General features: G+C 55.9%; 3 protein-coding genes across 3 annotated transcripts; 2 read left to right on the top strand and 1 right to left on the bottom strand.

The window, feature by feature from the left end:
• The first annotated feature begins 20,453 nt into the window (after positions 1-20,453).
• Positions 20,454-23,417, top strand: LOC135887219 (leukotriene B4 receptor 2-like). Its single transcript, XM_065414991.1, has 2 exons — positions 20,454-20,566; positions 22,268-23,417. Exons 1-2 carry the CDS (start codon positions 20,454-20,456, stop codon positions 23,415-23,417), a joined length of 1,263 nt encoding a protein of 420 aa, XP_065271063.1.
• A 5,792-nt stretch (positions 23,418-29,209) lies between these two features.
• On the top strand, positions 29,210-31,304 carry LTB4R (leukotriene B4 receptor). The gene has a single exon (XM_065414736.1). It carries the CDS (start codon positions 29,210-29,212, stop codon positions 30,254-30,256), a length of 1,047 nt encoding a protein of 348 aa, XP_065270808.1. The 3' UTR covers positions 30,257-31,304.
• A 2,573-nt stretch (positions 31,305-33,877) lies between these two features.
• On the bottom strand, positions 33,878-69,783 carry ADCY4 (adenylate cyclase 4). The gene is made up of 25 exons (XM_065414401.1): positions 69,667-69,783; positions 68,494-68,691; positions 61,809-61,970; positions 61,238-61,387; positions 59,663-59,805; positions 59,334-59,445; positions 57,573-57,700; positions 57,278-57,436; positions 56,568-56,700; positions 56,150-56,329; positions 55,531-55,574; positions 45,241-45,327; positions 44,762-44,831; positions 44,478-44,575; positions 43,763-43,847; positions 43,438-43,575; positions 42,080-42,184; positions 41,748-41,932; positions 40,922-41,006; positions 40,210-40,368; positions 37,498-37,644; positions 37,189-37,296; positions 36,812-36,926; positions 36,096-36,220; positions 33,878-34,030 (listed from the first exon to the last, which is right to left on the bottom strand). Exons 2-25 carry the CDS (start codon positions 68,542-68,544, stop codon positions 33,878-33,880), a joined length of 2,922 nt encoding a protein of 973 aa, XP_065270473.1. The 5' UTR covers positions 68,545-68,691; positions 69,667-69,783.
• Positions 69,784-70,342: the final 559 nt, after the last annotated feature.

Below are 70,342 nucleotides of genomic sequence, written 5' to 3'. Positions count from 1 at the left end.
GAGCAGTCATACTCCTCTCTTACATACAATGCAACTCCGCCACCTTTTCTGCCCTTCCTGTCCTTCCTGAACAGTTTATATCCATCCATGACAGTACTCCAGTCATGTGAGTTATCCCACCAAGTCTCTGTTATTCCAATCACATCATAGTTCCTTGACTGTGCCAGGACTTCCAGTTCTCCCTGCTTGTTTCCCAGGCTTCTTGCATTTGTGTATAGGCACTTAAGATAACTCGTTGATTGTCCCGCTTTCTCAGTCTGAGACAGGAGTCCTCCCCTCTTGCACTCTCCTGCTCATGCTTCCTTCCAGTATCCCCCTTCCTCACTTACCTCAGGGATTTGGTCTCCTTCCCCCGGTGAACCTAGTTTAAAGCCCTCCTCACTAGGTTAGCCAGCCTGCTTGCGAAGATGCTCTTCCCTCTCTTCGCTAGGTGGAGCCAGTCTCTGCCTAGCAATCCTTCTTGGCACACCATCCCATGGTCCAAGAATCCAAAGCACTTGGTGCACTTAGAACCACTAGCCCAGGGGTCGGCAACCTATGGCATGTGTGACAAACACGGCACGCAAGCTGATTTTGAGTGGCACGCTGCTGCCTGCCGCGGTCCCGGCCCCCAGCCCCACTCAGCCCCCCCGCCCACCGCTCTTCCCTGCAGGGACAGGAGGCAGAAGCTTGGTCCTGCAGCAGCCAAGCTTCCCCTCTCCCCAACTTCTTCCCCCAGCGTTGTGCTTTCCTGCCTCTCCTCCTCTCCTTCCCTGCGCCGATCAGCTGATGGCCCTTGGAAGGGGGAGGGGGACAAGGGGCAGCGTGCTCGCTGCTCCGTAGAGGAGGCAGAAAAGAGGTAGGGACGGGACCTTGGGGAAGGGGGTGGAACAGGGCATATCCCTTCCAGCCCCCTGCCGTGAGCCGCTCAGGGCAGGGGGCTGGGAGCACCCCCACGAGCCGAGCACCCCAGCCCTCTGCCCTGACCCCTGAACCCCCACACACACACCCAGCCTTCGGCCCTGACCCCTGAACCCCCCCACACACACCCAGCCTTCTGCCCTGCACCTCCACACACACCCCAGCCCTTTGCCCTGACCCCTGAACTCCCCCCACACTCAACCTTCTGCCCTGTACCCCCAGCCCTCTGCCCTGACCCCTGAACCCCCCCACACACCCCAGCCCTCTGCCCTGACCCCTGAACCCCCACACACACCCAGCCTTCTGCCCTACACCCCCCACACACCCCAGCCCTCTGTCCTGACCCCTGAACCCGCCAATGCCCACTGCCCTCTGTCCTGACCCCTGAACCCCCCCACACCCAGCCTTCTGCCCTGCACCCCCACACACCCCCAGCCCTCTGCCCTGACCCCTGAGCCCCCCAAACACCCCAGCCTTCTGCCCTGCACCCCCCACACTCCCCCAGCCCTCTGCCCTGACCCCTGAACCCCCCCCACACCCAGCCCTCTGCCCTGCACCCCCACACTCACAGCCCTCTGCCCTGACCCCTGAACCCCCCCACACCTCCACTGTCCTCTGCCCTGACCCCTGAACCCCCCACACACACACCCAGCCTTCTGCCCTGCACCCCCACAGCCCCCATCCCTCTGCCCTCACCCCTGAACCCTCCCCCTCAGGTCTGGGGTCCTGGCTGCCGGCCCCTTGCCAGCCGGCGTCCTGGCTGCAGGCCCCACTAAGCCTGCTGCTGGCCTAAGTGAACAGAACCCCAGGCTGGCAGCAGGCTGAGCAGGCTGGCGGCATAAGATCAGCATTTTAATTTAATTTTAAATGAAGCTTCTTAAACATTTTGAAACCTTATTTACTTTACATACAACAATAGTTTAGTTATATAATATAGACTTATAGAGAGAGACCTTCTAAAAACGTTAAAATGTATTACCAGCACACGAAACCTTAAATTAAAGTGAATAAATGAAGACTTGGCACACCACTTCTGAAAGGTTGCCTACCCCTGCACTAGACCAAAGTAGATCTAATGCTTAGACCTAGATATCAGTGATTTCAGCTTTAGAGCATGTAACAAGACTCCTAATGAAGCCAAAATTAAGCCTGTTATTACACCATGAAGAGAGGCACAATCACAGTGGTGTGTCAGACCCTCAGACAAAACCACTACCCCTATCCAGTGCAAGTGCCCATGTCAACCATCTCTCAACTCATTGGGTTTTGCAACCCATGTTCCTGGCCCAGCGAGTGCTACTTAGTTGAGGGCAAGTCCCTCCGTCATAAAATGCCAAGTACAGTTCTACTGTCCTTGATTCACGTAACCAGGATAACAACCCTTTATTACTCCTGCCCCAATAACAAAGAGACTGGGGATCCCACAGCAGCCAAAGTGACCATTTGGGCAAACAGTCCATCATGCTAGGTGGGGCGGGTGTGCCCATGCAAACGAGATCAGCCCCTGAAGTCCTTTTCCACAGCTCACCACCAGATGTCAGGGCAGAGCTCATTCTGACTCTGCTTACATATAATTTAACTACCGAGCTTTCACCCAATGTGACTGCCCAGAGTTGCACATATAGTTACATTTACATAACTGGATTTTATCATCAAACCAAAAACTTCCTTTTTATACCACCACAACTGTTGCTCTTTAACATCTTCACAGCCGTTACCTTTTAACATTTCCACATCTCTCATCCATTTACTTCCCTCCAAATTCCACCCACACGCTGTAGTATTAATTTCTGCAAACAACTGCCTTTTACCCTGGGCTGCCTTTATCTCGGGATTGGTCAAAAAGGCAGTAAAAAACTTTTATCTCCATGGTCTCCCCTGGAACTTTTACTCCAAAAATTTCAACAGAATCCAGCAGACGATTGTCATGCTTTTTCCAAAAAGCACAAACATTGCACATGAATATCTATAGTACCCGCCATTAAAACTCCAGAAAAACCAAAAGTGTGAGAGAGGGGGGTGGGGTGGAAAGCAACCTATTAACCCTGTGAAGTTATTTTAAAGTACAGGCTAACAGCAGCAAATTAAGCAAACTGAGGTGGAGGAGAAGAAGAAAAAGAAGAAGAAGAAAAGGATCTAGTTAGCTCTGAGCACAGGGTAGGCTCCCTAAGTTTAAACAGTTGGGAACCCTTCCCCCCAGGTTTGTATCCTGACTCTGGGAGAACAGTGGGGGTTGTTACCCGCTCCTGCAAACTCAGACGTTTTTCATTTCAAAACTTTTTTTTGCTCCACTCCCCTAGGACCAAGTCCCCGCTCCTGGCTCTTAACACTGGTCTGTTAACTGTGCTTTTGACTCCAAACCCTGTTGTGCCAAATCATCTTTAACCGCCTCTAAGTCTAATTTACAATCCTCCAGTAGCCTTCACTGGAGTAGCACCAAACTTGAAAGATTACTGGCAGCTTCCCATAATGCTGCCTTTACTTCAAACCTCTTACAAGCGGAATAAAGTGCCTCCTTTCCCTGGAAGGCACACTGTCCCCATGGGCACAGACCTCCTTCCGCTACCCATTTACCAAGGAGGGGGGGCTCCTCAGCCAGCCCCCACCCCTCTGAGTCCCTTAACACTGCCTCCATTTCCTTCTTAATCTCATCCCAGGTTGACCCCCACACCTGAAATGGGCCCTGATTCTTCCGTATCCACTTATCCAAAAAGACCATTCCCCAGCTCTCCAGGACCCACAACTACCATCGTGAGAGCCTGCCATAATCCCCACCAAGCAGCTCCGCGGACAGTTGGGGAGGGGGACTTACCTGGCTGCTACTCACCTGTCCAGCGTGATGCATCTGAGTCATGGCACCAAGATGTTAGAGGGTTTTCCCTTCACCCTCCCACTTCCCTGGTTCTTGTCACGCAGACAGCAAGCAGCAAAAGACCAGAAGTCCGAAGCGCAGACACTGCAATGTTTATTGGGGTTAGTTTCTAAGCAAGCATATTCCCAAGCCCTTCCCACCAGTCGGGCTTATCTCTATACGCCAATAGAGTCTGTTCCCCAGTGATCCCTTCCCAGCTGTGATGCCACAGAGGTTTACCCCGTGTCCGCCTTCCCAGCGAATTCCCAGTGAATATCAAGAGAGGGGAAATTAATTAGACAGCAGACAGAAACAATTAGAGAACCAGACGGATTAACTACGGAAAAGTGGGGGCCATAAAGATAAAACATACAGAAATGAGGGTTTCACAACCACAACCGCTGATAAGTGATTTCTTGCCAGACCGGATGCTATCAAACTAAGTTCTCTTTAACCATCTTAAGATCTGTTTCTTTATCTGGTGGTGATGGGCACTATCAGGACAGGATTGTCTTCCTAACAGCCCAATCCCACCTTATTTCAGTGTGATGGGTTTGGGATGTGAGGATGTGACCGTTCGCTTCCCACCTTATGGCTGCCCCTGCTGCTTAGCCAAAGGCCTTAGCCTAAGAACCAGGCCTCAGACTATCCTAGTGAGAGAAGGCCCACACACAGGCAGACTGTGATTTTGATTCTTTGTTTTTATACCCCTCTAACTACCTAAGTGATAAAAATACACCTAAGTTCTTAAAGTACAGGTCTTTGCAGGCAGGCCTGAATATTTATATTCTAACAGTGTCCATGGGGAATTCCCGTCACTCCTGCTTGGAGGGATCAAACTCTCTCATCCAAAGAAGACCCTCTGTTGGAAGACCAAGGTGCTCATGGATAGAGGTCAAGAATGTGGGGGACTCGTGGATCATAGAATCATAGAACTGGAAGGGACCTCAAGAGGTCATCTAATCCAGTCCCCTGCACTCAAGGCAGGACTCCAGGCCGAGCTGGCCGTGGCCGGCTTCTACATCTGTACTACAAGGCGATGCAGCCGGGGGGGACGTCCCCTCCAGGGTCAGTGCCTCTGCCCAGGTGCTGGTGCTGGGTGAGTGGCTGTCAGTTCCACCTCCTCCTTGATATTGGCTAGGGGGCGCTGTGTGGCAGGGAGCCCTCCCCTGACAGTTGGCGTTGACCCCAATGCCCCAGCGTGGTGCTAGGGGGCGTTGTCACAATCTCTGAACCCCCGCATCTCTATCCTCTGATCAGGGAACATCTCTGTAGGGCTCCGGCCGTCTGCAGGGCCCTCTGTCTCTTTGTCCGTCACCTCTCTCTGTCCCTCCCCATCCTGGTGCAGTCTAATCACCCCTTTTATCGCCTCCTAGTGGCTTCACATGGAACCCATCCAGGGAAAACACACGCACACACACCCCAATAATTGATACAGAGGTCTATGAATACTCTTGCAGGCCCATGGTGCCTAGAACATCTCAACAGAAGAGTCAATGAAGTTTTCCTGCTTCCAGTGCCCGGCTCAGCAGAATGCAGGCGACGTTTATAAAGTGGGTATCTTGGCTTCAAAGATACGTCCGCCTGCCTGATGTCTGTCATGTCACGCCATCCCCTGGGACGGTTAACAGCCCTGCAGTGACTCACACCCCACAGCCTTGAAATGCAGCCGCCTCTGGGGGTGGGGCATTCTGGAGAGGGTGGCCACATGCCAGGTGCCCCCTTGTGGGAAGAGGTGTTTCTGCAGGGCCCTCCCTCTCTCCTCTAGTTTCTCACCATCCCTGCCCTCAGGCTGGGTCAGTAGCCCGACGTAATTCCAAAGAGTGTCCCAGATGCAAACCCCTGTAGGTCATACTCATCTCCGATGCACTGTTGCCCACAGAGATCTTATTCTGCTCAGCAGACACCGAGCCTTCAGGCATACACCTGCAGCCTTTTCTGTGGGCACCACCTGATTCCTCTGAGGTGTGACTCTTGTAGTCAGGGCTGACTTAGTCCCAGGCTCTCCAGCCCCCTGGGCAAACCACCCTGGTACAGGCATGACAGCTGCTTAATAGACACACAGCAGCACAGCACGGGGCTCGGTCACCCAGCGCCAAAATGCAGCCACCTCTGGGTGGGGCGTAACAGCTGGTAACATCCGTCATCATGGCGACAGAAAAAGAAAACAAACAAAAAATCTTGTGTCCTTCAGAAGCGCATGGAGAAGCAACATTCATCATAGAAGAATGGTGCTGGCAGGGCTGGAGCTTGGCGTGGAAAATGGGATTGACAGGCCAATAAAACCAGGCACCGTGGAGGTTGGCTGTGAATGTTACCATGACAGGAGAAGTTACCCCAGACTCACCAGTTTAAGATATATTTAATGCTTCCTGAAGGGGGCAGAAGTCATGAACATACACACACACACACTGAGCAGGGCTCATCCCTTCCAGCAGGGGCCAGCAACCACACACACACACACACACACACGTGCACACACAGCAGCTCTCATTCCCTCCAGCAGGGGGCAGCAATCTCTCCCTCTCTCTCTCTCTCCCTCTCCCTCTTAAAAACACACACACACTCTGAGCAGGGTTCATCCCTTCCAGCAGGGGGCAGCAGCAGGACACACACACACACACACACACACACACATTGTGCTGGTCTCATTCCCTCCAGCAGGGGGCAGCAGGGACACACACTCCTGCCAGTGTAATATTTCTTAGCGATTTCCTCCTTTTCGCAGCACACAGCCATTCCTGGGTCCGGGAGCTCGCTGTGGGTGGGTCCTTCTTCACCATTAATGGCCTCATCTTCCTCATCTCCCACCTCTGCCTGAAGGGCAAAGGTAATTGCACATTTCCCTCCCCTCTCCCTGCTTTCGCAGGACCTTGGAGTAGCTTAAACAGATGAACCCTGAAATTTCTCCTCCTGAGTCTCACCCGACAAAGCGCCTGCTGCTGTAAACAACACTGCGAAGATATCTGCCACCAGCTACACCGTTATATCTCCTCTTCTGACCCCTCGGCTCCACCTCCTGAAATGCAGCCGCCTCTGGGGAGGGGCACCTGGGTAACCGCCACCCAGTAACACTGCCTAGGAATCCCCAAGGCTGAATGGCAGCTGCTTCTCGGGTGGGGCGTGGCAGCTGGTGGGCAGCTGCAGTGTAATGCCACAGAGGGATCGCTCCTCCAGATGCAGCCATCTCTGGGGCGGCCTGCGGCAGCTGTTTAGCACATGGTAGAGCACTGCAGGCCAGAAAGAAATGTGAATGCAGACTCCCAGGGAAGCTGCAGCAGCTCCTCATCTCATCCACAGCTCCAGCATGATCACTGAGGGGACAGGACCCCCTGAAGGGTCACGCATCCCTCTAGCTGCAACACAGCGCCCCTAGTGCTATACAGGGGCATTGGGGTCAGCACTAATTGTGAGGGCAGAGCGCCCCCTACTGAGCTCCCTTCCCTGCGCCCTGCAGAACAGCGCCCACTACTGAGACCCCACAGTCACCCCCTACTGGCTTCATCACTTTGCTTGCTCCAAAAAGATACCCCCTCAAAATGTGCCCCAAGCCTCTTTCTTTCTTTATTTCTTTGTGATCTGAGCATTGCCATGTGCTTTTCTCATTCTCAGGTTCCAAGGAGGAGCACACAAGCGGCTCAGACCCATTTCAATCAGATTATTACTCAGTCCTGGTTCAGTTGGTCACTGGTCAGTCTGGTCATTCTGCGACCGCCAAGGCAAACCACGTCTCCAGCCCCATGCCCCAGTCCCGTGGGAATAATGAGTACCAGGAAGAGATGCGAAGGCTCAGATACTGACTGTGAATATTCCTCCCCTGTTCACAGATGGCTGGCCAGTTCCGCAGCTCAACTGGAGAAAATGTGACTGAGAAGAAAGAAAGAAAGATTCTATTCTCATTTCTCCTCGGATATTCCTACTCTATGTATATTCAAGATTGTATGAATCCCTGTAAATTCCCCCATCTCCAGCTTTTAATTAAACCTTTTTTTTAGCCCCTTCTTGTCTCTGACTCTTGTTTCCTTCACTGTGGTTATTTTGTCCCCCACACGGTGTGTGTCATTGGCCCTGCACTACTGACACAGAAAGGTGATTCTCCTTCGTTCCGCAAACTGCAACTCCTTCCCCTGTTGAGTCACGCTGAGGCCAACAGTTTCCACCAATTGCTGAGCCACCCAGTGGAGCAGAAAAATGCCACTTAGCCCTGAAGTTTGAAGGTCAGAGAGAGAGGCAGCCCACAGGGGGTAGGGGCAGGCCTGCTACAGTCCCCGTCATCTCAGTGATACTCAGTGCCCCAATCCTGCCCCCAAACCTGACACTGAACTCCCTTTTGCCCCCGTCTCCTCATCCATGTCATTCATTCATTCACACACACACCCTCCTCTGTCTCCCCTACGTGGCGGGCTGGGGCATACATGGGGAGCTGACACTATCATGGCCTGTCTGGTCCATCCCTGTCTCGGGGAGGGAAATGAGGTCCCCTGGGTTAGAGCAAAGGGACTGGACAGGCCTCCTGGGTTCTTTGCCCAGTTCTGGGAGGGGAGGGGAGGGGAGGGGAGTTGAGCAGAGGGGCTGGGTGCCAGGACTCCTGGGTTCTCTCCGCAGCTCTAGGAGGGGAGCGGAGTCTAGAGCTGCTGCTGAGAAATACAGCCAGAAAGCCATGTTGTCACAGCTCCACAGGCTCCGTGCTACACCCTGGCTTTGAAACCCTCTTTTGGCAGACCCCCAGCAGTGTGCCTGACACCGAGGGGTCCCACTCCCCCTTCCACACCCCAGCCCTCTTGCTTCGCACCACGAGCTCTGCCCAGCGAGTCCAGACGAGACAGTCCCCACGGCAGAGAAGTGACCCGGGCGCCCCCTCTCTGCAGTGACACCCAGCAGCGGTTCCCAAACAGAGCTGGGTTTAGTGGTCAGTGGGAATTCACCAGGGGAAAGTCTTAGCCCACCCAAGAGAAAGAACAGCTAACACCCGCTCTGTGCTGGTCAAGCCCCAGGAATTCACCCCAAGCTGTAGAGCCCCCAAGCTCTGTCTCTCCTTGACCCCCTTCCTCAGCCCCAGTAGAGAGGAAACACACACCCAACCCCTCTCCATCCTTTGTTCCTGAGCGGGGGTCTCCGCTCAGCTTCCCTGCTGAGAAGCGGGGAAATCCGTCTGGTGCTGGGCGGTGGGTTTTCCCCTGTCTTCTCCACTGAGATGGGATGGGCCTTGGATGTCCCTTTAATGACCCAGACAGTCCACTCAGACAGCAAGGTGACACCCTACCCTCATGTCTCTCAGTCGGCCCTGAGAGCAAACTTAATCCCACTGGGGAGTAATGCAAAGTACAGGGGGAAACTGAGGCACGCGTCGGCTTCATAAAAATATCACAGCTCTTATGGGCTGGTCAGACGGGAAGGGTTGGTCACTCTTCCTGGGCGGAGACCGGGTCAGTGGCTGAGGTGAGAACCCAGCTCAGAGCCCCGGGGAAGCAGCTCAGCGTGGTGCTAACTCTCCTTCTGCCTGTTCTGGGTAAGTGACCTTCCCCTGGACATCCTATGTTTGTATCTCTTGTTGAGGAGAACAAAAGGGTTTGGGATCCAAGACTCTTGGGTTCTATCCCTGGCTATGGGATCTTGTGAGGTAGTGCTAGGGGGGCTGGGATTCAGGATCTTGGGTTCTATCCCTGGTTCTGTGAGGGGAGTGGGGTCTGGTGGGTTAGAGCAGGCAGGGAGCCAGGACTCCTGGGTTCTATTTGATGTTCTCTCTCTCTCCTTTTCTTTAGCAGCCCCATCCTCCCTTCATCCCGAGCCCCGGAACGCTCATCCCCTCCCTTCCCTTCTCTCTTACAGCTGCTCTACAGAGTGACCCTGATTACAGGTAATATCTCATGTTGCTCCACCCCGGCCCCACCTCTTCCCGCCCAATTCCGCCCCCTCTACCAGGTGTGCGGCTTCCTTGCTCCTCTCCCTTACCCCCCAGCCTCCGGCATGCCACGAAACAGCTGATGACAGCAGTTGGGAGGCGCGGGAAGGGAGGGGGAGGCGACGATCTGCGAGGCCTGCTGGCGGATGGGAGGCGCTTAGGGAGTTGAGGGGGAGCTGATAAGGGGGCTGCCAGTGGATGCTCAGCACCCACCATTTTTTCTCCATGGGTGCTCCAGCCCCAGAGCTCCCATGGAGTTGGCGCCTATGCTGGCAGGGGAGTGGGGACTAGTGAGTTAGGGCTGGGGGACTGGGCACCAGGACTCCTGGGTTCCATCCCCAGATTTGGGAGGGAAGTGGGAACTCATGGGTTAGAGCAGGGGAGGGTGGAAGTCAGGACTCCTGGCTTCTAGTCCCCTCGCTGGGCAGGTCACTGGCCATGGCTATGCCTCGGTTTCCCCTCTGCAGGCTTGTGGTGCTGTCATTTCACACGGGCTAAAGTCTCGGCCACCCTCTCATAACGGCAGGGTCCGGGGAAGGGTAAACACTGTTCTTATTATCCTGCAAACCCCTTGTTTGGCCCGACTATCTCATCATTCTTGTGGTATCAACACCATCTTGCTGTCAGTGCACTGATGTTATCTACGGCTTCCTCTCTGTTTGTCGGCGTAGCTGTTTCACTCATTTCCCCCAACGTGTTTTCCATCATCGCTGATGAAATCTTCCCCCCATGGTGCCCATGCTGTGACCCAAAGACCTCGTGATGCCAGCTGACAAAGGGATCCCCTGGGTTCACCAAAGAACCTCCCGTAAGGTATCTAGTGAAAGCCTGTCGCACTGGTCATCGTAAGCATTGCGATACGTGTATGGAAAATATGGAGAGAGTTATGTAGCTGTGATGAAAATGATGTTCTCTGGGTCACTCAAAAGTAATCCACATACTCCTGGCAGGCAAGGAGATGCTTAGCTCACTCTGGCTCATCACGCATACACGGAGTCTTGTATCGTTCACGCTGAATGCCCATTGGCGGGCTGAACAAATCAGTGGATGACACAGGATGGAGGAGGGAAAAAAAGCCACCGGGGGTGAAGCAATGAACTTTTGGGACTACAGCTGGGGTACACATGAACCTCCCAGGCGTTCCCTCAGTCTGTCAGGACAAGCTGCCAACAGCTGAGAAACTGGATCAAATCGGAATCAGTCCCTGGTTGAGCTAGGAAAAATTCCCATCTTGATTTAAATGGTCTCGATTTGTTAAACCTGTCTGCCAAGTACACTTCTACCCTGATATAACTCAACCCGCTATAACAGGAATTCGGATAGAACGCGGTAAAGCAGCACTCCGGGGGGGCGGGGCTGCGCGCTCCAGCGGATCAAAGCAAGCTCGATATAACGCGGTTTCACCTATAACGCAGTAAGATTTTTTGGCTCCCGAGGACAGCGTTATATTGGGGTAGAGGTGTATAAAAACTAAAGGGTAAAAACCTAGGGGCAGGTGTGGGATTAATTTGAACTGCAGCAGCCATGTGGTATCGGATGTTGTCGGGGCAAAAAAGGAAGTTGGGGAAAAGGGAGGAGGTGTGTACCTGACAGGTAATGAAAACTGAGCAACTAAAAGCGCAAAGTATTAACCAGGCTGCAACCCAAGCCTATGCCCAGGACAAGTTGCAGGCCTTGAGACAGGACTTCCACGCGGAAAAGGCGGAACGCACTCGCCTGGAAGCAATGGCTAAGCAAATACCAGTCCTTCAATGGCAGTGTGTCCATAAAAAATAAATTAAACAGTTAAAATGTCAGTTGACCGTGCGTTCGGTCCAGGCGGCGAGCCTCACGGGGGAGGATTCGGGTGACTCTTGTGGCTGGCTTTAATCTCTCCCTTTGTGAGGATCCTCAATTTTGTGCAAAACCCTGTTGCACCCCTATAGCGGCCCTCAATAAGACTGAGAAGAGGTCCAGCGGGTGAAGGGGGGAGAAGAGCGTATGTACGGCACCCCCATCTACGAGGAGAGCACCCCGTGGGGTGATTACAAAAAGGAAAATGACCAGGAGGGGTGGGGCTAGTTAAAAAGCCCACCCTCCTTGCTAAATTGGTAGTAAAACGAAGCCTGTGCCCATAGAAAGAAACAGTGCAGCAAAAAAAAAAAAAAAAAAAAGAATCGGGCCCAGACAAGCAGGCAGGCAACAAATAAAAAAATTAAAAAACAGCCTTAAGGGCATAGTGGCAAAAGCAAAAAAAAAAAAAAAAAAAAAGCAAACATCAAAAATTTAAATCCCTAAAATAGTACTTAAAATGGTAAAATCTAAGTTAATTAAGGTGTCATTTAAAAAAATAAGCAAGTAATTTAAAATAAAATAAAAAATTAACTCTGCAAAGGCTAAAAAACCCAAAGCAGTAAAATGTTATAAAAGTATTAAAAAAAACAACACCTTGGTTTCTTTGCAGCTATTCTAAAGGAAAATGGGCCCTTTTCCAAAGAAATGTCTGTAAATAATCCAGGCAATTCATCTGACGAAGTGGACAGTCACCCACGAAAGCCAGGGCCAGCTCTAGGCACCAGCAAAACAAGCTGGTGCTTGGGGTGGCACATTTTTAGGGGCGGCATGGCCGGCGCCAGAATGCCGCCCCTAAAAATGTGCCCCGGCCGCCCTAGCTCACCTCCGCTGCTGCTGCCGCTCGCGCGCCACGGCGTGCAAATCAGCTGTTTCGCGCGCCAAGGCCGCTCGGGGTCTCCACCTCCCTCCCAGGCTCTCAAACCTGGGAGGGAGGGGGAGATCCCGAGCGGCCGCAGCGCGTAAAACAGCCGTTTCGCGCGCCGCTGCTCCCCCTCCCTCCCTCCCTCCCAGGCTTGAGAGCCTGGGAGGGAGGGGGAGACTCCGAGTGGCCCCGGCGCAGGCGCCGCTTCTCCCCCTCCCTCCTAGGCTTGAGAGCCTGGGGGGAGGAGGCAGGGCTGGGGATTTGGGGAAGGGGCGGAGTTGAGGCGGGGCCGGGGGTGGGGTAATTAAAAAACGGGGGTGGGGCAACCAAAATTGTTTTTGCTTTGGGTGGCAAAAATCCTAGAGCCGGCCCTGACGAAAGCTTATGCTCCAATACATCTGTTAGTCTCTAAGGTGCCACAGGCCTCTTTGTCGCTTTTTCAGGGCCGGCTCTGGCTTTTTTGCCGCCCCAGGGGGGAGGGCGGCCGGAGCCCCGGGGCGAGGGTGGCGAGCCCCGGCGGGGGCTCCGCTCTCCCCCCAGCGGCCGGGGGCAGGGCGCCAGGGGGGAGGGCGGCCGGAGCCCTGGGAGGAGGGCAGCGTGCCCCGGCGGGGGCTCCGCTCTCCCGCCGGGGGGAGGGCGGCCGGAGCCCCGGGGCGAGGGTGGCGAGCCCCGGCGGGGGCTCCGCTCTCCCCCCGGCGGCCGGGGGCAGGGCGCCAGGGGGGGAGGGCGGCGAGCCCCGGCGGGGGCTCCGCTCTCCCCCCGGCGGCCGGAGCCCTGGGAGGAGGGCGGCAAGCCACGGCGGGGGCTCGGCTCCCCCCCCCCCAGCGGCCAGAGCGCCGGGGGCAGGGCGGCAAGCCTCGGCGGGGGCAGGGCGGCGAGCCCTGGCGGGGGCTCGGCTCTCCCCCCAGCGGCCAGAGCACCGGGGGCAGGGCGGCGAGAGGGCGGCGAGCCCCGGCTGGGGCTCGGCTCTCCCCCCGGCGGCCAGAGCGCAGGGCGGCGAGCCCCAGCAGGGGCTCGCCGCTCTCCCCCCGGCAGCCGGGGGGAGGGCGCGGGGGGGGGGAGGGCGGCCAGAGCGCCGGGGGGAGGGCGGCGAGCCCGGCTGTGGCCCCGCTCTCCCCGGCGGCCCGAGTGCCGCGCCGCCCCCCTCCAGGTGCCGCCCCAAGCACCAGCTTGGTTGCCTGGTGCCTGGAGCCGGCCCTGCGCTTTTTACAGATCCAGACTAACACAGCTGGATACTTGATACCAGGCAAAGAGGTTATCTTAGTAAAATCATTTAACTATAAACAAGTTAGTCGAATCTGCTAAAAAAACACTCCTGGTGTGTATAATCTTTGTGTTATAGGTTTAAAAAAAATTGGTGTTGTTTTAAATAATACCACTAAAATCCATTTAAATCTTCCATTCAAAACCGAGAAACACTTTTTGCCAAACACAGGTAACCAGTGTTGTTTAATTTTGGTATTTAGCATTTAACCCTTAAGGTAACTCAATGCTTTACAATATTTAAAATGTTTTTAAATACAAACCAAAGTCGTGGCTGCAGCAGGACAGTCAAAGCCAGAAGAAGAATAAAAAAAATTAAATCTGTTTTTAAAAAAAAAAGCAAATAAAAGCTGTAGTAAAATATATATATATATATGCCCCACACTAGTCTTCAGGTGGCTCTGTGTAATCAAACTGTCACTTTGCCAAAGAGGGCCACAATAGGTTGTGTTTTCTTTTTCAAATCACTGTGTGTTTTAAAAGCAAAAGTTAAAAGTTATAAATAATCAAAACTCTGGTAAAAGTTAATTGTGTCCCTTTTAAAACAAAGTCTCTAAGCTGCTAATAACCTTCAATCCAAAAGCAAGCTAAAAAGCATCTGTGTTAATGCAAACTATCATAAACTAATAAAGGTTAAAGCCATTTAAATCTGACCTGCCTATAAAACAAACATGGGAAAATATGGGGGTAATTCCTCTGTTTTGCCTGCAATCAGCAACGGTATTTGTAATATATATATATATATATTAAGCAAAAATCTGCCACCCCCAAAGGGGTAAAAACATGTTCTTTTTGTCTTCCAAAAAATCAAAAAAAGCTAATACCAGCTAAAATGCAACCCAAAAAAATACCATAAATCTATTGTCACAATAAAAATTGTGTTTTGTGTTCTGTGTTTTGTCTTGGTTGTTTGTTTTTGTTGCTAGCATGGTTGTGTATCAAATGCTGCAAAAAAACATCCTCCGGCAGCAAACAACATATTAAAAAAAATTGGTTTTAAAGCAAAAATTATACATACTGTAAATCTAAAGGTAATTAAAAATAAATTAAGCTCTTTGTCCCAGCTACAGAACAGCCTAATACAAAAACAAATAAAAATAAAAAAACATACTGTTATAGCTAGAGAATGTACTAAAATGTAAATACTTGCTTTGTCCACCTTAAAACACAAAATGTTTTAAGTAATATCAAAAAACACTAAAGTTTTAATACACTTGTTAAAGCAAAGCAAAAAATTACTGTTTAATACTTATCACTACAAATAAATGCAGTATGTTTCTAGCATAGTAAGGCCAAACCTTTTAATTAAAAAAAATTGTTGTTAAAATCGCACACCAACAGGCTCTAAAAGCAAAAATATAAAAAGTTAGCCCACTCCCCATATTACACATAAAATCCTTCTGGATACCTCGGACCTCAAGCCAGTGGGCTGGGGAGGGAAAAAAGCTATTAAATACCAGAGGTTGTACCAAGTGGACTCCTCAAAAGTGGGTGTGCTTGTCCTTGCCTGTTGCTCCAAAGCCCTGTAGTAAAAACATTTCACTAAAATCCTGTATGTAAAATCAATTAAATAATAAAACCAAAATACTGTATAATAAGTAATGTGTATGTATTAATTCCTAAAAAAAAGTTTTTAAAAAATAAAAATGTTAGCAACCCGCTAGTAAATAAATGTAAATGTAATGTAACTACACCTCTACCCCGATATAACTCTGTCCTCGGGAGCCAAAAAATCTTACCGCGTTATAGGTGAAACCACGTTATATCGAACTTGCTTTGATCCACCGGAGTGCGCAGCCCCGCCCACCTGGAGCGCTGCTTTACCGCGTTATATCCGAATTCATGTTATAGCGGGTCGCGTTATATCGGGGTAGAGGTGTACTGTGTTTACCAATAATCACATTTATTGTTTACCACAACCAAAAAGTCTCAACTTTGCCCAGTTAAAAAAAAAGCTATGTAAAACCCATACGCTGTAAAGGCCGCTTTAAATTTAAAAAAAGGCCAAGTGTAAAAGAATCATCGTTAAAAACATAAGGGAAGGTGCCTTAAAAACACTGCATAGTCCAGATACACACAGCAGGGCCATAGCAAAATACCTGGTGGGTGGCCCCAGACCTCCCCTAAATCCCATAAAAACAAACCCTGTTCCTCCTGTTATAGCCTAAAGTAAAAGTCAAATAAAAAGCCCTTTAGCAAGCAATAGCAATTACTAATTTTGGAATGTAATATAGTTTTTGTAACCTCCTAAACCAGGCAAGCGACATTCATAACAAAAGCCAGGGAGGGCTGCAATGAAACAGGGGAGGGATAGCTCAGTGGTTTAAGCATTGGCCTGCTAAACCATGGTTATGAGCTCAATCCTTGAGGGGACCATTTAGGGAGCTGGGTCAAAAATCTGTTTGGGGATTGGTCCTGCTTTGAGCAGGGGGCTGGACTAGACCTCTTGAAGTCCCTTCTAACCCTGGTATTCTATGATAACTTTAAAAATATTTCATCAGTGCCTCAGTTTCCCCAATAAGGTGCATGTATGTGGTTCTCTTTGTTTTCCTTTTGCTTTGTTAACAGGACAAGGCAGTAATAGCGAGAGCCCAGGGACACCCTGAACAGGAGTGGTAAAACCGCTCTTGCTGGTGCAGGCCTGCAGAATCCTTCATTGTAATACAATGTATGTATGGTGGCAAATTTTATCAATCACCAAATGGGAGGCAGTCACCTAGCATTGGAAATCATTTGCCTTTAAAGCACTTCCAAGTCCCAACCTTCCTCCCCAATTGTACCAGGGGGGCCACCCTCCAACTTGCCTTCCTTACCCAAATGTGGTTCTCCCCCCGCCCCCCAGAAAAGGCAGACCCTAGTGGGCTCCTTGTAAAACAGGGCAATACGGCAGCGAGTATTTAAAATATTCAGCAAGGGGCCATAAAAAACAAACGGTTGGAACAATTAAAAAAGGCCATAAAACTGGTCACAAGTGCAAATCTCCCCCACCCGCCCTCCACCACGCTGCCAAATTGGGCCTCCACATGCGGGATACCGTGCAGGGATTAATTAAAACCAAAATTAAGGCCGAAAACCAACTAGCATGAAATTCGGTGTGCTCCCCGCTCCAACAATATTTAACCCAACAAATCCGTAGCATCCAGAGGAATGTGCTCCATAAAGCCCAAATCATCCCCGTAAAATCCATCCCCACTCAAAATCCCCCCCCCCAAATGGCCTTTTCGCCACTGCTGGAGGCTCACTAATTGGCAGTGCACCGCACAGCCTGTTCCTTCACAGCTTTGGCCCCATGAAAGGAGTGTGGGCCCCTGCCATGAAAACCAGCCGGGCCTCTGGGAAGGCTGCCTCGGGGACTGGGTGGTCCATCGCGACGTGGGGGAGGTGGTGGCTCCCCCTAATGACACGGCTAAGCGATACGGGGTGACTGCGTCCCCGGGCTATCAGCACAGATACATTGCAAAGGGCAACACCTGGCAGCTCTGGCCTATAAAGCCCCCTCAAATGGTGTGTACAGAGAGGGCAGTGCCAGGCCGCTTTTATAAGGTAGGTCCAATGGTGAACTGGAGCCAGTTCGCAAGAACCGGTTATTAAATTTAGAAGCCGGTGTAGAACCAGTTCTTAAAGGGGCGGGCGAGTGGGCAAACTCCGGTCCGCGGGACCATCCTGCCCGGCCCACCCCCCGCTTCCCTCCCGCAGAGCCCCAGCGCACTGCGCTGCCGGTGCCGGCGCCAGCGCTCTGGTCAGCTCTGCAGCTCCTGCCGCTTTGAGCGGCACGGTAAGGGGGTGGGGCTGCGAGCTCCAGCGGCTGTGCGGCATCCTTACATAGCAGCATGGTAAGGGGGCCGGGCCGGGGCTGGGAGGAGGGGTTGGATAAGGGGCAGGGAGCGGTTGGAGGAGGCGGAGGTTCTGGGGGGGCCGTCAGGGGAGGGGAACGGGTGGGGCGATGGGTAGGCGTGGGAGTTCTGGGGGTCTGTCGGGGTGGTAGTGGATGGTGTCGGGGCAGTCAGGGGACAGGGAGCGGGGCGAGTTGGATAGGGGGTGGGGTCCTGGGATGCAGTTAGGGTGGGGGGTCTTGGGAGGGGGTGGTCAGGGGACAAGGAGTGGGGGGTTGATGGGTTGTGGGTTCTGAGGGGGCAGTTGGGGTCAGGACGTGGGTTGGGGTCAGATGGGGGGGAGACAGGCACGTGGGGCTCGTACTCACCGCACGGTTCCCTACCGGGTCTTCGGCGGTACTTCGGCAACGAGGGGAGGGGGTGTCTTCACTCACTCCGGGTGAAGTACCTGCCGCCGAAATGCCGCCAAAAACCCAGAACGAGTGAAGACACCCCCCCCCCCGCCCGCCGCCGCCGCTGAAGTGCCGCCAAGGACCCGGTAGGGAACCGGTGCTTAGGATTTTGGGAGCTCATCACTGGGTAGGTCAACACCTCTGCTGGGACGGGGAGGCATTGGAATATGTCCCCGCTAAGGCCCATGTGTTTACCAATACCTCTGCCTGTGTTTGGAGAACCACCTACCCCAGGGTGCCTCTCTACTTACGATTAAAATCACAAACACAACAGTTTTCAGGGCATTGGCCCACTGTTATGCAACAAACTGTTAATATTTCTAACTATGTGGTGTTTAATTTTTCATAAATTACACCCAATGTTTTCCTGCCCTTAATGCACACCCGGAAACGACTAACCGTATTCCAGACAGATGCCTCCTCCCTTACAGTATTGAATCTAAAGAAAGCTGCCCTTGCCACAGCCATCCGAGTGGGGCATCTATTCCAGCAGGGGGACGTGTTACGCTATGTCACTAATTGGCTAGTGTATGCAATTGTTGCTGTTTTAATAATTTGGTGCATGGTGTATTGCTGCTTATGTAGAAGACCAATAGTAACCCTGGCCATCGTATCGGAGGGAGGGTGGAAACCTAAATGGTGACCCCTCCCAACAAAAGGTTGCTTCGGGGTCAAGGGGGGGGGACTGTCACACCCCCAGGGCCCCCTCCCCATAGGGAGCCCCCCGGGAAGGTAAATCAGCACTGTATATTGCTAACGCGGTGGCAAGCGGAGGGTTAAAGGGGTGTAAGTGGAGAGTGAAAGTTTCCTTTGTAGGTACGAGAGGCCGAAGGGGGAGGAAACGAAAAGCAAAGAACGGGGTAAACTCAACACTGCAGCAGGTGAACTCAGCCCAAAAATAAAACGCTGGCTGCCGCCCAAGGTCACTGCCCACAGCCAAGACTTGGCTAACAGCCAAGAAAAATGAGGGCCCCATAAAAAAAAAATTCTCAACTAAACAACCACAAAGCTATAAATAATGGCAAAACCAGTAAAGGCCAAAACAAACAAAAAACACCCCAGTCTTCGAAGCCGGAATGTCTTAGAAACTGGGGAGGCCACAGGCCTGTGCAAACTGGTCAACAAAGCACCGGAACAGAGGGCCAAAACAAAAACACACCCAAAACTTAAAACCCTCCTAAAAGCTAAAGCAATTTGGAGAACACAGCAGATTCTTAAACGCCCTGGGCCCAGGACAGCACTCCTGTCCACCTTCCCCTTCTTTTCTTCTGACATTACACCCAGACCTGGCCAAGTCTGGGCAGTGCATATATAAGTAGAAAAGTGGGTTAGGGCCTGGGGGCATTAACGCTTTCTTTCTTCCCCTGAGTGACGTGGGAACGGTCCCAGCACTCTCTGCTGTCATTTTATTATTTTATCAATAAAGCTTTAAAATGTAAACCCTTGGTGTGCCTGCCTCGTCATCTCCTCCCCCCCAAAAATCCTGCGGCATCAGCCTAATCAACTAACGTTCCAGGCAAATTAGTAACACAAATCTGTCACATTGGGTTCGATCGCAGCTCTGGGAGAGGATTAGGGACTAGTGGTTAGAGCAGACGGCTGGGAGCCAGGACTCCTGGGTTCTATCCCCAGCTCCGGGAGGGGACTGGGGTCTAGTGGGTTAGGGGGAGGCTGGGAGCCAGGACTCCTGGGTTCTAATCTGATTCTGAGACATCCCACACGTCAGTGCAGGGGCTGACCTTGGTGATCTCTCAAGGTCCCTCCCAGCCCTACATTTCTATTCATCTATAAACATGCGCTGCAGGGCTGTCCTCAGCCTACCCAAGCAAACCAGGGTGAGGGAGGTCAGTGAACGCTATGGGAAGTGACGGAGCTGAGTCAGCGCTTGCCGGCAGTGCTGGCCCCAGGGCAGCACTAGGGGGCGCTGTGCTGCTGGGAGGCTCAGTAGGGGGCGCTTTCCCCTCGCAATCAGGGGATGCCATGATGCAGGGAGCAGGCGGGTGACTCAGCACCCTGGGGGCCTCTTTTCCAGCCTCAGTGGTGCAATCACATAACTCAACAGGAAGCCAGGACTCCTGGGTTTTATCCCCAGCTCTGAGAGGGGAGGAAAAGGGGTCTAGTGAGTTAGAGCTGAGGTCCGGGGCTGGGAGCCAGGACACCTGGGTTCTACTGCCGGTTCTGGGGGGGCAGTGGGGTCTAGTGAGTTAGAGCAAGGGGGGCAGGGAGCCAGGACTCCTGGGTTCTCTCCCCAGCTCAGGGCGTGGCAAAGATTTTAAGGATTAGATCAGGCCAGCAGGAATCCAGGGTTTTCTGCTATCTCCAGTCTCAGCACGCCTGGCAGGGGAGTTGACAAGGGAACAGACATTGCCTGGAGCACCCAATCCGGCTGAGGACTGAGGCGTGTGTGGGTGGAATAGCCAGGTGCGGAGTCTCGTTCAGGAACATCGGTGGGCCCTACAGTCTGCGGGCAGGTCACGGACTCTCCCGCCGGAGCGTGTCAGCCGGGGCTCGTCGGTGTCCCAAAGAAGGAGCCTCAGCTTAATAATTACAGACGCAAATGTTCCACGGTGGCCTCATTACAAGGGGCCTCCCTTCTCTTTTCATCGCTGTGCAACAAGGTTGGGGGTTGCTGAGGGCTCCAAACAGCAGCAGGAAACACCCCTGGCGAATGTAGGTGAGTCCTGCTCATGAGTATTAACAATAATAATATCGGGAGGAGGGGTGGGGTGGGGGTGCTAGGAAAACAATCCCTTATTTTTGAAATACCATGTTGGCAGAGAGGCCTGAGATCTCTGAGAGAAACCTCTTTAATAGGATCATTTTCCATGAGCTGGGGAGGGGAGCCCAGGGCTGGGCTAGCAGGGGGCTGTGGGTCAGGAGTGAGGGGCACCACAGAGCTGTGGGGTGCAGGGCTGGGCTAGCAGGGGGCTGCGGGTTGGGAGTGGGGCACCGGCAGAGCTGTGGGGGGCAGGGCTGGGCTAGCAGGGGCTGCGGGTCGGGAGTGAGGGGTACTGGCAGAGCTGGGGGGGTAGGGCTGGGCTAGCAGGGGGCTGCGATTGGGGAGTAAGGGGCACCGGCAGAGCTGGGGGGGCAGGGCTGGGCTAGCAGGGGGCTGCGGGTCGGGAGTGAGGGGTACTGGCAGAGCTGGGGGGGTAGGGCTGGGCTAGCAGGGGGCTGCGATTGGGGAGTAAGGGGCACCGGCAGAGCTGGGGGGGCAGGGCTGGGCTAGCAGGGGCTGCGGGTCTGGAGTGAGGGGCACCGGCAGGGCTGGGAGGGGCAGGGCTGGGCTAGCAGGGGGCTGCGGTTGGGGAGTAAGGGGCACCGGCAGAGCTGGGGGGGCAGGGCTGGGCTTGCAGGGGCTGCGGGTCTGGAGTGAGGGGCAGAGGCGTGTGGAAGCTCTCAGAGCCCTCCAGTTTTTCTCTCGCAGAGGGCTGCGGGGACCTTATCAGCCCCCAGCACCCATCCTGCGCTGTCATCTTTTCCCTGTGGGTGTCGGGAGCGGGCGGGGACAGGAGGAATGACAGAGTCTCCAGAAGCCACTTCTTCCAGCTCTGGGCGCTCCGAGGTGTGTCCCCACCCGACCCTTCCCTCCCTGGGAGCCTACGGGATCGGCTGGGGGGATCCTGCCAACCCGCCTGCCTGCTCCTCGGCCCAGCCCTGTGCTCCGGGGCCCCATTACTCAGCGGCTCCAGTCCAGACGTGCCGAACTTCCAGCCAGCCCCAACCCGCCTGGATTGGAGGCCTCTCAGTGGGGTACGTTGGGTTGGGAGTGAGGGGCACCGGCAGAGCTGGGCTGGCAGGGGGCTGTGGGTCAGGAGTAAGGGGCACTGGCAGAGTTGCGGGGGGGAGCCCAGAACTGGGATAGAAGGGGGTTGCGTGTCAGGATTGAGGGGCATTGGCAGATCTGCAGGTCTTTCTTTCTTTCTTTCTGGAAAATACACTTTCTGTTTCTAATCTGTCTTCCCATACAAACCTCCTGTGTTCTTCCATCTATCCATCAGTCTATCCCCATAAACACCTGTCTCTCTTTCTTACCATCCATCCATCCCCATACGCTCTATCTATCTATCTATCTATCTATCTATCTATCTATCTATCTATCTATCTATCCATCCCTGTACACCCCCTCTATCTATCTATCTATCTATCTATCTATCTATCTATCTATCCCTGTACACCCCCTCTATCTATCTATCTATCTATCTATCTATCTATCTATCTATCTATCCCTGTACACCCCCTCTATCTATCTATCTATCTATCTATCTATCTATCTATCTATCTATCTATCTATCTATCTATCTATCACTAGATGCCACCCCCTCTGTTGTATCTCAGCCCTTCTAACCTCAGCTCCTCCCTCCCCCCCAGAGAAATCTGTCCTGGCCCCACGCCCGATGCCACCATGAACAACTGCCTGCACACCTCCAGCAATGTCACCCTCCTGACGTCCTCGGTCTCCAGCATGACCGGAATCGTTTTCCTCCTCCTGGCCGCTCTGATCGGACTGCCGGGCAACCTCTTTGTGGTGTGGAGCATCCTGTGGAAGATGAAGCCCAGCAGCCGTTCGGTCACCTGCCTGCTGGTCCTCAACCTGGCCATGGCTGACGGAGCCGTCCTCCTGCTCACGCCCTTCTTCATCCTCTTCCTCACTTTCAAGACCTGGTTCTTCAGCCTCGCCGTCTGCAAAGGCGTCTACTACCTCTGTTGTGTCAACATGTATGCCAGCATCTTCATCATCATGCTCATGAGCGTGGACCGGTGCTTGGCCGTCAGCCGGCCCTACCTCTCCCAAGCCATCCGCAAGAAGCGCCTGGTGGTCAAGATCTTGGCCGCCCTCTGGGCAGCGGCCATCTTGTTGGCCATCCCGGCCTTCGTGTATCGCCAGCTGCTGTCGGACCCGTCCGAGCGGTGGCAGATCTGTGAGCCGTGCCACGCCACGCCGGGCCTGGCTGTCTTCCACTTCACCATGGAGACAGTGGTGGCCTTTGTGGTGCCCTTTGCAGTCATTGTGGGCTGCTACTCCACCATCTTGGTGCGGCTGCGGGGGCGGCGGTGGCACCGCCGGGGAGCACGGACAGGGAAGCTCATCGCCGCCGTGGTGCTCTGCTTCGCCGCCCTCTGGGTGCCCTACCACGTGGTCAACGTGCTGCAGGTGGCCTCCAACATGGCCTCGGGGAGGGCAGCAGAGATCCTGGGCCATGCGTGGAAGGCTGGCCGGGCGGGGGCCACTGCCCTGGCCTTCCTCAGCAGCAGCATTAACCCTGTCCTCTACGTCTTCGCCGCCGGGGATCTGATCAAGACCTCAGGGGCCAAGTTCATCGCCCAGTTCTTCGAGGGGGCCTCCGGGGAGGTGCACAAGAAGTCACCCTCCCAGAGAGACCTGGACAAGGACACAGTGGCAGGGGAGGGTGTGGAGATAGGGCAGCTGCAGGCAGGAGGGGAGGGGGCCAAGCAGGACGGGGCCGTGGGGCAATTGACACCCCCTGGACAGGGTCCATACCAAGCTGCATCCCCTTAGCCCTCACTGATGCAGTACTACTTGTTCACTGCCCTTGCGGGTGCTTTCCCTTTAAGGGTGGAGTTTCTCTCTGCCAACATGGTTTCTCATGGATACTTGCTCTTTAAGAGCAGTGTTTTACTGTCAGACTCCCGCTCATGGACACTTTCCCTTTAAGAGTAGGTCCTCATGGACACCTCCCCTTTAATTTGCTCTTAAAGGAGAGTTTCTCGCTGCCAAACATTTCTCACTGCCAGATTCTGGTCCTTGTGGATTCTTCCCCTTTAAGAGCAGAGTTTCTCACTGCCAGACTTTGGTCCTCCTGGACACTACCCCTTTAATTTGCTCTTAAAGAGGAATTTTTCATTTCCAAACATTTCTGTCTGCCAGATTCTGGTCCTCATAGGTGCTTCCCCTTTAATTTGCTCTTAAAGGGGAATTTCTTACTGCCAAACACTGCTGCCTTGCGTTCTTGTGCCCCTCCTGTGTCATGGGACACGCCCTTCACAGGTGCAGTTTATCCCTGCCAGACTCCATCCAGCATGGAGACTTGTCCTTTAAGGGTGGAATTTCTCACTGCCAGACTCTGATCCTCAGGGAAACATCCCCTTTAAGGATACTGTTTCTCACTGCCAGAGTCCAAATTTCAGGGTCATTTTCCCTTCAAAGGGCATTTAAAGGGGAATGTCTTCGTGCTGGACTCCCATTCCCATGCTGTATTAATGGGAGTAAACTGCTGCCTCCTTGTGGTGAAATGTGGGCATTGCGATTCCAGGTCATAGACTAGAAAGACATAGGAACTGCCCTGCTCCCAGACGGGCCCCATGGCCCCGCTGGGTGGGGCCCAGGGCACACGCCGCTGTCCCTTGCCCCATGGACTCATACGGTTACCAACTGTAGGTGCCGTGAATACAGAGCAGCACCAGATCTGCCCAATAACCGCCTCTTATCCCACAGGCAGTGCAGAAGACAGGCCAGGCCAGCTCCTCACCTGATGTAATATAAAGGTTGTTATATGGGTAGCACTACCTAGTCGATGTTCCTGGGGTCTATCCCCGGCTCTGGGAGGGCAGTGGTGTCTAGTGGTTAGAGCAGGGGGGCTGGGAGCCAGGATTCCTGGGTTCTATCCCTGACTCTGCCACTGATCTGCCATGAGTCCTTAGGTAAGAAACTTCCTCTCTCTGTGCCTCAGTTTCTCCTCCCATCCCTTGTCTATTTAGTTTGTAAATAAGGCAGGGGTTGGCTGTCATTCTGAGTCTGAGCAGCACCCGACACAAAGGAGGGCCCCCAATCTCGTCCGGGCTCTGTGCAGCACCTGACACAATCTGGGCCCCGATCTCGGCCGGAGTCTGTGCAGCACCTGGCACAATCTGGGCCCCGATCTTGGCTGGGGTCTGTGCAGCATCTGGCACACCAGGGAGGCCTGATCTGACTCAGGCTTATGCTGATAGTACTAAAAATATCATCCTTTGAATTCATGGCCTGATACCATCTTGTCTCTGAACCGCAGGGCAACAAGATCTTTGCTCAAAAAACACCCACATGAGGCGATGGGTTGAGGGTTACATACCATCAAACTCATTCTTTGGTCGGTAGATCTGTAGATAAATCGATCGTTGGTGTGTTAACAGCCCATGACTATGTTACATGGAACTAGTTGCAATAAACCACTTCATAGGTGTGGAAAATTCATTTGACACCCAGAGTTCCTGTTCAACTTCAGGAAGTCATGAAAAGCTTTCAAACGTTTATTAGTTGGGTTGGGTCAATGAAAGGTAGATTCGATCCCTGCCTCTGGGAGAGGAGTGGGGGTCTAGTGGGTTGGGGGGGAGGGCTGGAAGCCAGGACTTCTGGGTTCTATTGTGGCTCGGGGAGTGGGGTCTAGTGGTTAGAGCGGGGAAGGGGGGCTGGGAACCAGGACTCCTGGGTTCTATCCTGGCTCGCTTGGGGAGTTGGGTCTAGAGGTTGGGGGTGGGGGAGGCTGGGAGTCAGGACTCCGGGGTGCCAATCTGCTTTTGAGGCATCACAAACTTGAATGCAGCGGCTGGATTCGGTGACCTCTCAAGGTCCCTCCCCACCCCACATTTCTACTCTTCTAGAAATGTGCAGGGCTGGGCCCTCCTCAGCCCACACAAGCAAACAAGGTGAAGTAGGTCAGTGAGTGCTATGGGAAGTGACAGAGCTGATGCAGCTGAAGAAGTGGATTTTTTACCCACAAAAGCTTATGCCCCAAAAAATCTGTTAGTCTTTAAGGTGCCTTGGGACTCCTCGTTGAGCTGATTCAGAGCTCGCAGTCAGTGTTAACCCCAGTGCGTCGGTAGGGGGCGCTGTGCTGCAGGGAGCAGGGTTGGGGGCTCACTAGGGGGCGCTCTCCCCTGGCTGTCAGTGCTGGCCCCAATGCACCAGTGTGGCAGTAGAGCCACTGTGCTGCAGGGAGTGAGGAGGGGTGGGGCTCATTAGGGGGTGCTCTCCCCCACAATCAGTGCGGCACTAGGGGGTGCTGTGCTGTGGGGAAGGGGCTCAATAGGGGGTGCTGTGCTGCAGAGAGTGGGGGCTCAGTAGGGGGCGCTCTCCCCTGGCAGTCAGTGCTGACCCCTGTGCGGCACTAGGGGGCGCTGTGCTGTGAGGAAGGGGCTCAATAGGGGGCGCTCTCCCCCACAATCAGTGCGGCACTAGGGGGGTGCTGTGCTGCGAGGAAGGGGCTCAATAGGGGCGCTGTGCTGCAGGGAGTGGGGGCTCAGTAGGGGGCGCTCTCCCCCACAATCAGTGCGGCACTAGGGGGTGCTGTGCTGCGAGGAAGGGGCTCAATAGGGGCGCTGTGCTGCAGGGGGTGGGGGCTCAGTAGGGGGCGCTCTCCCCCACAATCAGTGCGGCACTAGGGGGTGCTGTGCTGCGAGGAAGGGGCTCAATAGGGGCGCTGTGCTGCAGGGAGTGGGGGCTCAGTAGGGGGCGCTCTCCCCCACAATCAGTGCGGCACTAGGGGGTGCTGTGCTGCGAGGAAGGGGCTCAATAGGGGCGCTGTGCTGCAGGGAGTGGGGGCTCAGTAGGGGGCGCTCTCCCCCACAATCAGTGCGGCACTAGGGGGTGCTGTGCTGCGAGGAAGGGGCTCAATAGGGGCGCTGTGCTGCAGGGAGTGGGGGCTCAGTAGGGGGCGCTCTCCCCCACAATCAGTGCGGCACTAGGGGGTGCTGTGCTGCGAGGAAGGGGCTCAATAGGGGCGCTGTGCTGCAGGGAGTGGGGGCTCAGTAGGGGGCGCTCTCCCCCACAATCAGTGCGGCACTAGGGGGCGCTGTGCTGCAGGGAGGGGGCTCTCCCCCCACAGTCATTGCAGGGTGTGTGACTCAACAAAAGGTGTGATCATCATGTGAGAACCTGTTCTCCAGCATCAGGGCTGGGGTCACTTCACTCCCCAATCCAGGCCAGGGCTCCGGGGAGGTGGGGGGGGAAGGGGGATAGAGGTTTCCAGCTTCCCTTTCGCCTCCCTCCCAATGGGCTCCACTCTGGGGAAATGGGGAGGGGAAGCAGAGCCGTACGCCTGGGTCCCAAGAAGCCTGGTCCCTTCTCCCCTCCCCCTAGGGTGACCCGACGTCCTGCTAGTAGGGGGCTTTGTCTTCTACAAGCAACTACCACCTCCCAACCCCAAAAACAAAGTGTCCCCATTTCTCCCACTTGCTTTTAGGTCACCTCCCCCGAGACACCCAGCGGGGCGGATCTGCCTGTGGGTTACCCAACGCTGCTGAAGCTTCCGCTGGATGCTCGTACCCGCTGACTCAGCCCCCTCGGAGCAGCCAGACAGCTGGGGTGGCTCTGAGAGACGCCCGACAGCTGACGCGGCTGGAGGAAGCTTGGACTAGAGCAAGAAGGTCCTACGGATTAACCGTAAGCATCGGTTCATGCCAAGCTGGGGGGGGGGGGGCAGGGCTGGGCCAGCAGGGGGCTGTGGTTCGGGAGTGAGGGGCACCGGCAGAGCTGGGGGGCAGGGCTGGGCTAGCAGGGGGCTGTGGTTCGGGAGTGAGGGGCACCGGCAGAGCTGGGGGGAGCCCAGGGCCGGGCTAGCAGGGGCTATGGGTCAGGAGTGAGGGGCACTGGCAGGATGGGGGCGGCAGGGCTAGCAAGGGCTGCGGGTCGGGAGTGAGGGGCACTGGCAGTGCTGGGGAGGGGAGCCCAGGGCTGGGCTAGCAGGAGGCTGCAGGTTGGGAGTGAGGGGCACTGGCAGAGCAGGGGCTGTGGGTCGGCGGCAGAGCTGGGGGGTATATGTGGGGGAACCACATCATCTAAGTCAGTGGGGGTGGAGGTCAGCTGGGTCACTGGGTCCTGTGGTGCTGCCAAACTCCTGCCAGCCCCATTGCCCTCCAGTCCCCTGTCGGCTCTTTCACTGGGAGGTGTCTCCCTCTCCCCCCTTCCCGCAATCTCCCCCCCCCCCTTTGCTGTGAAATGACGGGTGGAATTAGCGCCGAACGGTGCAAGCGCAGGGAGGAAGTTGCCCCATCAGCAACCCACATTGTCCTCAGGAAACCATACACCTCTTCCCGCCTTGAGAGCCACCCCTCCATCCTCCCGCCAAGGGAAACTCAGGGCGAGTAGATAGATAGATAGATGGGGTGGATGTATATGGGGATAAATAGACGAGTGGGGGTGGATGGAGGGGTGTGGATGGAGGTGGATAGATGTACACGAGGATGGACAGACAACGGGGTGGGGTGGATGGAGGAGTGGATGTGGAGATAGACAGGGGGTATGTGGGGATGGATATGTATGGAGTAGATAGCGGTGTGGATGGATGTGCATAGGGATGGATAGACAGAGGAGTGAGGGAATGGAGGGGTGTATAGGTGGGCGATGGAGGGGTGTGAATGGGGATGGATAGACAGAGGCATGGGGGGGATGGAGGGGTATAGGTGGGGAATGGAGGGATGTGAATAGGGATGGATAGACAGAAAAATTGGGGGGGAAGGAGGGGTGTGAATAGGGATGGATAAACAGCGGAGTGGGGGGATGGAGGGGTGTAGTTGGGGGATGGAGAGTGTGAATGGGGATGAATAGACAGAAGAATGAGGAGGTTGAGGGGTGTATAGGGGGATGGAGGGGTGTGAATGGGGATGGCTAGACAGAGGAGTTGGGGGGGTAGAGGGGTGTAGGTGGGGGATGGAGGGGTGTGAATGGGGATGGATAGACAGAGGAGGGGGATGGAGGGGTGTAGGTGGGGGATGGAGGGGTGTGGATGGATAGACAGAGGAGTGGGGGGATAGAGCGGTGTATGTGGGGAGATGGAGGGGTGCTTATGGGGATGGATAGACAGAGGAGTGGGGGGGACAAAGGGGTGTATAGTGGATGGAGGGTGTGAATGGGGATGATAGGCAGAGGAGGGGGTATAGAGGGGTGCTTATGGGGATGGATAGGCAGAGAAGTGGGGGGATGGAGGGGTGTATAGGGTGTATAGAGGGGTTCTTATGGGCATGGATAGACAGAGGAGTGGGGATAGAGCGGTGTATGTGGGGGGATGGAGGGGTGTATAGGGTATATAGAGGGGTGCTTATGGGGATGGATAGACAGAGGAGTGGGGATAGAGTGGTGTATGTGGGGGGATGGAGGGGTGTATAGAGGGGTGCTTATGGGGATGGATAGACAGAGGAGTGGGGGATAGAGCAGTGTATGTGGGGGGATGGAGGGGGTGCATATGGGAATGGGTAGAGAGGTGGGGGGGAGGCAGGGCTGTATTTTGGATTATGGAAACTGAGGCAGGAGAAGCACTATAAAGTCCTTACTGTAGTTCTCACTAACCTTCCTGTCCTCCAGGCCCTTCTCGCGCCCTGATGACCAACGCCACCTTCAACACCACCGCCCAGCCAGGCGCGCTGCCCCCGTTGCCTGGCGCCAAGCTGGGGCTGACCGTGCTCTCCTTGGCCTTCATCCTGGGCTTCCCCGGCAACATCTTCGTGGTGTGGAGCGCTCTCTGGCGTGTCCAGAAGCGTACGGTCACCTGCCTCCTCATCCTCCACCTGGCCTTGGCCGACTGCGCCGTGCTGCTCACTTCCCCTTTCTTTCTTCGGCTCCTGAGCGCCGGAAAGTGGGAGTTCGGCTCCGTGGTCTGCCAGCTGTGCCACTATGTCTGCGGCGTCAGCATGTACGCCAGCATCTCCCTCATCACTCTCATGAGCCTGGACCGCTGCTTAGCTGTCACTAAGCCCTTCATCTCCCAGAAGATCCGGACTGCCATGGTGGTCAGGTCCTTGGTCTTGGCCATCTGGATGGTCTCTTTCCTCCTTGCCGTGCCGGTCATTTTCTACCGCAAGCTGGTGCTTAGGGGCAGGCACCTTCTCTGCGACCTGTCCCATCCCACCATTGGCCACCTCGTCTTCCACAACCTTTTTGAGACCCTGACTGGCTTTGTGCTGCCCTTCGCTGCCATCATCTGGAGTTACTGTGTCATCGGGCGCAGGCTGCAGGAGACCCGCTTCCGGAGGAAGCGCCGCACCAACCGGCTCATTGTGCTGATTGTGGCCGCATTCGCCCTCTTCTGGCTACCCTTCCACGTGGTGAACATCCTAGACGTGGTTGGGGCGCTGAGCCACTCCAAGGGACTCATCGTGGCTGGGAAGATGGCCCGGCCCACCCTGACGGCCCTGGCTTTCTTCAGCAGCAGCGTCAACCCCATCCTCTATGCCTTCACCGGTGGTGCCTTGATCAAGTCGGCTGGCATAGGCTTCATGGCCAAGCTCTTTGAGGGGACGGCCTCAGAGATGTCCAGCACGCGGATTGGGACGGGGCGGACCATCCAGCGGCGCGAGGAGGCCAAGTTGGAGATGGTGCAGGATGGGAACCCAGAGAGCATCACCCTTTCCACCAACCCGCTGGAGTAGCCCTCGGCCATGTGGGACAGGCACTCCGACAATCCCACTTCATCCACCAACACCCTGGACTAGCACTAGGGCACGTGGGACAGGAGCTGCAACAATCCCACCTCATCCACCAACATCTTGGGCTAGCCCTGGGGCCATGTGGAACAAGAATGGGAAAAATCTTCCTGGGAGGCCCAGAAGACGATGGTGCAAGGCCCCAACTGACTCCTTCATGGAGTGATGGTGAAACTATCAAGAATTTGCTCGGGGAGTGCTCATTTGCTTCTTATTTGGGGGTTGTCCTGGTCTGAACAACCTGCCCGCAACACCCATTTTCCCCTTCCTCTCCAGCTGTGACTTTGTGGGAACAAACCCAGGCTCCAATATCTCCACCTTGACACCAACGGGGACTGGCCCAGCTACACAAGGAGAATAATTGGACTTTGTGTAAATATGGAAAAGGGACTCAAGCCTGAATGGGGATCGATGATTTAGGGAGTCAAGGCGCTACCATTGTACTGTGGAGAGGAAGTGGCCTGTCTGCTCAGGTGACGGGAAAGTGAAAGCTGGAGGGGTAGAGACCGGTTGCGGGACAGAGGCAGGTGGTGGGGGAAGAGATGGAGAGAAACAGGGTGAGGGCGAGAGGGATGGAGGGAACGTTGAGAGGCTGAGGCTGGGCGAGTCCATGTCTTCAGGAAGTTACAAGAGGTGCTTGAGGCTGCACTGACCCCATCCGAGAACAGGGCCCCTGTTGTGCCAGGCACTGCACAAACCCACAGTGAGACAGCCCCTGCTTCTAGGAACTTGCAGTCTAAATGGGCAAAGACAGGATTATTATCCCTATTTTGCAAACGGGGAAACTGAGGCATGTGGGAGGTGCAGCGACTTGTCAAAGGTGATCTAGAGAGTCTGTGGCAGAGCAAGGAACAGCCTGGGGGTGTCTAGGGACCCAGTCCAGGGCTCTGAACCACAAGACCATCCTTCCCCTAAGTCTATTTTCACAGCCAGATAAAAAGGGAATCTGGGATTTCACCAGGAAGGTTTCGTACCTCCCATCTGCGCTGTGTGGTTGGCTGCTCCCAGTGGCCAGCTAGGGTACAAGCAGGGATAGGCCGTATGTGAGTCATCCCTTCTAGGGGGCGCCAGCCCCGATTTGGCGGGGGGACGACCGGCTGGCTTAGCGGGTGGGGAACGGGACACACGGCCTATCCCTGCTAGGGGGCGCTGGCTCCAACCCAGCCCTCAGCGTGCGAATTCACCCTCTGTGTTATCTTGCTTAATTAAAGGAAAGTTTCTTTGTAGCCTGTTACCATCGCTGGCCCAGGGAAGCTGTGACTCCTTCACACCCGCGGTAGCGTTCTGGTTGGTTCTGTTGTTGTTAGCCCTTAGACCCACTAGCCCCTGCTGCTGCCCCCTGCTGGAGGAAATGAGCCCTGCTGTGTGATGTGTGTGTCCCCCTGCTGCAGGGGATCAGACCTGCACCGTGTGTGTGTGTGTGTGTGTGTGTGTGTGTGTCCCTGCCACCCCCTGCTCTGGAGGGGGGGAGGGGAGGGAGAAACCTGCTCAGCTTGTGTGCGGCGAGTAACAGATAGCCACAGAGACGCCGGTTACAAATCAGTAATGCTGTGTATTCCTACATGACCTTAAATAGAATAATTACATCCACAAAAGCTACGTGAAAAGACCATTACCAAAGTCCGTTTTGCACAGGCCCCCCTGAATTTGGGCATTTCCTCCCTTGGGCATGCTCAGCTTTGTAACCTTAATAATATTCTTTTAATGTAGCTTTTGTGGATGATTTCCTGGGTTTTTACAAAAACAAACTGAAAAAACAAAACCCCACACCGAAATCCCCCCATGTGGCATCATATTGACACCCACATGGCTCCTCAGCAGGGCTGGAATCACTGGATCCACCGCACAGAGATCTGCAGAATAACTGGTAGCAGTAGTAGGTTGTCATCCTCTATGTGGTCCTGCACTAGAGGGGAACAAGCGTCGGTTGCACAGCTGTTTGCTCCTGTACCAGTGCCTCGTCTGCACTCAGTCTCCCCACCCCAGCACCTCCTGGCTCCCAGCCCCCTCACCCCACTTTCCATTTCTCTCCCTGGCTTCCAATCCCAGGCTCCTTGTCCAGCCAGACCCAGTGTCCTCTGAGGTCAGACTAAATGATCTATTGCCCACTTCTGGCCTAAAAATCCCCCACCCCAGCAGCTCCCAGCCCCACTGTCTCTTCTTAGCTCCCAGTCTCCTTCCCCAGCCAGTCCCAGGCTCCCCGCCCAGACAGCCCTAGTCTCGTTGTCCAGACAGCCCCCATCTCTTCTTGGTCCCAGACAGTCCCAATCCCTTCTCAGCTCCTAGTGCCATACTCTGCCCACCTCCAAGCTGTGCCCCCTCCCCTGCCCTCCCAGGCTCCTCATTCCCCTTGCCTAACTCCCCCCACCCAATTTTCTCCCCGCTTCATTCCAATCAGGCAGCGTCCGTCTCCTGGGCCCGGCAGAGGGGCATTGAGAGCAGAAGTGAGCCAAGAGCCCTGCTCCCAGTGCTTGTCCTCGGCCCAGCGCTGCACCTGCAGGGAAAGCCCTGCTGAGCCTCAGGTACGGAGCGAAGCTTCCGAGGCTCTTCGCTGCCAAATTGCCACGTTCCTGCTCGGACGCAAGGGGGCACTAGGGCTGCTGAAAGAGAAGCTCGCCAGAAGTCCACCTGGGCAAACCAGGGGATTTTTCACTAGCCTCGCCCTGCGAAACGGCTGAACGTATTCGTCTCAAACGTTCCAGAAAAAACAATCAGTCTGAGGCAGACACCTGGCATGGGAAATTTCAGCCTGAGTTCAGCGAGATTATCAGAAAACAAGGTCTTATAATGGGAGCTGCCAGGCAATCAGTAGGCTGACTAATGGCCCTGCCTATATTAAAACTATAGGGAATTCCCCCTACACACACACACACACACACACACACACGTGCGTGCACAGACACACACACACACCTCCCTCCCTACTCTGCACACACAATCCCACCTTCAACATCCCCCCCAGGCTCTGGCACACCCTGGGGAAGGATGATCTTCCCGGGGAAGCCAGTTCTGGTCTCTCCGGAAGCTGCGGTTTCCTGCCACTGATCTTGGGTAACAGGAAGCACATACACACATGAGGCTGAGAAACAGCACATCCGGGGCCTGGAGGCCGGGGGGGTGGGCGGCCTTCAAGGAAGAGGGATTAAAGGGGGAGAGGGGGGACTCTCCTTATCTGGCTCCCCCAGCCCCTCACTGAGGGGGATCATGTTATTCCGAGCTCTCCATGTACCCCCATATTAACTCGCCCATCCTGACTCACCCAGCTCTTCAGGGGTGTCATTCCCCTCTGAACCCCATCCACCTCAAACCAGCCCCCCCTTCCATGCCTCCTTCAGGTGGGGTTCATCACCCTCTGAGCCACCCCCCAAAATCTCCCCCCAGCCCTTTGCTTGTCCCATTGTGAAAGACTGAGTCCAGGCATCAAGTCGTGACATGAGTGGATGAATGCAAAGCCATCAGGCTCCTGTGCCGGCTCCCCCGAGTGCTGGAGAGGAAGTACTACAGTGGGACGGAAGGAGACCAGCCCTCTGTAGGCTGGGCTGTGTCCATTTGTCCAGGGGGGAGCTCTCAGCTGAGCATGGGGGCCTGCAGGCCACAGCGGGACAGGTCGGTGCAGACGTAGTAGGTCCGTAGCTGGCCTTTGCCCTTGACCTTGATAACCCCACGGAGGTAGCAGGTGTAACCCAGGGTCTCCAGGGCCCTAGCTGTCTCCTCTGTGACCTGGGGGGAGGAGGAGTAAAGGAGAGAAGGAAGAAAATTAACCTTGTAATGTCAGCAGCCCTCCTAGCTCTCAGGTTGGGGGGATTCTGGTGCTGCAAGCTTCCCACAGCGATGCCATGGTCCCTGAGTAGGTCGTGACAGGTAGGGCCTAGGTGAGGTTGGGGACCACACTTCCACCCTGCTCCCCCCACTTCCTTCCCTCCAGTGTGAGCTGTGAGCTTCCCCACTGCATGCCCAGCGAGGGACCCAAGTGCTGTGAGATACCCCACAACAGCGCCCCCACGACAGTGCTGCCAGCTCCACATAGCAGGAAGTCACCAGGATACCCCTGAAAAGTCGCTAGCAGGGCCGGCTCCAGGCACCAGGCAACCAAGCACATGCTTGGGGCGGCACCTGGTAAGGGGCGGCCAATCTTGGGGTGGCGGGGGCAGCGCGTCGCGGCATTCCGCGGGGGGGGGCGGGGGCGCTCCGGTGGTGCGGCGCTCGGCGGGGGGGGGCGGGCTCCGGCGGCGCGGCGCTCGGCAGGAGGCGCTCCGGCAGCGCGGCGCTCGGCGGGGGGGGGGGGGGGCGGGCTCCGGCGGCGCTGCGCTCGGCGGGGGGGCGGCGCGGGGCGTGGCGCTCGGGGGGGGTTCCGGCGGCGCGGCACTCGGCGGGGGGGGGGGCTGGGGGGGCGGCGCTTTTTTTTGCTGCTTGGGGCAGCAAAAAAGTTAGAGCCGGCCCTGGTCGCTAGATGTAGCTGTTTAAGCACTCAAAAGGAGTCAAGAATGTCACCGAACAAAATTTCCAGAGAATTCAAGAGAGAACTACACACACGAATTACACACACACACACACACACACGAATTACACACACACACACACACGAATTACACACACACACACATGAATTACACACACACACACACACACGAATTACACACACACACACGAATTACACACACACACACAGACACACGAATTACACACACACACACAGGCGAGTATAGTCACAAAATCATTCACAAGCAGCTCCATAGTGTTAATCAAATCCATTCCGTGCTCTTCTGACTCTGTTCGGCTGCCCACCAGCAGCACTACACCAGTACATTCTCCTCACCAGGCGGGCGCCCTCTGCTCACTGGGAAAGGCGCTCTGTACAGGGCAGCCCAGGTCGGCTGGGGTTGGTTCATTTCAGCTGAGCCTTGTCTTGCCAGCCCGGATTTGAGCCGACAGGTGAGTGAAAGGCAGAGCCCAGAGCCAGGGGGAAGAGGACATTCGCCTGCCCTGACCTCAGCTCTGCAGGGAGCCAAGAAAGTAGCTTTAAAAACAAAAGTCCCCTCCCCCCCGCTGCCAGGGTTCCAGTTCTGAAACCGCCTGGGCAGCTAACCCCAGGCCACGCCAGGGGAAGGAGTAAAAAGGAACCAAAATTAAGCTAGTTCCACTTTTGATCCTGTAGTAAGGGCTTCATCCCTGAAGGCAACGGTGCTCCCTCGCCCCATTGGGGCACATGGCCCCATCCCACCCCATCTTCCATCCGTGCGGCTCTCCTCACTGGCTAACCTGCCTCCCCCACCCTGCTCACTTCATCAGCCGGCTTTCTCTGCACCCCAGGGTGCGCTACCTACGACGGAGCAGCGAGAAAGAACACGTTGGGTACGAGCAGGGCCTGGCTAATGTGCTGCTCTCACCAAAGTGCACCTGGCTTTAGCCAAGGATTTAATTAGCCTCCACAAACTTCTTTTCCTCGCCTGCAGATTATAGTGATCTCAGCCCAAGGAGCCCTGGAATGTGATTCCTTCCGAGCACGTGCTCCGTTGAGACATGATGACATTGACGTGGTGTGCAACAGAATGTAGTAAGAAGAGCACGGAATGGATTTTATTAACACTACTGAGCTGCTTGTGAATGATTTTGTGACTATACACATTGGTGACGTCTTTCTCTGAATGCCACTGCAATTGGCAGTGAAAGTCACTAGATTTGTCACTGGTCACTTGGACACTTATTTTCTCGCTAGGGAAACCAAAAAGTCACTAAATCTGGTGACAAAGTCGCTAAGTTGGCAACACGGCGTCATTCCTCATACCTGGATCTTCCCCAGCACCCCAGTGCTCTCCATGCGACTCGCCACATTCACCGTGTTTCCCCAAATGTCATATTGGGGTTTCTGGGCTCCGATCACACCAGCCACCACGGGGCCATGGTTTATACCTGGAAAGGAGGTGGGAAGGTGGGAGAGAGACAAATGTAGGAGGATGGGGGACACAGCTAGTAAGATTTCTGCAGGGTGAGACCATGTGAACATTTCATGAGAGCCTCAAAAATTACCTGGCATGACATAGTCTGTTGGAACAGCCCTGAAATCCCAGCATCGAACATCAACATCCCAGCTCGGCACCTCCAGAATTCCAGCACCCCCAGTGTTGAAATCCTGACACCCAAATACCAAACACATTCCCCCAAATCCCTACATTGCTCCTCCCCAATCCTAATCACATGTCCCCAAATCAGTCATCTGAGCAGGGTCAACACTGCTCACTGCGCATGTGCTCAAGCGGGTGGGGTCATCACTGGAAATTGGGGAAGCACGGCCAGTCGGGTGAGGTCAACGTTGGCCATAGTTGGTGTGCCCAGTCTGCAAGGCCAATGTTGGCCATTGGCCATGGCCAACCAGCAGGCCCTGCATTGGCTGTCAGCCATGGTCAACCAGCAGTGTCAACAATGCTGGCCACATCCAATGGACAGCAAAGGTTGCAGAGCCTGGGGGTGATTGTTCCTGCATCTAGGTTGGAGGGAACTCACCCACACGGAGTTTGAAGGTGTTGAAGGAGTGTTTGTTGATGATATCCAGCTTGGCTATCAGGGCCACCGCGAACTCCACCATGATGCCCAGGTGAGTGTAGCTCCTCTCGGCATCCTGAAGGGTAAACCCCACCACCGCCACAATGGGAGAGGAGGAAAATCCACCAATCACAACCAGGGAACCAATGTCTAATCCCACCCACAACCAATGAGAAAGCAGTCAACCCACCATCAGGGCATATGTCCAGGAGATGAGCAAGTGTCTGAGAGAGATGGGACACAGGGTAAGCTCAGGAGCTGTCACCCAGCCCCAAGGGGTTCTGGGAAACTGGGGAACACTTGGCTGGAGCTCCAGCAAGCAGAGAGAAAGGAGGTACCTGCTGGTTGTCCTGGCCAGAAGTGGCATTTAATCCCGTAGCTGCCATGTAGGTGCTGCCAATGGTCTTGATCTTCTCCACACCACTGAATTTTGGCTTCGAGAGCAGCTGCAGGATTAGAAATAACCAAGTCATTGGTCCATTCAGCCCCATCTCACTCCCCCTACTTGCCCTGGATTGGATCCTCAGCCCAACCAGCTCTATCGAGACAGCACCCCTCTGCCCCAGATCGGCCCCATGACCCATTAACAATGTGCTGAGATGCTGCCCGCTTTCCAGTGCCCCGATCTCATCTGAACCCCCTCAGACCTCATCAAAATCCGCAATGATCTCATTGAGCAGCCGCAGACACTCCAGCCCTTCGTGGTTGACGTTGGACTCGGAATAAAACTCCTTGAAGTCGGGGATGGAGGCGAAGAGGACACAGACACAGTCATAGGATTGATGGTAAAGGTCCTGGATGGGAGGGTGGGTGGGAGAGAGAGACAGCGCGTCACTTTCTGATAACTTCACACAGAGTGTGGACATGGCAGATAGATGCAAATCAAACCACAGCCAACCCTACCACCAACCAAACCCAACCACCCCCAACCAACACCAAACCTGTCCAACCACCACAATCAATACAGACACCCGAGCCAGCCAGATCCCACCACAGTCAGTCAACTCCAAACAGCACAGCCATCAGCACAGCCATACAAACCCAACCACTCCCAAACAATACAGCCTACCAAACCACATTCCCACAGTCGAGTATAGACCCCACCTCCAACCAACACAGCTATCCAAACCCAACCAATGTATTGATAGCACAGCCAATCAAAGCCAAATATCCCCAACTAACACAGCCATCACACACTTACCCAACCACCCCAGTCAACACAACCCACCACAGTCAGCCAACTCCAGCAACACATCCCTCACCACAGCCAGCCAAACCCAAACACCCCCAACCAACACAGGCATCACCGTAGCCAACCAAACCCAAACATTTTCAACCAACATAGCAGTCATGAAACCCATCCAACTAACCCAAACACAGCCCACCCCAGTCAGCCGGCAGAGCCCACTCCAGCGAACCAGCTCCAGCGAACACACCTACCATCACAACCAATCAAACCCAAACCCCGCCAACGAACACAGTGCACTGAATCCAACCAACACAGTCAGTGAAATCCAACCAGCCCCCAACCAACACTACCTCCCAAACCCAGACAACCCGCCCATCACTAAACCCAACCACCAACCAACCAGCCCCAGCTACACCACAACCCAAAGCAAAACCCCATCAGACCACCATGATTTATCCCAACCACCACATCCTCCTGAACCCATCCATCACCTCACACGAAACAAAACCCAACACAATCAATATTACAATCCACCGAACCCAACCACTTCCCCATTCCACAACATCACACCAAAAAGATTCCACTACACCATGACACACAGACCCCACAAGAGCAATTCAACAGCAGCTGTTGAGATGCTCAAACCAGCCAATGTGATTCGGTAGCTCAAACTCATTCAAGTTAGACCAGATGCAGAGAAGGGCTGCAGGGATGATCGGGGGAATGGAGAGCCAGTCTGACAAGAGGAAAAAGAGCTGGGCTTATTTAGCTTGAAACCACAGGCTGACTGCTCTCTGTAAATACATCGGGGGAAACACCAGGGAGGGGGAAGAGCTCATGAAACTAGAGGACAATGCTGGCATGAGAACAAATGGGATAAACTAACCAGGGAGCAACTGAGGCTGGAGAAGATAAGAAGGTTTCTGACCATCAGACAAAGGAGGTTCTGGAACAGTCTCTAATAGGAGTGGTGGCGGTGGGAAAACCCTATAGTAGAGTGAGGATGGTGCTCGATAGGGAAGACAGGGCTATCTGAGGTAACAGGACCCACATTTGGTGACCCAGGAGGCCTTTTCCAGTCCTACGGTCCTAAATCCCAATGATTTCAATGGGAACTGAGTGTCCATATGTTGGCAATCTTAGTAAACTTATATGGACACACGCCATGTCAGGATCTCAGGAATGAGACCCAGGCATCCAGGAGGACCCAGAGGGGCCCTGCTGTTCTCAGCACCACAGGTGAGGGAGTAGCATGGGGAATGGGACCCATGATCTGCGGGACAACATCCCCATGGGTCCCACAGCTCTCAGTCCCACAGGGGGAGTGGGAAGGAGAATGGGACCCAGACATCCACAGTGACATCTCCATGGGTCCCGCAGCTCTCAGCCCCACAGGGGGAGTGGGATGGAGAATGGAACCCAGACATCCACACTGACATCCCTATGGGACCCGCAGCTCTCAGCCCCAGCGAGACGGGACCAGGATGGGGAATGCAGAGGTCACCGATTCTTTTCCCCCTCAATGCATAATTGGCCAGATGCATTCCATGGTATTTTTTCACCTTCCTCTGAAGTATCAGGGATTGGCCACAGCTGGAGATGGGACATTGGATGGGGTGGACCAGGGCTCTGAGATGGTTCAGAGAACCCTCCGTCTAGATGCCTGGCTGGTCAGTCTGGAGCACATGCTCTGGGTCACCAGATTTGTGGTGGGGAAGGAACCTCCCCCAGGTCAGATTGGCAAGGATCTGGGGCGAGTTTCCACCTTCCTCTGAGGCATGGGGTGTGGGACGCCTGCTGGAATCACCTGGGCTCGTGTCACCCAATAAATTCCTGGCGTTGCCGGGTCCTTGGGCATCAGCAGCACCTCAATCTCTCCAGTGGTCACAACAGTTTAGCCTCCCAAGGACTGAAACGCTTTGGTCTAACCCAAGCTGGGCTCAGTACAGGGGTACCTGGGTGAAGATCCATGGCTTGTGCTCCACGGGAAATCAGACTAGCTAACCTAACAGTCCCTTCTGGCCTTAAACTCAGGGAAATTCTATGAATCATTAGCCCACTTCCTTCTGGCTGCAGTCCCCAGCTTGGCCACCGGGTGGCAGCATTGGAGAGTTGAATGGCGGCAGTCAGAAATTCCCCTGTTAAAGGGGAGGCACACAGCCGGCCTGACCTCGTTACGCCGGTTCTGGCCAATGAATTGCTGCGCCACGTCGGCCGGGAGCACATTCTCCAGCAGGACACGGTTCAGGTTCTCCATGGTCTCGATCTCCTCACGCTCCTTCTTGAACTTCTTCTTCCACAAGAAGTCAAGGCGGCAATAATACTCGTTCTTCGAGAGAGACATAGAGGGGCCCAGCCCATCAGGACCCCCCAGTAATGGAGAGGGGCAGTTCTCACCCTAGTGGTCCCTGCACTTCCCAGCATCCAGTAGGAGTGACTGGGATGGGACCCAGGCATCCAGGATAGCATGCAACTCCCAGCACCTGGGGGGAGAGCCTGGGACAAGGAATGGGACCCGGGACCCAGGCCCCTGGGATGGAAGTGCAGGGCACTCACCTGTAGGGGCACTGCAGCTCCCAGCACCCAGGGAGACAGTGGGACCCAGGTGTCCGGGACAGCAGCACAGGACACTTTCTTCTAGGGGGCTTGCACCACAACAGACTGGAATGGGATATTGAACCCAGGTGTCCTGGATAGCAGTACAAGGTGCTCACCCCCAGGGGCACCGCAGCAGGACTGACTAGGATGGAGAAGGGAACCCAAGGGAAGTCCCCAGTGGGCCCTGCAGCTCTCAGCCCCACAGGGGGAGGAACTAGGAGGGGGAATAGGACCCAGGTGTCTGGGATGGCAGTGCCTCACCCCTAGGGGTCCCTGTGACTCACTTGTCTAGCCAGGGCCAGCAGGGTGAAGAAGAAGACAAAGAAGGAAACGGCTCCCATCAGCTTGGGTTCCTTCAGGACCCCCGGCCTGCGGACAGAAGGAGAGAGACCAGGTAGCAGAGAGAGGGTTGCCAGCTTTCCAATTGTTGACAACCAGTAGCCCATGCCCCGCCCCATGCCCCGCCTCTTCCCTCGAGGCCCCCCTCCATGTGTTTCCTCGAAACCCCGCCCATGCCCCTGCAAGCTTTTTCCCTCGAGGCCCTGCACACTTCTCTGTCTCTTCCCCCAAGGCCCTGCCCCCTGCTCGCTCCCCTCTCCCCTCCACTTCCTCCTAACTGGATCATCTCCACTGCCTCCCCTCCCTGGGCGCCCTCTGCTCCGGAGCTGCAGTCTGACGCGGAGCCTACCTGCCTGCCTGCTCACAAGACATAGGAGGTGGCCCTGGCTGAGCAGGGGCTGGCACGGATTGATGACCTGGCACCTCCCCTCCCTGCTGCCCGCCAGGGCTAACTGGACTTGTAGTGTCCAGTCAGTACATCTTTCCGGTAGAAAACTGGGCATCTGGTAACCCTAAGCGGAGAGCAGACCTGGGCCCAGCTCGGACCTGCTAAGCAAGACTGTGCTGTGTTTGAGTCGGAGACTTCTGGGTTCTGCTGGGACAGGGGCTAAGCAGGGGGCGCTCTACCCTGGCAGTCAGTGCCGGCCCCAGTGCGACACTAGGGGGCGCTGTGCTGCAAGGACCCAGGCGCGGGCTCAGCAGGGGGCGCTCTCCCCCAGCAGTCAGTGCTGTCCCTAGGGGGCGCTGCAGGGGCACCTCCCCAGCGGTTACCTGAGCACGGTCTGGTTGGGGTAGAGGCGCCCGACGTAGCAGTCGGAGAGCCAGGCGTGGCTGCGGAGGAAGAGGACATTGTAGATCACCAGGCAAAGTGTCAGCATCAGGAACTTGAGTTCAAAATTCATGTGGAGGAAGAGTGAGCAGGAGAGGAGTCCCAGGATGCAACAGTAAACGTAGTACTGGGGAGGCAAGGGGGAGGGGCATGTGGGGAAGGGGCGGGGCATAGGGGAAGGGGGCAGGGCAAGGGAGAAAGGGGGCAGTGAGTTAAAGACCTTCCCAAGTCCACCTTCAACACCAACAGCATCCTACTGGTGCGTGAAGCTTACCGGAATGCTGAATAAGGAATCGGTCGAGGGAGATTCTCGTGTGGCATTCACTGGCACCGTGGGATTATGGGATGGTGGAGGACACCAGGGCCTGGGTATGAAGAACTGCTCAAAGAGGAGGATGGTAATTGTAAGCAGCAAGAGGGATACAGCTGGGGATAGAACCCAGGAGTCCTGGCTCCCAGCCCCCTCTGCTCCAACCACTAGACCCCACTCCCCTCCTAGAGCTGGGGATAGAACCCAGGAGTCCTGGCTCCCAGCCTCCCCAGTCTAACCACTAAACCAGAGGTGGGCAAACTATGGCCCACGGGCCACATCCAGCCCCTGGGACCCTCCTGCCCGGCCCCTGAGCTCCTGCCCTGGGAGGCTACCCCCAGCCCCTCCCCTGCTGTTCCCCCTCCCCCACAATGCTCTGGGCGGCGGGGCTGTGAGCTCCTGGGGCAGCACAGCTGCAGAGCCCAGCCTGACCCGGTGCTCTGTGCTGCACGATGCGTGGCTGGCTCCAGCCGGGCGGCGCGGCCGCCTGTCCTGGTGCTCTGGGCGGCGCGGTGGCGTGGCTGGAGCCACTGGTGCTCCAGGCAGTGCGGTAAGGGGGCAGGGAGCAGGGGGGGTTGGATAGAGGGCAGGGGAGTTCGGGGTGGTGGACAGGGGGCGGGGGTGTGGATAAGGGTCGGGGCAATCAGAGGGTGGGGAACAAGGGCAGAGGTCCCAGGGGGGCAGTCAGGAAGGAGGGGGGGTTGGATGGGGCGGCGGGGGGCAGTCAGGGGCAGGGGTTCTGGGGGCGGTCAGGGAGAAGGGGTGGTTGGATGGGACAGGGGTCCCAGGGGGGCAGCCAAGAAGGAGAGGGGGGGTTGGATGGGGCGGCGGGGGGTCCGGGGGCTGTCAGGAGACAGGGGGGGTTGGATGGGGCAGGAGTCCCGGGGGGGGGGCTGTCAGGGGGCGAGAAGCAGGGGGGAATAGGATAGGGGGTGGGGGCCGGGCCACGCCTGGCTGTTTGGGAGGCACAGCCTCCCCTAACCAGCCCTCCATACAATTTTGGAAACCCGATGTAGCCTTCAGGCCAAGAAGTTTGCCCGCCCCTGCACTAGACCCTACTCCCTTCCCAGAGCCAGGGATAGAACCCAGGAGCCCTGGAGCCCAGCCCCTCTGCTCTACGAGACCCCACTCCCCTCCCAGGGCTGGAGAGAGAACCCAGGAGCCCTGGAGCCCAGCCCCTCTGCGCTACGAGACCCCACTCCCCTCCCAGGGCTGGGGAGAGAACCCAGGAGTCATGGAGCCCAGCCCCTCTGCTCTACTAGACCCCCCTCCCCTCCCCTCCCAGGGCTGGGGAGAGAACGCCCCCTCCTTTGGTTACTCACGAAGTTGAACATCGCCATGGTGAGGACGACCAGGATGGTGGTGACGCCCAGGGTGACCCGGAGCCAGGGCTGGGTGCAGACAGCCGTGGAGAGGGAGGGCACCCAGTACAGCATCTTGGGGCCTTTCTGGAAGCACTTCTGGGAGAGCAGGCAGATGGCAGGGTGCGGGTGGGGGGAGGGGAAGGTTAGATTGCCCCCAGCCAAGGGTTGCAGGGACGAGAGCTTCCCCTAGCTGGGGCATGTTGTGTGTGTGGGGGGGGGGAATACAAGAGCAACTCTGGAGCTGTGAGCTTCCCCACAGCAGTGACCTGCCCATCTCACTTACCGCCAGGTTCCCAGCGAAGCAGATGAAGAGGAGGAGGATGAAGAGGAAGAAGGAGATGCCGTAGGAGATTCCTAGAGCTGGGGTCCTGGAGGAGAACGGAAGGCAAACTAGAAATAATAGGGACCCCCAGGGCTGGGATAGTAGTGGACTGCGGGTTGGGACTGAGGGGCACCGGCAGAGCTGGGGGTGAGGGGAGCCCAGGGCTGGGCTATCAGGGGCTGCGGGTTGGGAGTGAGGTGCACTGGCAGAGATGTGGAGGGGGGAGCCCAGGGCTGGGCTGGCAGGGGGTCTGGGTTGGGACTGAGGGGCACTGGCAGAGCTGTAGAGGGGGGAGCGGGGAGCGAAGCCCAGGTGATGACGAGTTCAGGAGACGTTTCTGCCCCATCAGCACCAGTTGCATGATTTATGACTCTGCTGAGCCTTGGCTCAGGGCTGGGACATGACTCAGGTTGTCTCATAAAATCCATGTGCCATGGTGGGGGGAGCGGGAGCCCAGGCTGCGGGTCGGGACTGAGGGGCACCGGCAGAGCTGTGGAGGGGGGAGCCCAGGGCTGGGCTATCAGGGGGCTGCAGGTCGGGACTGAGGGGCACCGGCAGAGCTGTGGAGGGGGGAGCCCAGGGCTGGGCTATCAGGGGGCTGCGGGTCGGGACTGAGGGGCACCAGCAGAGCTGGGGTCGGGGGGCAAGGGGATCCCAACCCCTCTCTCATCCTCACTTGTGGGCCACCAGCATCTGGATGAGGAAGTTGGAGAGGAAGACCAGGAAGGTGCAGGCCGTGTAGTACTTGAAGGCAGGCAGAGCGGAGAGTCGATACTACATGGTGAGACAGAGAGAGCTGCAATGAGGGACCGCGGCCACCAGGGGGCCCCATGCAGCAGAACGTCCCGAGTCAGCCGTCACACCCATGAACTGTTTCCAGGGGGTTGGTGCCCTGCTCGCCCTGGGGCTGCGAGCTTCCCCCCAGCAGTGCCCCCTCGCCCACCGGGGAGCCCAGCTCACCTCCTTCTCCATGAGTTTCTCCTTGAAGTACAGGGTGATGCGGTTAAAATCCTCCGACTTCTTCCACTGTCTGAAACAGGGGGGAGAGAGGGGAGTGGGCGGGATCTGGGACCCCCCCCATACACACGTACCCCGGCCCCACTGCCCAACCCCAGCTCTGCCCCCCTCCTCTTCCTCGCTGCTCCTCTCTTGCCTCCCCCCCCTGCACCCTTCCCCCTCTGCCTTTCCCCTGCCCTGATTCCTCACCCCCTGTGTCCTGCCCCCCATGGCACCTTCACTTACATCCCACCTGCTTCCTGGGACCCCTCCCTCTTTCTTCCCCCACGCTCTTCCCCAATACCCCAGACCCCCATTCCCCAGCCCCTCTTCTGCATTTACTCCCAGACCCTCCTCCCTCTCCCCTCCGCACCCTTTTCTCCCCATCTACCCCCAGCCCCCCCCCCCCCCGTACCCCCCTCCCCCCACACCCAGAACCCTACTTCTGGGAGTTGAGCTGTTCCAACACCTGGAAGAATTTCTCATCCACCCCATCGAGCTCCTCATCCGGCCCCTTGGGGGAACGAACCCTGAAAATGGAACGGGGGGGAGGGTGAGACGTGGGGGAGGGGAGAGAGCACCCTATAAGGCAGCGGTTCTCGACAGGGGTCCGCAGGGCCCTCCGGCTAAACCCCAGAGCCCAAGCCCCCCAGGGCTGGAGCCAGGAGCCGCGGGGTTGGAGGTGGGAGCAGCTGGGCTGAATTCCCAAGCCCCAAGCACCACGGGGCAGAAGCCCTGAGCCCATGGGCAGAGTTGGGGAGACACGGAGGTGTTGCACCCCACCAAGCTACAGTGCAAGAGCAGGGCAGTCCCGGGGCAGCTCCACACCCCTGGTCCACCTCCTTCTCTTCCCGCTCCCTGGCCGGTGGGAGGCAGGAAGCCAGAGCTGGGCAGTGCGGGGCAGCTGGTGCCATGGGGCAGCCGGCCGCGTTCCCTCAGCTCCCGCTGCTGCTGGGCTTTGAAGCTGCTCTTCAGCTCGCAGCCCCCTTTGCTCCTGCAGCCCGTAAGAGCCGTAAGAGCCGCGGTGGGTGGGGGACCCGGCTCCCTCGCTGGCAGAGCCCTTGGGGAACAGGGACCGCAGGGCACCCCTCCCGGCACACAGCCCCGAGCTACCGCCTCTCTGCACTCTGAGCTACTCCCCTGCCCACACACAGCCCCTAGATACCCCTCCCTGCACCCTGAGCTACCCCCTGCTCACACACAGCCCCTAGATACCCCTCCCCACACCCTGAGCTACCCCCCTGCCCACATACATCTGTGAGCTACCTCCTCCCTGCACCCTGAGCTACCCCCTGCCCACACACAGCCCCTAGATACCCCTCCCTGCACCCTGAGCTACCCCCTGCTCACACACAGCCCCTAGATACCCCTCCCCACACCCTGAGCTACCCCCCTGCCCACATACATCTGTGAGCTACCTCCTCCCTGCACCCTGAGCTACCCCCTGCCCACACACAGCCCCTAGATACCCCTCCCTGCACCCTGAGCTACCCCCTGCTCACACACAGCCCCTAGATACCCCTCTCTGCACCCTGAGCTACCCCCTGCCTGCACACAGCCCCTAGATACCCCACTCTGCACCCTGAGCTACCCCCTGCTCACACACAGCCCCTAGATACCCCTCTCTGCACACTGAGCTACCCCCCTGCTCACACACAGCCCCTAGATACCCCTCCATGCACCCTGAGTTACCCCCCTCTCTGCACCTTGAGCTACCCCCAGCTGATACACAGCCCCTAGATACCCCTCTCTGCACCTGAGCTACCCCCTGCCCACAAACAGCCCCTAGATACCCCTCTCTGCACCCTGAGCTACCCCCCTGCTCACACACAGCCTCTAGATACCCCTCCATGCACCCTGAGCTACCCCCCTGCCCACACACAGCCCCGGGTTACCCCCTCCCTGCACCCTGAGCTACCCCCCTGCCCACACACAGCCCCGAGCTACTGCCTCTCTTCACCCTGAGCTACCCCCTGCCCACACACAGCCCCGAGCTCCCCCCTGCCTGCACCCTGAGCTCCCCCCTGCCCATGCACAGCCTCTAGATACCCCTCTCTGCACCCTGAACTACCCCCCTCTCTTCACCCTGAGCTACCCCCTGCCCACACACAGCCCCGAGCTATCTCCTCCCTGCAACCTGAGCTACCCCCTGCCGATACACAGCCCCTAGATACCCCCTCCCTGCACCCTGAGCTACCCCCCATCTCACACACAGCCCCTAGATACCCTTCTCTGCACCCTGAGCTACCCCCCTCTCTGCACCCTGAGCTACCCCTGGCTCACAAACAGCCCCTAGATACCCCCTCCCTGCACCCTGAGCTACCCCCCTGCCCACACACAGCCCCGAAGTACCCACTCCCTGCACCCTGAGATACCCCCCTGCTCACGCACAGCCCCTAGATACCCCTCCCTGCACCCTGAGATACCCTCCTGCTCACACACAGCCCCTAGATACCCCTCTCTGCACCCTGAGCTACCCCCCGCTCACACACAGCCCCTAGATAGCCCTCCATGCACCCTGAGATACCCCCCTACCTGCACCCTGAGCTACCCCCCTCTCTTCACCCTGAGCTACCCCCTGCCCACACATAGCCCCGAACTACCCCCTCCCTGCACCCTGAGCTACCCGCCTGCCCCCACACAGCCCCTAGATACCCCTCCCTGCACCCTGAGCTACCCCCCTCTCTGCACCCTGAGCTACCCCCCTGGTCACACACAACCCCTAGATACCCCTCTCTGCACCCTGAGCTACTTCCCTCAATTCACGCAGCACCTAATTACCCCACTCCCTGCACCCTGAGCTAGCCCCCTGCCTGCACACAGCCCCTAGATACACCCTCCCTGCACCCTGAGATACCCCCCTGCCCCCACACAGCCCCTACATACTCCTCTCTGTACCCTGAGCTACCCCCTCTCTGCACCCTGAGCTAGCCCCCTGCCTGCACACAGCCCCTAGCTACTCCCTGCCTGCACCCTGAGCTACCCGTGTGACGTTATCTGATTAGAATATGACCATGTAGATCATTGTTGCAACCACAATTCTATAGTTGCAGCAAATCTTGTACAAAGGTTGTTGCGTGAGGTGTCTATGAAAAGGTTATGATTTGCTGGTTACGATTATGCAATCTGTATGCGTGTGTCATTCTTGTATGTGAAGTTATAAGTATTGGACTATGCAACAGTTTTATGGGGATTATCTGTCCCATTCTTTGCAGTTCACCCTAATTGAGTGACCATAGCTAGCCCCCACTGGGGCCGCGTTCCCTCAGCTTCCGCTGCTGCTGGGCTTTGAAGCTGCTCCTCAGCTCCCAGCCCCCTTTGCTCCTGCAGCCCGTAAGAGCCGCCTGGGTGGGGGACCCGGCTCCCTGGCTGGCAGAGCCCTCGGGGAACAGGGACCGCAGGGCAGCCCTCCCGGCACACAGCCCCGAGGTACCGCCTCTCTGCACTCTGAGCTACTCCCCTGCCCACACACAGCCCCTAGATACCCCTCCCTGCACCCTCAGCTACCCCCCTGCCCATGCACAGCCCCTAGATACCCCTCCCTGCACCCTGAGCTACCCCCTGCCCACACGCAGTCCCTAGATACCCCTCTCTGCACCCTGAGCTACCCCCTCACACACACAGCCCCTAGATACCCCCTCCCTGCACCCTGAGCTACCCCCCTGCTCACACACAGCCCCTAGATATCCTTCTCTGCACCCTGAGCTACCCCCCTCTCTGCACCCTGAGCTACCCCTGGCTCACAAACAGCCCCTAGATACCCCCTCCCTGCACCCTGAGCTACCCCCCATCTCACACACAGCCCCTAGATACCCTTCTCTGCACCCTGAGCTACCCCCCTCTCTGCACCCTGAGCTACCCCTGGCTCACAAACAGCCCCTAGATACCCCCTCCCTGCACCCTGAGCTACCCCCCTGCCCACACACAGCCCCGAAGTACCCACTCCCTGCACCCTGAGATACCCCCCTGCTCACGCACAGCCCCTAGATACCCCTCCCTGCACCCTGAGATACCCTCCTGCTCACACACAGCCCCTAGATACCCCTCTCTGCACCCTGAGCTACCCCCCGCTCACACACAGCCCCTAGATAGCCCTCCATGCACCCTGAGATACCCCCCTACCTGCACCCTGAGCTACCCCCCTCTCTTCACCCTGAGCTACCCCCTGCCCACACATAGCCCCGAACTACCCCCTCCCTGCACCCTGAGCTACCCGCCTGCCCCCACACAGCCCCTAGATACCCCTCCCTGCACCCTGAGCTACCCCCCTCCCTGCACCCTGAGATACCCCCCTGCCCCCACACAGCCCCTACATACTCCTCTCTGTACCCTGAGCTACCCCCTCTCTGCACCCTGAGCTAGCCCCCTGCCTGCACACAGCCCCTAGCTACTCCCTGCCTGCACCCTGAGCTACCCGTGTGACGTTATCTGATTAGAATATGACCATATAGATCATTGTTGCAACCACAATTCTATAGTTGCAGCAAATCTTGTACAAAGGTTGTTGCGTGAGGTGTCTATGAAAAGGTTATGATTTGCTGGTTACGATTATGCAATCTGTATGCGTGTGTCATTCTTGTATGTGAAGTTATAAGTATTGGACTATGCAACAGTTTTATGGGGATTATCTGTCCCATTCTTTGCAGTTCACCCTAATTGAGTGACCATAGCTAGCCCCCACTGGGGCCGCGTTCCCTCAGCTTCCGCTGCTGCTGGGCTTTGAAGCTGCTCCTCAGCTCCCAGCCCCCTTTGCTCCTGCAGCCCGTAAGAGCCGCCTGGGTGGGGGACCCGGCTCCCTGGCTGGCAGAGCCCTCGGGGAACAGGGACCGCAGGGCAGCCCTCCCGGCACACAGCCCCGAGGTACCGCCTCTCTGCACTCTGAGCTACTCCCCTGCCCACACACAGCCCCTAGATACCCCTCCCTGCACCCTCAGCTACCCCCCTGCCCATGCACAGCCCCTAGATACCCCTCCCTGCACCCTGAGCTACCCCCTGCCCACACGCAGTCCCTAGATACCCCTCTCTGCACCCTGAGCTACCCCCTCACACACACAGCCCCTAGATACCCCCTCCCTGCACCCTGAGCTACCCCCCTGCTCACACACAGCCCCTAGATACCCTTCTCTGCACCCTGAGCTACCCCCCTCTCTGCACCCTGAGCTACCCCTGGCTCACAAACAGCCCCTAGATACCCCCTCCCTGCACCCTGAGCTACCCCCCTGCCCACACACAGCCCCGAGGTACCCACTCCCTGCACCCTGAGATACCCCCCTGCTCACGCACAGCCCCTAGATACCCCTCCCTGCACCCTGAGCTACCCTCCTGCTCACACACAGCCCCTAGATACCCCTCTCTGCACCCTGAGCTACCCCCTGCTCACACACAGCCCCTAGATAGCCCTCCCTGCACCCTGAGCTACCCCCCTCTCTGCACCCTGAGCTACCCCCTGCCCACACACAGCCCCGAGCTATCTCCTCCCTGCACCCTGAGCTACCCCCTGCTCACACACAGCCCCTAGATACCCCCTCCCTGCACCCTGAGCTACCCCCTGCTCACACACAGCCTCTAGATACCCCTCTCTGCACCCTGAGCTACCCCCTGCTCACAAACAGCCCCTAGATACCCCCTCCCTGCACCCTGAGCTACCCCCCTGCCCATGCAAAGCCGCTAGATACCCCCTCCCTGCACCCTGAGCTACCCCCCTCTCTTCACCCTGAGCTACCCCTGGCTCACACACAGCCCCTAGATACCCCCTCCCTGCACCCTGAGCTACCCCCTGCCGATACACAGCCTCTAGATACCCCTCTCTGCACCCTGAGCTACCCCCCTCTCTTCACCCTGAGCTACCCCCTGCCCACACACAGCCCCGAACTACCCCCTCCCTGCACCCTGAGCTACCCCCCTGCCCATGCAAAGCCGCTAGATACCCCCTCCCTGCACCCTGAGCTACCCCCCTGCTCACACACAGCCCCTAGATACCCCCTCCCTGCACTCTGAGCTACCCCCTGCCGATACACAGCCTCTAGATACCCCTCTCTGCACCCTGAGCTACCCCCTGATCACAAACAGCCCCTAGATACCCCTCCCTGAATTCTGAGCTACCCACTGCTCACACACAGCCCCTAGATACCCCCTCAAGGCACGGTGAGCTACCCCCCTGCTCACAACAGCCCATAGATACCCCTCTCTCCACCCTGAGCTACCGTCCTGCTCACACACAGCCCCTAGATACACTTCTCTGCACCCTGGGCTACCTCCCTGCCAATAGACAGCCTCTAGATACCCCTCCCTGCACCCTGAGCTACCCCCCTGCCCACACACAGCCCCGAGCTACCCACTCCCTGCACCCTGAGATACCCCCCTGCCCACACACAGCCCCTAGATATCCCTCCATGCACCCTGAGCTACCCCCTGCTCACGCACAGCCCCTAGATACCCCCTCCGTGCACCCTGAACTACCCCCCTGCTCACACACAGCCTCTAGATACCCCTCTCTGCACCCTGAGCTATCCCCTGCTCACACACAGCCCCTAGATACCCCCTCCCTGCACCCTGAGCTAACCCCCTGCTCACACACAGCCTCTAGATACCGCTCTCTGCACCCTGAGATACCCCCCTGCTCACACACAGCCCCTAGATACCCCCTCTCTGCACCCTGAACTACCCGCTGCCCACACACAGCCCCGATCTATCTCCTCCCTGCAACCTGAGCTACCCCCTGCCGATACACAGCCTCTAGATACCCCTCTCTCCACCCTGAGCTCCCCCCTGCTCACAAACAGCCCCTGGATACCCCCTCCCTGCACCCTGAGCTAGCCCCCTGCTGCACACAGCCCCTAGCTACTCCCTGCCTGCACCCTGAGCTACCCCCTGCTCACACACAGCCCCTAGATACCCCTCCCTGCACCCTGAGATACCCCCCTGCCCCCACACAGCCCCTACATACTCCTCTCTGTACCCTGAGCTACCCCCTCTCTGCACCCTGAGCTAGCCCCCTGCCTGCACACAGCCCCTAGCTACTCCCTGCCTGCACCCTGAGCTACCCGTGTGACGTTATCTGATTAGAATATGACCATATAGATCATTGTTGCAACCACAATTCTATAGTTGCAGCAAATCTTGTACAAAGGTTGTTGCGTGAGGTGTCTATGAAAAGGTTATGATTTGCTGGTTACGATTATGCAATCTGTATGCGTGTGTCATTTTTGTATGTGAAGTTATAAGTATTGGACTATCCAACAGTTTTATGGGGATTATCTGCCCCATTCTTTGCAGTTCACCCTAATTGAGTGACCATAGCTAGCCCCCACTGGGGCCGCGTTCCCTCAGCTCCCGCTGCTGCTGGGCTTTGAAGCTGCTCCTCAACTCCCAGCCCCCTTTGCTCCTGCAGCCCGTAAGAGCCGCCTGGGTGGGGGACCCGGCTCCCTGGCTGGCAGAGCCCTCGGGGAACAGGGACCGCAGGGCACCCCTCCCGGCACACAGCCCCGAGGTACCGCCTCTCTGCACTCTGAGCTACTCCCCTGCCCACACACAGCCCCTAGATACCCCTCCCTGCACCCTCAGCTACCCCCCTGCCCATGCACAGCCCCTAGATACCCCTCTCTGCACCCTGAGCTACCCCCTGCCGATACACAGCCTCTAGATACCCCTCTCTGCACCCTGAGCTACCCCCTGCCGATACACAGCCTCTAGATACCCCTCCCTGCACCCTGAGCTACCCCCTACCCACACACAGCCCCGAGCTATCTCCTCCCTGCATCCTGAGCTACCCCCCTGCTCAGACACAGCCCCTAGATACCCCCTCCCTGCACCGTGAGCTACCCCCCTGCTCTCACACAGCCCCTAGATACCCTTCTCTGCACCCTGAGCTACCCCCCTCTCTTCACCCTGAGCTACCCCTGGCTCACAAACAGCCCCTAAATACCCCCTCTCTGCACCCTGAGCTACCCCCTCCCTGCACCCTGAGATACCCCCCTGCCCCCACACAGCCCCTTGATACTCCTCTCTGTACCCTGAGCTACCCCCTCTCTGCACCCTGAGCTACCCCCCTGCCTGCACCCTGAGCTACCCGTGTGACGTTATCTGATTAGAATATGACCATATAGATCATTGTTTCAACCACAATTCTATAGTTGCAGGAAATCTTGTACAAAGGTTGTTGCGTGAGGTGTCTATGAAAAGGTTATGATTTGCTGGTTACGATTATGCAATCTGTATGCGTGTGTCATTCTTGTATGTGAAGTTATAAGTATTGGACTATCCACCAGTTTTATGGGGATTATCTGCCCCATTCTTTGCAGTTCACCCTAATTGCGTGACCACAGCTAGCCCCCACTGGGACCGCGTTCCCTCAGCTCCCGCTGCTGCTGGGCTTTGAAGCTGCTCCTCAGCTCCCAGCCCCCTTTGCTCCTGCAGCCCGTAAGAGCTGCCTGGGTGGGGGACCCGGCTCCCTGGCTGGCAGAGCCCTCGGGGAACAGGGACCGCAGGGCAGCCCTCCCGGCACACAGCCCCGAGGTACCGCCTCTCTGCACTCTGAGCTACTCCCCTGCCCACACACAGCCCCTAGATACCCCTCCCTGCACCCTGAGCTACTACTTACATGGATATGCCATGTAAGATATCTGCAAAAATGTTATAATTTCGCAGATATGATCATCTTGTTTATATGTTTGTATCACCTTTGTACTATGAGTTATAGATCTGTATGTCTGTCTGTATTTCAAACTTGTACTATGCTTCTGGGTGACACCCCAGACAGTTTGGCATCAGCTCTGCCTAGCCTGCTTGATGGCCCATTAAGGACCATCAGCTACACAATTGACCGATTGAGAGAAGGCAGATACACCTTGTGACTCAGCAAGGCATTCAGGGACATGCCCATGGAGAGAACGCTAAGGCTTCTAAGCTTAAGGGAGCACTGGCCCCAGGGTAAAAGACTTTAAAAGCAGCTGCATCTTCTCCATTTTGTCTTCAATCCTGCTTCTGATCTCTGGAGGCCTTGCTACAAACTGAAGTTCTGAACAAAGAACTGAATGACCCATCCAAGCTGGGGACCTACTCCAGAGACTTGACTTAAGCCAGCAGTTTATTCCATCACTGCTACAAGCCTGAACCAAGAACTTTGCCAATACTGGATGTAACTGATTCCTTTAACCAATTGTAACTTTCACCTTCCTTCCTTCCTTCCTTTTTATGAATAAACCTTTAGATACTAAAGGATAGGCACCAGCGTGATTTTTGGGTAAGATCTAAGTTATATATTGACCTGGGTGTGTGGCTGGTCGTTTGGGATCAGAAGAAGCTATTATTTGCTGAGACTGGTTGTAAAGAACCACTCATCCCTGAATCCAGTGGTTGTGGTGATGATATAAGAACTGGAATGCCTGAGGAAACTGCCTTTATGTTTTCTTGTTAGCCAGTGTGGTGAACCAGGAGTTTACTTTTGTGGCTGGTTTGGTAAATCTTATAAACGAATAACCACCAGTTTTTGGTTCTGTTTGCCTATTTCTCAGCAGTTCGTCCTGAATTTGGCATCCTCAGTTGTGACCCACTAAGGCCCGGTTACACCCTAGCTCGCCGCTCCCTGCATCCTGAGCTACCCCCCCACCCGCACAGCCCCTAACTACCCCTTCCCTGCACCCTGAGCTACCCCCTGCTCACACAGCCACTAGCTACCCCCTCCCTGCACCCAGAGCTACCCCCCCACCCGCACAGCCCCTAACTACCCCCTCCCTGCACCCTGAGCTACTCCCCCACCCGCACAGCCCCTAACTACCCCCTCCCTGCACCCTGAGCTACCCCCCCCACCCACACAGCCCCTAACTACCCCCTCCCTGCACCCTGAGCTACCCCCCCCACCCACACAGCCCCTAACTACCCCCTCCCTGCACCCTGAGCTATTTTCAAAGTTTTTGAGCTAAGCCCCCCACCTTTCAGTTATAATTTCTGGTTGCACCCCCACCCCACCCCAGACAGGCTGGGTGGCCTGCTGAGGTGAGTCGGTGGGTGGAGGTGGCGCTCCCTTCCCAGACCCCGCCAGGTGGAGCTGGCTTGAGCCCCGCTGGTCCCTACCCCCCCTGCCCAAACAGAAGTCAAACTACACCTATGCCTGAGCCCCCCCACCCCAGAGTCCCCCCTCCCCCACTGGGCCCTGAAGTTTTTATAACATGTGGGGGGCTCAGAATGTTGAGAACCGCTGCTGTAGGGGACAGTGACCCCAGGAGGCAGTAGTGGGGTGCGCCCCAATATGACCATAGGGGACCAGTGCCAGGGAACCCCCAAATGCAGCCCACTACTCCAAAATCACCTCCCACACTGACCCCCTAAAAATCCCCACTGTGCCCCCAGCCTCAACCCCTTAATATCTCCCCCACACTGCCGCAATTCGCCAGCTTCCCCCAGCCTGACCCCCCAAAAATCACCCCACACTGACTCCCAATTCCTCATTTCCCCACAGCCTGACCCCCAAAGTGACCCCCCCACTGACCCTCCAAACCCCACTGAACCCAACACCCTCAACCCCCCCACAGCCACCCCCATTTCTACCCCTTGGAACCAAGACCCCCAAATCCACCAAGGCGGGGGAAGAAGAATGAGCATCACAATTTGGGGTTCGCTGATTCATAGGGGGAGGGGTCTATGGGCCAAGCAAGGATCCCATCCCTCATTGCCTCCCCCCAAAGATATTCATGCCCCCCTGACATTGTAAGGGACAGGGAAGGGATACACCTCACCGCTCCATGGTCTTTGACTGGTTCAGGGACCCCAGAGAGCTATCCTGTGGAGAGAAAAGGGAAGGGTGGCTCAGATTTATGGGGTGTTGTGCTGCCCCGATTGGGGGACTCAGGGAAAGACAGCTCCCACTTGTGGGTGGCTGCGCTACCCCTTTAAAGCATGGCATGTGTCAGTCTGTGCTGCTGCCCCCTAGTGATGTGTGAAGGAACTGAGAACTGGGGCTCGGTTGATTAAATAGTGTGGGGGGAGGGCTCGACAGGGGGCGCCGTGCTGCAGGGAGTGCGGGGGGTGAGGGCTCAGCAGGGGGCGCCGTGCTGCGGGGAGTGGGGGGGGAGGCTCGGCGGGTGCGCCGTGCTGCAGGGAGTGCGGGGGGGGGGGGGGAGGGCTCGGCAGGGGGCGCCGTGCTGCGGGGAGTGGGCGGGGAGGCTCGGCGGGTGCGCCGTGCTGCAGGGAGTGGCACCGAGGGGCTCGCCGGGGGGTGCCGTGCCACAGAGAGTAGGGCTGGGGTGTGGAGGGGGCTCGGCACGGGGGCGCCGTGCTGCAGGGAGTAGGGCTGGGGTCTGGAAGGGGCTCGGCAGGGCTCACTCCATGTCAAACGTCTCCCCCTGCTGGACACACCGAATGGTTGTTCCTGGTGAATCCTGGCTGATCAGCTGGGATGGTATCGAGGTGCTTGAGGTTGGCAAAGGGCTTGGCGGCCCCCCAGGACTCCAGGTAGCGGGTCATACGGACCGACGCCCTCATCTTCGGGCCTTCCCCGGGCACCGGGGACAGGGTGTCGCAGCTTTCCGCTCCCGCCTGGTGCCATGGAGAACAACAAAACAGCCAGAGAGAGAGAGACACTCACCCCCTATCCCATTCCCTGCCCCCCTGAGCCAGTCCGTCCCCCATCCTAGGGGCTGGATGGGAACCAGCGCCCCCTAGAGGAGAAAGGCCCCTATCCCATTTCCCACCCCGCACCCCCACCATTAACCCTTTGTGCGCTGAATCTTTGCATCAGCACCAGTTAAGTGTCCTGTTGGCACCATAAACTCACCCAGGGGTCAATGACCAGGAACGTCTTTACTTTGTTCTCCTTCAGGAAGGGGTCACGCTGCCAGCGACAGGTTTCCTCCACAGCATAGACCCCTCCCAGGTGAGACAAGGTGGCCTCTGTTATATGCACCCTCCTGTGGAAGAGAGGGCATGCAATTCCTCTGTGCACCAGTAGGGGGCAGCCCGCCACACAAATGTTCAATTCCTCTATGCACCAGTAGGGGGCAGCCCTCCACACACACATATGCAGGCTGTGATGTTCCAAGCTGATGCCCCGTTTCTCCTGGAGAGGCTTTGAAAATTCCAGGCATAATTCCTTCTTTTCCCTGCAGGGGGCAGCACCCCCCTCAGAGACACAGGATAGTCCTTCCATCTCCAAGAGAGGGCAGCAGCACAAAGGCATATAATTCCCCCACATGCCACTTGAGGGCAGTGCCACATGGATATGCAGTTCCTCCATGAACCATTAGGTGACAGCACAACATAACACAACACACTACATGGACTTTCTCCATTCCTCATAAGGGGGCAGCACAACACAACATACACAGATATGCAGTTCCTCCATTCACCATCAGGGGATTAAACACACACACAAATACACGCACATACTATATGGAGTACCTCCATGCACCATCCGGTGGTGGCCCAACACACACAAACACCCATGAATCATGCACCATTGGGGGCACCCCCACGCCCTTCTCTCACCCTGGCACTCCTCCAGCCTCCATGTGGTTAGCCAGCGTCACATCGTGGGACCAGACATCGTACTGCCACTTCTGGAGCCCTATGACCCCGCACAGCACGTTCCCCGAGTGCACCCCAACCCGCATGTTGATGTCCACACCGGTGGCATCCCGTAGCTTCCTGGGGGAGGACAAGAGGTGGGGGACGCAGCCCATTAGAGCAGGCTCTGAAGCCCGTCATGGCAACCCAAGGCTGGGCCACCTGCGTCAAGTACTCCCAGAGGTGTGGGTCTCTCTTGGCAGCCATCCGCACTCACTTGATAGCCCGGCACATGTCCAATCCCATCTTGACACAGTTGCGTGCGTGGTTGGGGAGCGAGACTGGCAGGCCCGAGACGCAGTAGTAGCAGTCACCCAAGATCTTGATGCGCATGCACTCATTGTCCTAGAGAGAGAGAGGGAAGAGAGGGTCCGTCCTTCGTGACAAGGCCATTCTGGTCCTCTCCTCCCATATTCAGAGTTTAAGGCGAGAAGCGACCATAGGATAACCCAGTCTGACCTCCTGTATACCCAGGGATCTTCACCCAGTTCCCCCTGTAGTGACCCAGTCACTTGGGTTTGGCCAAAACAGTGGCCTCCAGCCTGGATCTGAAGCCTTTAAGAGATGGGGAAGCCCCTCACCACCTCCCTTGGGAGTTTGTTCCATTGGTTAATCACCTCCTTATTTCCAATTTGAATTTCTCCATCTTTAACTTCCAGTCATGGGTTCTTGTTCCTTCTCTGGTAGATGAAACAGGGTTTTAGTGCCCAGCATTTTCTCCCCAGGGAGGTCCTTGCACATCTCAGTCTTCTTGTTGACAAGCTCAACAGAACGAGCTCTTTAAGTCTCAGGCATTTTCTCCAGCCCCCAAATTATTTTTGTGGCTCTTCTCTACCCCTGCTCCAAGCTCCCAATGTCCTTTGTAAGAGGCGGCACCAGAACTGGATGCGGTGTCCCAGTGGCGCTCTCCCCAGTGAGGTAAAAATCACCTCCATTCCCCCGCTCGCCGCTCTGCTGCTCTACGTCCAAGGATCGTGTTCGCTTGTTTTGCCCCAGCATTGCATTGCGAGCTCGTGTTGAGTTGCTGGTCTGCTCGGTCAGCGCTCACGAGAGAGAGATAAACACCAGGTGAGGGAGAGGTGTTATTGACATTCAGGACCAAAGCTGGCATGAGAACAAATGGATCTAAACTGTCCATCAGCAAAGTTAGGCTTGAAATTAGATGAAGGTTTCTCACCATCAGAGGAGTGAAATTCTGGAACAGCCTCCCAAGGGGAGAAGTGGGGGCGGAAAAAACCTAACTGGCTTAAAGACTGAGCTGGATAAGTTTCTGGAGGGGATGGTGTCACGGACTCACAGATGGTCTGATGAGGTTGCGTCCGATGGCATACGGCCTCATCCATGTCAGCTACTGGCAATATCTCCAATGTCCAGAGATGGGGAGGGCTCTGAGCCACTACAGAGATGTGCAGGAGGTCAGACTAGATGATCACAATGGTCCCTTCAGGTCTATGAGTCTATGACAGTGATATGAAATCTCTCCCTCCTGCGACCTCTGGCCGATCCTTGGAGATCTGGGCTTCGGGCAGGGGAGAGGGGGTCCCCTGGAAGCCCCCAGGAGAAAGTAGGAGGTCTTTGGGCTGGAGGGGGCATGGGATCCCTAAGGGGTCTCAGTCTGAGACAGTGGGTCTCTGGAAGGCAGGGGTCCTCATCTCCCCCTGGGGGGAGGGAGCGGAGGGGTTCCCATGCGGGTACAAGGGCACCCTGTGGAATGAAAGGGGGTAGGGATGGCACAGAAGGGGGCTGATCTCTGGGACGGTGTAGGAGGTGGATCCCTGTGGAGTTTGAGGGGTGTCTCTGGAGGTACTGGGGGTGGGGGTCCCACAGGATGCAGGAGGGGGTCCCCAGTGGGGTGGAGGTGTCCCAGGGAGGTGCTGGGGGCAGGGGCCTCCTGATGAGGGGTGCAGAGGTGTAAGGAGCTTCTGGGAGGCTGGAGGGGGGTTTTGGGGGGAGGGGAGGGGAGATCCGGCTGTCTTACCTTGGCAATCTGGTCAAACTTGCCGAAAAGCTCATTGAGCATCAGGACCAGCTCTTTCGGGGAGCACTCGCTGGCCAGCCTTGTGAACCCCACGATGTCGGCGTACAGGATGCTGGGGGGGGGGTTAGGAAGGGGGGAGACAGCATCAGGGTCCTGGGCGCAGGGGTGAGAGTCGGGGAGACACCCCCTAACCCTGCTCCACCGCCCTGGCAGCCCTCAGCAAATAGGGTGCTTATAAAAGGGGATCATGGGTTCACAACACTCACCCCCCCACCCCCCCACGCCCTGCTGCCCCCTCACGGCGTGGGGTGGAGATGGGGGTTCGGTACCTGACGTTCTTGTGGTGCTTGACGTAAAGGTTGTGGAAATTGTTTGGACTTTCCTGATGCCCCCCATCCCGCAGCCGCTCGATGATCTCGGCCTTCATCTCCATGGCAATGTACGCGGGCAGGATGGAGAGAAGGAGGTGCTCCTGGGGGGGAGGGAGGGTGTAGAGAGTGAGTGAGAGGCATCAGGGGTGGGTGGAGATGGATGGATGGATGGGTGTTTATGGGGATGGATGGATGGATGGATGGATGGATGGATGGATGGATGGATGGATGGATGGATGGATGGGTGTTTATGGGGATGGATGGATGGATGGACGGATGGGTGTTTAGGGGATGGATGGATGGATGGATGGACGGACGGTCAGTGGGTGTTTATGGGGATGGATAGATGGATGGATGGATGGATGGATGGGTGTTTATGGGGATGGGGTTGGATGGATGGATGGGTGTGTATATGGATGGATGGATGGATGGATGAAAGGGAAAGAAAGGTATGGGTGGGTGGACGAATGGGCATGGGGATGGGAAGGGATGGATGGGAGCGTGGGTGAGTGGATATGGGGAGGGACGGCGGGAGGGATGTGTATGGGCTGGACAAGGGAGGGAGGGGTATGTATGAAGATTAGATAGACAGATGGGTATGGGTATGGATGGACAGAAGGAAAGCTATGGGTGGGTGGGTCCATGGATGGGGGTGGGGAGGAAGGGCAGTATATGGACGCTGGAAGTATGGATGCACAGATCTGACTCTGAGAAGGATTTAGGGGTTGTGGTGGATAGTCAAAAGAGCTAATGCAATCCTGGAATGCATAAACAGGGGAATCTCGAGTAGGAGTAGAGAGGTTATTTTACCTCGGGATTTGGCCCTGGTGCAACCGTTACTGGGATCCTGTGTCCAGTTCTGATGCCCACCATTCAAGAAGGATGGTGATAAGTCAGAGAGGCCTCAGAGAAGAGCCACAAGAATGATTCAAAGGTTGGAAAACCTGCCGTTGAGTGATAGACTCAAGGAGCTCAATCTATTGAGTTTAACAAAGAGAAGGTTCAGGGGTGACACAGTTACAGTCTATCAGTACCTACATGGGGAACAAACACTTAATAACGGGCTCTTCAGACTAGCAGTCAAAGGTCTAACATGATCCAATGTCTGGATGTTGAAGCTAGATAAATTCAGACTGGAAATAAGGCGTAGATTTTAAAAGGTAAGAGTAATTAACCACTGGAACAACTGACCAAGGGGCAAGGGGGACTTCCATCAGTGACCATTTTTAGATCGAGATGGGATGTTTTTTCTATATGATCTGCTCTAGGAATTATTTTGGGGTAGGTCTCTGGCCTGTGTTGAACAGAAGTTCAAACAAGATGGTCACAATGGTCCCTTCTGGCCTTGCAAGGTATGAATCTACGACTCTGGAGATGGGATGGATGAAGAAGGGGAGAGATGGAAGGGCTGTGTCTGGCATATCGGTGGATGGATAGATGGAGGGATTATGTGGAAATCAGATGGATGGAAGGACAGAGTGGGTATGCGAAGGTGAGACAAAGGGACAAATATCCAGGTGTCCCCCTCCTCACCTGGTGCCGTTTCTCAGACTCCAGCTTGACTCGGGACTGGATGAGTTTGAAGGTCTCCTGGAAGGTCTCCTGCAAAGCCACCTCCATCAGGTGCTTGTGATAGGCTCCCACCAGGTTGCCACAGATGAAGATCACCGTGTTGGCCAGCAGCTGTGGGGGGCGGGGGGTAGAGAGGAGGATGAGATGGGGCTCTGAGGGGGGCATGAAAAGGGAGATGGCATTGGGGAATCTATGGGGCAACTGGGGGTGGATGGATGGGAGAGGCGATGGATGAGTGGATGAGGGTGGGGGGGCAGCCTCTACAGGACAATTTGTGGGGATAGGGGATGGGACGCAGCTAGGGAAAGGGGTCATTATGGGGAGACAGGGAAGCTAGAAGGAGGGGGTCGGGAGACAAGGGGGTTTCTGGGAAATGCGGGACATCAATAGGACACGGGCTGGGTAGGAACAGGGCTAAGGGTCAGCAAGGGGCAGTGAAGAATCAAGGCAAGAGGGCAGCAGGGCAGAGAGGGAAGGTGTTGCTGTGGGGGAACAAAGGACCCCAGGGGGGCAGCAGGTAGGGGGGTCTCACCTGCACAGCTAGCTCAGCCCGTGACCCCCGCCCAGCTGACAGGTAGACGCCCAAAACAATGATGTGGGAGAGGGAGGAGGCAAGGCCAGCGACCACGGCATCCCGCATGCACACGGGCAGCATGGTATACACGGTAAAGATGATGAAGAGGAAGAATGAGACCTAGAAGGGGAGTCAGGCCAGGCACGTCTCAGCATGGAGCATTATTTCCATATAACAGCCCCTTCCCCACCCTCTGCTGCCCCTAGTGCCCATTATACAGTATAGCCGCTCCTTCCCCACCCCTTCCCTCTGCTGCCCCTAGTGCCCATTATACAGTATAGCCGCTCCTTCCCCACCCCTTCCCTCTGCTGCCCCTAGTGCGCATCATACAGTATAGCCGCTCCTTCCCCACCCCTTCCCTCTGCTGCCCCTAGTGCCCATTATACAGTATAGCTGCCCCTTCCCCACCCTGTATTGCCCCTAGTGCCCATTATACAGTATAGCCACCCCTTCCCCACCCCTTCCCTCTGCTGCCCCTAGTGCCATTATACAGTATAATGTTATACAGCTTTTTACAGATTCAGACTAACACGGCTACCCCTCTGATACTTGACACCATGCAAGGCACTGCATTTAGCCGTATGGAATGGAAATCTATCAACCTCATGAAGAAACTTGCACAAATACAGACAGATATCATCTTCCTTTCCAAATGCAAACGGATGGACATCATACCAAATGGACTGAAGGTGAAAAATCCATTGCTATCTACATACTGCACAGACCACAGTGAGAGATTATGCCATACACTATCAAAGAAACTGAGGAACCACCTGATCAGCATCCTATACAGCAAACAGATAAACATCAAGAAAGAGCTCTCCAACCTGGAGACTTTCATAAATAACCAACCCTCCACACAAATGGACTTTACTAAAATAAGACAGGAGATCTACATTACACACTTCACCTCTCTACAAAGGAAAAAGGACCGTAAGCTGTCTAAAATCCTACCTGGCACATGGGGCCACAACAGGGGTACCCCTAACTCACCCAGCAATATCGTCAATTTATCCAGCTACACACTCAACCCAGCAGAGGAGTCTGTCCTATCTCGGGGACTCTCTTTCTGCCCCAGCACCCCCACGAACATGATACAGTTCTGCGGTGATCTGGAAGCCTACTTTCGCCGCCTCCGACTCAGAGAATACTTTCAAGATAACACTGAACAGCGCACTGATACACAGATACCCTCCCACCAACAACACAGGAAGAAGAACTCCACATGGACTCCTCCTGAGGGTCGAAATGACAGTCTGGACCTATACATAGAATGCTTCCGCCGACGTGCACAGGCAGAAATTGTGGAAAAACAACATCGCTTGCCTCATAACCTAAGTCGTGCAGAACGCAATGCCATCCACAGCCTCAGAAACCACCCTGACATTATCATCAAAGAGGCTGATAAAGGAGGTGCTGTTGTCATCATGAACAGGTCTGACTACCAGAAGGAGGCCGCCAGACAACTCTCCAATACCAAATTCTACAGGCCACTTTCCTCAGATCCCACTGAGGAATACACTAAGAAACTGCACCATCTACTCAGGACACTCCCTACACTAACACAGGAACAAATCAACATACCCTTAGAGCCCCGACCGGGGTTATTCTATCTACTACCCAAGATCCACAAACCTGGAAATCCTGGACGCCCCATCATCTCGGGCCTTGGCACTCTCACTGAAGGACTGTCTGGATATGTGGACTCCCTACTCAGACCCTACGCCACCAGCACTCCCAGCTATCTCCGTGACACCACAGATTTCCTGAGAAAACTACAATGCATTGGTGACCTCCCAGAAAACACCATCCTAGCCACCATGGATGTAGAGGCTCTCTACACAAACATCCCACACACAGATGGAATACAAGCTGTCAGGAACAGTATCCCTGATGATGACACAGCACAACTTATTGCCGAGCTCTGCGACTTTATCCTCACGCACAATTATTTCAAATTTGGTGACAATATATACCTCCAGACCAGTGGCACCGCTATGGGCACCCGCATGGCCCCACAATATGCCAACATCTTTATGGCTGACCTGGAACAACGCTTCCTCAGCTCTCGTCCACTCACGCCCCTTCTCTACCTACGCTACATTGATGACATCTTCATCATCTGGACCCATGGGAAGGAGACCCTGGAAGAATTCCACCATGATTTCAACAGCTTCCACCCCACCATCAACCTCAGCCTGGACCAATCTACACGGGAGGTCCACTTCCTGGACACCACAGTACAAATAAGCAATGGCCACGTTAACACCACCCTATACCGAAAACCCACCGACCGCTATGCCTACCTTCATGCCTCCAGCTTCCACCCCGGACACACCACACGATCCATCGTTTACAGCCAAGCACTGAGGTACAACCGCATCTGCTCCAACCCCTCAGACAGAGACCAACACCTACAAGATCTTCACCAAGCATTCTCAAAACTACGATACCCACACAATGAAATAAAGGAACAAATCAACAGAGCCAGACGTGTACCCAGAAGCCTCCTGCTACAAGACAGGCCCAAAAAAGAAACCAACAGAACTCCACTGGCCATCACCTACAGCCCTCAGCTTAAACCTCTCCAACGCATCATCAGTGATCTACAACCCATCCTGGACAATGACCCCTCACTTTCACAGACCTTGGGAGGCAGGCCTGTCCTCGCCCACAGACAACCTGCCAACCTTAAGCATATTCTCACCAGCAACCACGCACCGCACCATAACAACTCTAACTCAGGAACCAACCCATGCAACAAACCTCGATGCCAACTCTGCCCACATATCTACACCAGCAGCACTATCACAGGACCTAACCAGATCAGCTACAACATCACCGGCTCATTCACCTGCACGTCCACCAATGTTATATATGCCATCATGTGCCAGCAATGCCCCTCTGCTATGTACATTGGCCAAACTGGACAGTCACTACGCAAGAGGATAAATGGACACAAGTCAGATATCAGGAATGGCAATATACAAAAACCTGTAGGAGAACACTTTAACCTCCCTGGCCACACAATAGCAGATGTTAAGGTAGCCATCTTACAGCAAAAAAACTTCAGGACCAGACTCCAAAGAGAAACTGCTGAGCTCCAGTTCATTTGCAAATTTGACACCATCAGATCAGGATTAAACAAAGACTGTGAATGGCTATCCAACTACAGAAGCAGTTTCTCCTCCCTTGGTGTTCACACCTCTACTGCTAGCAGAGCACCTCACCCTCCCTGATTGAACTAACCTCGTTATCTCCACACTGATTTATACCTGCCTCTGGAGATTTCCATTACTTGCATCTGAAGAAGTGAGGTTCTTACCCACGAAAGCTTATGCTCCCAATACTTCTGTTAGTCTTAAAGGTGCCACAGGACCCTCTGTTGCTTTTTACAGATTCAGACTAACACGGCTACCCCTCTGATACTTGACACCATGCAAGGCACTGCATTTAGCCGTATGGAATGGAAATCTATCAACCTCATGAAGAAACTTGCACAAATACAGACAGATATCATCTTCCTTTCCAAATGCAAACGGATGGACATCATACCAAATGGACTGAAGGTGAAAAATCCATTGCTATCTACATACTGCACAGACCACAGTGAGAGATTATGCCATACACTATCAAAGAAACTGAGGAACCACCTGATCAGCATCCTATACAGCAAACAGATAAACATCAAGAAAGAGCTCTCCAACCTGGAGACTTTCATAAATAACCAACCCTCCACACAAATGGACTTTACTAAAATAAGACAGGAGATCTACATTACACACTTCACCTCTCTACAAAGGAAAAAGGACCGTAAGCTGTCTAAAATCCTACCTGGCACATGGGGCCACAACAGGGGTACCCCTAACTCACCCAGCAATATCGTCAATTTATCCAGCTACACACTCAACCCAGCAGAGGAGTCTGTCCTATCTCGGGGACTCTCTTTCTGCCCCAGCACCCCCACGAACATGATACAGTTCTGCGGTGATCTGGAAGCCTACTTTCGCCGCCTCCGACTCAGAGAATACTTTCAAGATAACACTGAACAGCGCACTGATACACAGATACCCTCCCACCAACAACACAGGAAGAAGAACTCCACATGGACTCCTCCTGAGGGTCGAAATGACAGTCTGGACCTATACATAGAATGCTTCCGCCGACGTGCACAGGCAGAAATTGTGGAAAAACAACATCGCTTGCCTCATAACCTAAGTCGTGCAGAACGCAATGCCATCCACAGCCTCAGAAACCACCCTGACATTATCATCAAAGAGGCTGATAAAGGAGGTGCTGTTGTCATCATGAACAGGTCTGACTACCAGAAGGAGGCCGCCAGACAACTCTCCAATACCAAATTCTACAGGCCACTTTCCTCAGATCCCACTGAGGAATACACTAAGAAACTGCACCATCTACTCAGGACACTCCCTACACTAACACAGGAACAAATCAACATACCCTTAGAGCCCCGACCGGGGTTATTCTATCTACTACCCAAGATCCACAAACCTGGAAATCCTGGACGCCCCATCATCTCGGGCCTTGGCACTCTCACTGAAGGACTGTCTGGATATGTGGACTCCCTACTCAGACCCTACGCCACCAGCACTCCCAGCTATCTCCGTGACACCACAGATTTCCTGAGAAAACTACAATGCATTGGTGACCTCCCAGAAAACACCATCCTAGCCACCATGGATGTAGAGGCTCTCTACACAAACATCCCACACACAGATGGAATACAAGCTGTCAGGAACAGTATCCCTGATGATGACACAGCACAACTTATTGCCGAGCTCTGCGACTTTATCCTCACGCACAATTATTTCAAATTTGGTGACAATATATACCTCCAGACCAGTGGCACCGCTATGGGCACCCGCATGGCCCCACAATATGCCAACATCTTTATGGCTGACCTGGAACAACGCTTCCTCAGCTCTCGTCCACTCACGCCCCTTCTCTACCTACGCTACATTGATGACATCTTCATCATCTGGACCCATGGGAAGGAGACCCTGGAAGAATTCCACCATGATTTCAACAGCTTCCACCCCACCATCAACCTCAGCCTGGACCAATCTACACGGGAGGTCCACTTCCTGGACACCACAGTACAAATAAGCAATGGCCACGTTAACACCACCCTATACCGAAAACCCACCGACCGCTATGCCTACCTTCATGCCTCCAGCTTCCACCCCGGACACACCACACGATCCATCGTTTACAGCCAAGCACTGAGGTACAACCGCATCTGCTCCAACCCCTCAGACAGAGACCAACACCTACAAGATCTTCACCAAGCATTCTCAAAACTACGATACCCACACAATGAAATAAAGGAACAAATCAACAGAGCCAGACGTGTACCCAGAAGCCTCCTGCTACAAGACAGGCCCAAAAAAGAAACCAACAGAACTCCACTGGCCATCACCTACAGCCCTCAGCTTAAACCTCTCCAACGCATCATCAGTGATCTACAACCCATCCTGGACAATGACCCCTCACTTTCACAGACCTTGGGAGGCAGGCCTGTCCTCGCCCACAGACAACCTGCCAACCTTAAGCATATTCTCACCAGCAACCACGCACCGCACCATAACAACTCTAACTCAGGAACCAACCCATGCAACAAACCTCGATGCCAACTCTGCCCACATATCTACACCAGCAGCACTATCACAGGACCTAACCAGATCAGCTACAACATCACCGGCTCATTCACCTGCACGTCCACCAATGTTATATATGCCATCATGTGCCAGCAATGCCCCTCTGCTATGTACATTGGCCAAACTGGACAGTCACTACGCAAGAGGATAAATGGACACAAGTCAGATATCAGGAATGGCAATATACAAAAACCTGTAGGAGAACACTTTAACCTCCCTGGCCACACAATAGCAGATGTTAAGGTAGCCATCTTACAGCAAAAAAACTTCAGGACCAGACTCCAAAGAGAAACTGCTGAGCTCCAGTTCATTTGCAAATTTGACACCATCAGATCAGGATTAAACAAAGACTGTGAATGGCTATCCAACTACAGAAGCAGTTTCTCCTCCCTTGGTGTTCACACCTCTACTGCTAGCAGAGCACCTCACCCTCCCTGATTGAACTAACCTCGTTATCTCCACACTGATTTATACCTGCCTCTGGAGATTTCCATTACTTGCATCTGAAGAAGTGAGGTTCTTACCCACGAAAGCTTATGCTCCCAATACTTCTGTTAGTCTTAAAGGTGCCACAGGACCCTCTGTTGCTTTTTACATTATACAGTATAGCCGCCCCTTCCCCACCCCTTCCCTCTGCTGCCCCTAGTGCCCATTATACAGTATAGCTGCCCCTTCCCCACCCCCACCCTCTGCTGCCCCCTAGTGCCCATTATACAGTATAGCTGCCCCTTCCCCACCCCACCCTCTACTGCCCCTAGTGCCCATTATACAGTATAGCCGCCCCTTCCCCACCCCCACCCTCTGCTGCCCCCTAGTGCCCATTATACAGTATAGCTGCCCCTTCCCCACCCCACCCTCTACTGCCCCTAGTGCCCATTATGCAGTATAGCTGCCCCTTCCCCACCCCACCCTCTGCTGCCCCCTAGTGCCCATTATACAGTACAGCCGCCCCTAGGTCTCACCTGGTCCCAGGCACTGACCACTCCGCTGGTGAATACAAAGATGTAGCCCATGGCTAGGAGACAAGCCCAGATGATGGCCGAGAAGACCCTTGTGCATTCCTGGAAGATGCTCTCGATGCAGACCAGGATGAGGATGAGGGAGAAAACAGCCAGGGCCACGAATAAGGTGATGAGGAAGCTCAGGTTGGAGGAGAATTCCTGGTGATCAAAAACATGGCGGAGTGAAATTCCAATCACCGCAACGCCCCTTTGAGGCACCGAGCCGCAGGGTGTGTAGCTGCAGTCTTTGGCCACTGGGGAGCAGCTAAAGATCTCTGGGGGCTGGCCAGGTTTAACCAGCCTGACCAGGTCATCTGGCTCCGTCTCCGTGAATCCCCCTCATCCTCTGCCTCCCCCGGCCTCCACAAGCTCAGAGGATGGACTGGGGTGGGAGGTGTGGTTGGGGGTCAATGGATGGGGGAGTGGGGTGGGAGGTGTGGTTGGGGGTCAGGGGATGGGGAAAAGAGGTGTGGAAGGGATGGGGATTGTGGAGGATGGCTCAGAGGTCTGGGGACAGCAGGGGGACGGGTCATGGGCTGGGACAGTGTTGCGATGGGTTGGGGGTTAGGGACAGCGGGGGGATGGGGAGGAGGGGTCTGGGGCCAAGGGACCACCAGGGCTTAGATTGGAGAAAGGGTTGGTGGGAGGGGGCTGAGTGGGGGAGCAGGGAGGACATGGTGGGGCAGTGGGGGAAAGAGGGTAGAGGGGAGGGGGTTCTGGGGAGGGGGCAGTGGGAATGAAAGCGGAGGGGGCAGGAGCAACATATCCCAGAGGGGCAGCAAAAGGGAGGGGGTCATGAATGGGGCCTGGTAGCTGTCATAAGACCCCTGGCAGTAGATTCCACTATGGGTCACTAGGGGGCAGTGCCCCATCCTTTCCCAGTGCCCCTCTTCCTGCTCCCTCTCCCACAGAGCCTCCCCACATGTCAGCCCCCCAGCACCCACTGGGCCCGTCCTCTCCCAGTGCCCTCCACACACACCAGCCCCCCAGCTCTCCAGGCCCCTCCCCACATGCCAGCCCCCCAGCACCTCCCCGGGCCGCTCCTCTCCCAGTGCCCTCCACACACACCAGCCCCGCAGCTCTCCAGGCCCCTCCCCACATGCCAGCCCCCCAGCACCTCCCCGGGCCACTCACCCTCCCGCTGGCCAGGTGGATGGTGAGGAGGGCCAGGCAGGCGCCCAGCACGATGAGCAGCAGCAGCAGCAGCAGCGGGTACAGCTGGCTCAGGCTGTAGTAGGTCTCGTAGAACAGGTCTTCCCGCTGGGCCGGGGGGCGCCGGCGACAGCCCATCCTGTCCCGGGGAGACCCCCCTTCCCCAGCCCCCGGGCACCCCCCCAGACACCCCTCTGGGATACCCCACCCTCACCGCTGCTCGGGGACCCCCCTTCACATCCCCCTAGGGATCACCCCTTAACTGGCCCTTCCCTCCCTGTTGGGTTCCCTCACCCCCTTTCCCTCCCTCGGGGATCCCCTTTGGGGTCCCCCCTCTTCACCCCTTCCCCGGCTCCCCCGCCCGTGCGTGAAAGGGTTAACTGGCTTCCCTCCCTCTATCCAGGGGGCCAATGTCACCCTTTAGGGACTACGCTCAGAAAGTCCTGAAGGCAAAGGGGGAGGGGCCCCTACTAGGGAATTTTGGGGGTGCAGAAGGGGGGGATCTTCAGGAAATTCGGCGAGGGGGAGGGGTTCTTCGCCAGTCTGGGGAAGGAAAGGAAAAAGTTAATGTCACCTGACCCGCAGCCAAAACCCCACACATGCCAGCCTAGCCCTGGGCTCCCTCCCCCTCAGCTCTGCCGGTGCCCCTCACTCCCAA

This window comes from Emys orbicularis, chromosome 12 (genome assembly GCF_028017835.1).
Source record: "Emys orbicularis isolate rEmyOrb1 chromosome 12, rEmyOrb1.hap1, whole genome shotgun sequence".
In the NCBI taxonomy this organism is placed as follows: domain Eukaryota; kingdom Metazoa; phylum Chordata; order Testudines; family Emydidae; genus Emys; species Emys orbicularis.
The sequence above is the reverse complement of the archived record's forward strand: the minus strand, read 5'-3'. Positions and strand labels throughout refer to the sequence as shown.

Bases quoted from the DNA above. Each gene is read 5' to 3' on its own strand.
- LOC135887219 (XM_065414991.1), top strand. From the start codon at position 20,454: ATGTTCCACGGTGGCCTCATTACAAGGGGCCTCCCTTCTCTTTTCATC. The intron at 20,567-22,267 runs GTAGGTGAGTCC...CCTCCCCCCCAG, and splicing joins AGGAAACACCCCTGGCGAAT to AGAAATCTGTCCTGGCCCCA.
- LTB4R (XM_065414736.1), top strand. From the start codon at position 29,210: ATGACCAACGCCACCTTCAACACCACCGCCCAGCCAGGCGCGCTGCCC.
- ADCY4 (XM_065414401.1), bottom strand. From the start codon at position 68,544: ATGGGCTACATCTTTGTATTCACCAGCGGAGTGGTCAGTGCCTGGGAC. The intron at 56,330-56,567 runs GTGAGTTTATGG...CCATGGCACCAG, and splicing joins TCCTGGTCATTGACCCCTGG to GCGGGAGCGGAAAGCTGCGA. The intron at 37,645-40,209 runs GTCAGGCCGGCT...CCTCCCATCCAG, and splicing joins GCCAGAACCGGCGTAACGAG to GACCTTTACCATCAATCCTA.